This window comes from Zingiber officinale, chromosome 1A (genome assembly GCF_018446385.1).
Source record: "Zingiber officinale cultivar Zhangliang chromosome 1A, Zo_v1.1, whole genome shotgun sequence".
Classification (NCBI taxonomy): domain Eukaryota; kingdom Viridiplantae; phylum Streptophyta; class Magnoliopsida; order Zingiberales; family Zingiberaceae; genus Zingiber; species Zingiber officinale.
Window position 1 is genome coordinate 191,053,859 of NC_055987.1, and position 72,089 is coordinate 191,125,947.

The window sequence follows — 72,089 nt, forward strand, 5'->3', positions numbered from 1 at the left end:
CAAGGTGTTTTGATGTGATCAAACAAGTTAAGTTAGGTCATGTTTTGTCTAACCCTTGTGTCTAAGTGTGCAGGAGCTTAGGAACACAGGAAGTCAAGCGGAAGACGCGGCTAGTGAGAAGGATGGCACAGAGAGAGAGAGAGCCGACGGGCTCGGTGCGTCCGAGGGACGAGGTGACCATGGAAGAGTACACCAGTGTACGAGAAGAACATGCGCGGCGTTCTAGGGATGAGAAACCGGGAAGGAAGGTTGCTCAAGGAGAAGGCCGGAACTTGGGTTCGGGTGAGCTTATTCCGAATGGCTGAGATCACCCAAGCTAGCGGAGCCAGAGCGAATAAGACCCGGACCGAGACGAGCTAAACCAGAGACAAAAAAATGTCAACTTCTGTTAACTTTAAGGCTCGGGGCGCCCGGAATCATTCCGGGCGCTCGGGATGAAGTTTTTGACCAGATCGATTCTAACGCGATCTGAACGTTGGGGATAAAGTTTTATCCCCCTCAAGGCGCTCGGAACCCTTTGGGGCGCCCCGACTAGTGCTATAAATATAGCACTGGTTTGCATAGATCTATCATCTCACTTGTAATCAACTTCTGTGTGCTTTACTTTTCTATCTGTACTTTCAACGCTGTAAGAGGCTACTCCGCCCAGAGGAGAAACAGATAGTGTGACATCTTTGCCTTGGATTAGCAATCCTCTAATTGCAAACCAAGTAAACCCTCTGTGTCTGAATTAGTTTCTAATTAGTTTCTTTTGTTTATTATTACAAGTTCTTTTAAATTAGTTGAATATCCGAGAAAGGTTTGTGGTTTATTCCTTGTAGGGCAATTCACCCCTCCCCTCTTGCCGGCCTCCAAAGGGACCAACAAGTGGTATCAGAGCGAGGCGCTTCAGGACGACTAACCGTCGATCGAAGCAACGAGATAGCTGGACCAAGCATCGTTCCACCAAAATTTGAGGGGGACTTCGCAGACTGGAAGTGTCGTATGGAGGTATTTCTAAAAACTGATTTCGAAATTCGGTTTATTATGAAGTATGGTTTTGTAGCTCCGATGAATCAAGATGGAGAAGAAAAAGAAGAGAGTCATTGGACAAAGAAGGAGCAGAATGAGTCTGTAGCGAACAGCCGTGTGGAATATCACCTACTGAGCGTGTTGTCGCCTCAAGAGGTCAACCGTATCGGAAGCTATTCATTTTCTAAAGAACTCTGGGAGAAGTTCCTAGAACTCCACGAAGGCACGTCCGAAGCGAAGCTCGCTAGAAGAGACAACCTCCGGAACAAGCTAATGAACATCCGTCTGGAAAAAGGTGAGAAGGTAGCCAATTTACACGCGAAGGTAAAAGAACTGATTACTGGTCTCGAGAATCTCGGAGAAACGGTAACAAATCGGGACACAATATGCTACGCACTCAACGTATTTCCTAGAACTTCAGAATGGACATCAATCATCGACGCCTACTACATTTCGAAAGACCTGGAGGTAAGTACTTTAGAAGAACTGTCCTCCACTCTTGAATTGCATGAAACCAGGTGTGCAGGAACAAAGGAATCAAGCCAGATGATCGCACTAAACGCAACCAAAAGGGATGAACCCGAGTCAGACTCAGAAGATGATCAGGAAGCATACATGGTAAGAAACTTTAAAAAGTTTTTTAGATCTAATAAATTTAAAGAAATGCAGAATAAAAAGAATCCAAGAAATAGCAGAAGGATGCGTTGGTACCAGTGTCAAAAGGAAGGACACTTAAAAGAAGATTGCCCAGAACTAAAGAAGGACAAAGGCAAGATTCCCAAGAAGCACAAGAACCTAAAAGCTACTTGGGACGACACTTCTTCATCTGAGTCCGAGATTCAAGAATATGTCGGGATAGCACTGATGGCAAGCTACGAAGGGCAAAGTACATCAGAACCCAGCATCAATGAAGGGGGAGCGACCTCAGATGAAAGTGTAGCGAAGCAGGGGGAGATTCAGGCTTCAAGTCTGATATGGTAAGTGAGGTATACCTCTTACCCCCTGATCAACTTTACTTTGGTATTAAGGCAATGGCAAAATCCATGTATAAATTAGAAAATAAAAATACCAAATTAGAAAATGAAATTTCATAAACAAAAAGAATTTTGGCAAAATCATGTCTTATAGAGGATTTTGAAAAATTAAAAATTGAAAATGAAAAACTAAAAGAAGAAATAGTAAGGCTGAAAAGTCCAATGGTTCAAATGATTCTGCTTTTAAAAATTATAGAGGACTAAACTGGTATTATAGGTTTCACCAAAATCAAATTAGAAAAATGTCAAAGGCCTGTGTACCTAGAAAATATTTAATTAATCCTGTAGGTAGAAGCCTCTATTGGGTTCCGAAAACATGTTTAACTTAAAATTTTAAATTAAACTTAGCATTTTTCAGCAAGAAAGTTAAACAGATAGTTTCTTTATGAGGCTTTATCTAAGGAAGTGATTGTTGCTCCAATAATCAAGAAGGTCTAGTGCCTCGACACGACCTGAAAGCCAAAATACTGAAATCAAATGTTTAATTAACTTTCTGGAAAAAGTATTAAAGTTAGAATTAAATAATGCTTAAAAGTTGTTAAACATTTGTTTTGAAAATTTTGTTTAACTTAGAAAATGTTTCTGTTGTAAATATGTTTTAAAGGGTTATTCAATTTGTTTTAGAAAATATTTTCAAAAATATTCAGTTTAAAAAAAAATTACTTAGAAATTTATTTTGGAAATTGTCTTAGAATTTTTTTTTACTTAGAAATTTTTTTATATTGCCTTATAATTTTTTTTAAAAAAAAAAATTGCCCTAGAATTTTTTTTACTTATGGAAATTTTTTTAAGGAAATGCTGAAATAAGTTTCAAACTTAAATTTTAAGAAATTTTTTTAACACTTATGATTTTTTTTTCTGAAAAATGTTTTACTTAAATTTTTTTTATGAAATTTTTTTTCGAAAGAACAATTCTAAAAAGTGTCTTTACTTAGACATTTTTGCAAAAACTTTTGAAAATGTTCTCAAATTAATAAAAAAATTCTGGACTTCTTTGCATATTAAAAGGAGTGTTTCGGATGAAATTTTTTACCTTAGACTTGTTAAAAGGACCCCCATTTTTTATGTGATCAAAGGGGGAGAAAATGTTAAGTGTAGGGAAAAAATCTTTAGACTTATTTGCAAATTAATTGCAAATTAATTATTTTTATTGCATTGGTTTACCCTAACTTAACTTGGGTTGCTCACATAAAAAAGAGGGAGATTGTTGAAACCCCAAGGTGTTTTGATGTGATCAAATAAGTTAAGTTAGGTCATGTTTTGTCTAACCCTTGTGTCTAAGTGTGCAGGAGTTTAGGAACACAGGAAGTTGAGTGGAAGACGTGGCTAGCGAGAAAGACGGCACGAGAAGAGAGCCGACGTGCTCGGTGCGTCCGAGGGACGAGGTGACCGCGGAAGAGTACACCGGTGGACGAGAAGAACGTGTGAGACGTTCGAGGGACGAGAAACCGGAAAGGAAGGATGCTCAAGGAGAAGGCCGGAACTTTGGTTCGGGTGAGCCCTATTCCGGATGGCTGAGATCACCCAAACTAGCGGAGCCGGAGAGAACAAGACCCGGACCGAGACGAGCTGAACCGGAGACGAAAAAGTCAACTTCTGTTGACTTCAAGGCTCGGAGCGCTCGGAACCATTCCGAGCGCCCGAAGCAGCCCGGGGCGCCCGGAACCCTTCCGGGCGCCCGGGATGAAGTTTTTGACTAGATCGATTCTAACGCGATTTGAACGTTGGGGATAAAGTTTTATCCCCCCCAGGGCGCCCGGAACCCTTCGGGGCGCCCCGACCAGTGCTATAAATATAGCACTGGTTTGCACAGATCTATCATCTCACTTGTAATCAACTTCTGTGTGCTTTACTTTTCTATCTGTGCTTTCAACGCTGTAAGAGGTTACTCCGCCCAAAGGAGAATCAGATAGTGCGCCATCTTTACCTTGGATTAGCAATCCTCTGATTGCAAACCAAGTAAACTCTCTGTGTCTGAATTAGTTTCTAATTAGTCTCTTTTGTTTATTATTACAAGTTCTTTTAAATTAGTTGAATATCCGAGAAAGGTTTATGGTTTATTCCTTATAGGGCAATTCACCCATCCCTTCTTGCCGACCTCCAAATGGACCAACACTAATTAATATAATTAATAATTAATTGGTACATGGGGTTGATAAAGTTAATAAATGATGAGTAATTCAGTTGACTAATAGATTTATTAATTAAGGTATGAATTAATTTTGTAACAAGTCAATTAATTGGATTACTCTATAAATTGATAAATGAATTAGTTTATTAATAGAAGTAATTAATTGAATGAATGATTAACTTGGTAGTTAATTAAATTTCTAATCTAATTAATTATAGAATTAACTAATTTATTTAAAGTTTTAATTGATTATGTCAATAATTAATAAGTAGACAGATGAAAAAATTAATAAGTTGGTTAATTAATCAATAGAGTTTGATTAGTGATTAATAGACTATTAGATTGCCTTCGTATTCTGTACTTGTATGATTCAAACTTGATATAGACTGCTGACTTGAAGATGGTTAGGATAATTTACATTGAAGTGGATGGTTCTTGTTTATTTTCTTTAGATCTTTGATCTTAATATATGATTATATATGTTTATATATTGTTTAGGTAGCATTTAGTTGCTTATTTAGACTATATTCATATTATCTCTTGAGTTTGACCTTGTATTTCTTAACATTAGAGATGACCTATTTTATATCTATGTAGTCTCATGATTTTTTTTCATGCTTGATTTATATATATATATGATTGTTGGTTGGTCCTAGGAAGATTGTACCGGCTCCACTGTACAAAAATTTATACAAGTGTCGAACCTTTCCTAAATAATCTATTGTGTTATTTAGAAATTAAATTAGGAATCACAAACGGAACTTAACATTATTGATTCCAAATTTAACTTATCTGTTCTTAATGGTTTAGATTTAGATCACAAACGATGCTTAACATTATTGATCCAAATCCACCTATGTTATAAATTCAATTAAATATTAATTTCCAAAATTGGCTTCCAAGACTGCATGGTGAGACACTAGTTCTTCTTAGGTATAGGATCATCCACCACCGCCTAGACAAAGCCTTTTAAGGAAATCTAATATTTAATTTCCTTATATAACTCTAGGTTTAACCAAAAGGAACAATCGAATCACAAATTCGAAAAAAAAAATACAAACTCGAATCTCAAATTCGAAACTCTAGAATCATATGTCTCTTGTGTTTGGAATTCATACAAAGAAAAAACTAGCATGATGCGGAAAATAATTACTAGTTATACCTTTCTTTGTATGCAACGACCTCTTGATCTTCTACCGTATTCCTCTTCTTATCTCAGACGTTGTGTGGGCAACGATCTACCAAGATGAGAACCACCCAAGCCCTTCTTCTTCCTCACCAAGTTTCGCCACCAAGACTCCTCCAAGGATGTAGAGGTTCGGCCACCACCACCAAGCTCCAAGGGATGCAAGAAACAAAACCTTCTTTCTCTCCTTCTTCTCCTAGCTAGAACCGGCCACCAACAAGTGCTCCAAGAGAGGGATGAAAACCGGCCACTAAGGAAGAAGAGAAGAGGAGAAGAAGAAGCTCTAGGGCCGGCCACCACCAAGGAAGAGAGGGAGGAAAATAGAATAGAGATCAGAGATGTTAGCCATGAAGGCACCCCTACCCCCTCTTTTATAATCCTTGGTCTTGGCAAATAAGGAAAATTTAAATAAAAACTTCCTTATTACTTTACCATGAAAAGAAAATTTTAATTAATTAAAAAATAATTTCCTTTTCATGAATCAAGTGGTCGACCACCTCATAGCTCCTAAGCAAGGAAAGTTTTAACACAAAATTAAAACTTCCTAATTTGTTTCTGAAAATTTTAAAATAAAAATTTCTCTAATAATTTTTCCCTTCAAGGTTGGTTATAAAAGGAATTTTATAAATTAAAATTTTATTATTAAAACATGTGGATGATTTCCAAAGAGAAAAGTTATCTTTAAAATTAAAATCTCCTTACAATCTACAAATAAAGAAAGATATCAAATCTTTTCTTAATCTTTTGTAGAAACTTATAAAAGGGAATATTTAATTTTAAATTATCTTTTAAATCATGAACATGGTTACAAAAAAGGAAAGTTTTATCAAAATTAAAATCTTTCTTTCAATCTACAAATAAGGAAAGATATCAAATCTTTTCTTAATCTTTTGTAGAAAGCTATAAAAGGAAAGATTTAAATTTTAAACTCTCTTTTTAAAACCATGGAATCCACATAAGAAAAATTTTTAAAATGAAATCCTTTTAATTTTATTATGGTCGACCACCTAAGCTTTGACTCAAGCTAGGGTCGGCCACCACTTGGTTCATCCAAGGATTAACTTGGCCGACCCTTTGCTTGGACTCCAAGCAAGGCTTGGCCGGCCACCTTAGGATGGGTATAAAGGTGGGTATAACACTTTATAAATAAGATGTTCGAGCAATTCCAATGGTCCGTGCGACCTTGTGTTTTGGTGTTTGGGCAAAGGGTTTAAGTTAGGTTCACCCTTGTATTTGATATGTGTATTTGAGTTATGCAAGTTTACAGGATACACATGTGACTCAGGTTGATGGCTTCGGGTCCGGTGAAAGATGGAGCATCCGAGGGACCGTGAACAAGGCAGCGAGGACAAGGGCCGAGGGAAGCGACTTCGAGGCATATGCGAAGGATGACATTGGGACGAGCCGCGGACTTGAATGCATCCGAGGGACGAGAGCCAAAGAAAGTAGGCTTGAAGACAAGAGGCCAAGGCTGCAAAGAAGCATCAAGTGAGTCATAAGGGTGAGGGTACGAGTGCACGAGAGATTGTACTTGGAGTAAAATCCTAGTTTTAGGGTTTTACTGTAGCGCACTGTAACGCTACAGTAACGTTACAAAGGAAGTAGGCTTGAAGGCAAGAGGTCAAGGCTGCAAAGAAGCATCAAGTGAGTCATAAGGGTGAGGGTATGAGTGCACGAGAGATTGTACTCGGAGTAAAATCCTAGTTTTAGGGTTACCGTAGCGTACTGTAGCAATACTGTAGCGCTACTGTAGCAGTCGACTGTATGTTTTAGCAGTCGACTGTATGTTTTAGCAGTCGACTGGTGCAGTCGACCGCACAGTCGACTGGGTGCGAACAGAATGGTTCTGTTCGTTCGGTCAGTGTGGATCAGTCGACTGCATGTTTTAGCAGTTGACTGCAAGTTTAACAGTCGACTGGTATCGAGCCGTTGGGATGTAATGGTCGAATTTCCACAGAGGGCAGTCGACTGCATGTTTTGGCAGTCGACTGGTAGGCGACGTTTTCAACCCGCGGCCTATATAACCAAAGCTTGGTAGCTTGGTTATAGTTGATGAAATAGAGGTGGTTAATCTCTATTAGTAGTCTACCTGTGCCCTAGCTTATAAAGAGTCCTTGGTGAGAGTTGTGGTGAGGTTTCTCCACCCACAAGGAGCTACGTGAGCTAGCCGGAGGTCTTCCGGGGAGTAATCCACCGACGGATAGGGATCATCCACCTCAAGGACACATCGTGGAGTAGGAGCTTTATCTCCGAACCACGTAAATGATCGTGTAGCTTGGTTTGCATTCTTTCTTGTCTTTAGTTTAATTTCCTTTAGCTTGTTTGTTTTGTATATTCCGTTGCGCATACTAACAAGTGTAGGAAGATCAATCGATTTGGGGACGCCGTCTATCCAACCCCCTTCAAGCCAGCCACCGATCCCCTACATAAGAGACTACAATAGGGACCGAGAGGAGGAATTGGTTTTGGTCTTCCGATGAAATTAAGCTTCCCGTGTTCGCCCCGAACACCTAACTTAATTTCATCAATAATAATTCATACCACTAAAGAATTATTATTGAACTACCGCACCAATCCCAAATCACATTTTGGGCTCCTTCTTATTATGAGTGTGTTAGTCTCCCTGTGTTTAAGATGTCGGATGTCCACTAATTAATTGAGTTACTGACAACTCATTTTAATTAATGTCTTAGTCCAAGAGTAATACCACTCAACCTTATCGTCATGTCGGACTAAGTCCACCTGTAGGGTTTAATATGACAATCCTTATGAGCTCCTTTTGGGGACATTATCAACCTAGATTACTAGGACACAGTTTCCTTCTATAATCAATAACACACACTATAAGTAATATCATTTCCCAACTTATCGGGTCTATTGATTTATCGAGCTAAATCTCACCTTTGATAAGTCAAAGAAATGAATACTAAATATATGTGCTTGTTATATATTAGGATTAAGAGCACACACTTCCATAATAACTAAGGTCTTGTTCTTTTATTAAGTCAGCATAAAAAAAACTTACCTTAAATGCTCCTGCTCAATACACTCAGAGTGTACTAGTGTAATTTTATAGTTAAGATAAACTAATACCAAATTACACTACGACTATTCCAATGGTTTGTTCCTTTACATTTTAGTCGTGAGCTATTGTTTATAATTTATAAAGAACCAATAACATGATCTTCTGTGTGTGACACCATACACTATGTTATCTACAATATAAATTAATTGAACAACTACACTTAGCATATAAATGTAGACATTTGACCAATGTGATTCTTATTTCTAAATAAATGTTTATACAAAAAGTTAGGCTTTTAGTATACACTCTAACAATGATATCATCATACCATAGTGTAGGATGTTGAGTATCCTGCTGGACCCCTGGGTAATTATTTGAGCTTGCGCTTATTATTAGTCATAGCATACTGTAGTATAGAATGTCAAGTACTCTACTAGACCCTTATTAGTTATTTAGGCTCATGTTTATACGCTAGTGAAGTTAGATCAAGAATGGTTATAGAGTGTTATATCGAATGTGATTATTCATTTTATTCCTTATCGTTACGTTGGTATAACCTGACCATCATTGTCTCTCTTTCATGGTTGAGAGATTCGTCAGCGATCATGATACATATAACCGTCTCCAGAATCATCTGTGGTAGAGCATTGTTTCCATAGTCCGTAGCTAGATAGTTACACAACCTATTTGCTCACTAGACCAGATAGTGGTAGCGTAAGTTCGCCCACAGATAATGACATTTATACGCTTTGCTTGCCCACTAGACTAGATGTGGTAGTGTGATTCCATTTGCAGTTAGTAGCTGATGAGTTAGATAGCTACTTTATCCTGTTTGCCCACTAGACCAGATAGTGGTAGCATGACTTTACCGGCAGACAGTGACCTTGACTGCCCACTAGATCAGATAGTGGTAGTATAAGTTTATGTACACTCAAGACTTGATATATGCTTGTTATATGTTTGATATATGTTTGTTATATATTTATTATATATTTGTTATGTGCTAAGTTTATGCAAGTGGTTTTTGGATATACTATATGTACTCATGATTTATTAGCTATACCTCGTGGAGCAAGTTAGTGAAGGATTGTATTGTTGGCTATGATTTGTTTAATAGATGACTTTATGTCGATATTCTTAATTTATAGTAAATATTATTACCTGAGACTATATCTTTTGATCTTCTTATAGTAGTATCATGCACTATCCTCTTATACCCACTGAATATTTTGTATTCACTACCCTTGGTTTTCCTCTATTTCCAAATTAGCAGGTAGAGGATGTGTTGTGTTGCTTAGAGGTCTTGGCTACCAGTTCCACTCAAGTTTGATTCATTTTTTACGAGTCGTTTGACTTATTTTTTCGCTACCTTGGTTTAAGGTTGTATTTCCTAGTCGAATTTTTAAGTTTTGTTATAATAGTTTAACTGTTTAGTTTAGTATGATTATATGTACATGCATACATATACACATTCAGTTATTATGAGTTGTGATTTTATATTGCATTGATGTTTATTTTTCTTGATCTGAGTTTGATATCATATATCTCATATTATCATTAGGGTGTACCGTCTAGTTTGGAGGACAAATATACCCTCGAGGCATGACAAGTCATCCCTGCTTTAGCTGCCCCGAGCTTGATCTCTTACGTCTTTATCATGGGTTTTAGACTCTTGATTTTCTCTCGCCATTTTTTCTCCCTAACTCCAACTTTTTATTTAGAGCTTCTAGGGAATCTATCTCCCTTTTCAACCGATCAATCTCATACTTCGCTTGGAGACTGCCCGACTTCCCCTCGAATATAATCTTATTTGAACAAAGATATTTCGATTGCTCTGCAGTTGGATTTCCCCTCGGGTTCTTCAAATGGGTCAGCTCTACTTGTGCCAAGGAAACTTTGGTTTTTATAGAAGCCAACTGGCTCTCTAGTTCGGTTATACGAGCACAAATTTCATGATGTCCCTACCATACTTCTAAGAATCGTCGGCTGAAGACCATCAATTTTGATATATGATCGGCCTCGGATTCCATCAGCTCCTCTACTAGAGCTTTGAAAGAAAGACCTTTTGCGACCGCTTCACCATCCTTTCACCTCGCCACCACCGGGCCAAGGATAGTGAGATCTAAGTGGAATTCTCCTGGGGTTGCTTGTCCTCCTGGCTTAAGGGGTTAGGAAATCAAGCTCTAATAGGGGATATGAGGAGTTGCCCCCTAAGTCTCTTTGCAAGATGGAAGCGGGGGTTGTGGCCCTAAGAGGAGTCAGAACAAGCGGATGTAAAGAACTGACATCCGTGAGATCACCGACCATTTCTGCAAGGGGAGTCGACAGATGGAGAGGTAAAGGTGTAGGGCCACCAGGGGACAAGATTCTCACATAAGAATTCTATGAGTGGGGAGGGGAAATCGAGTGCCGAGCCCGCGATGAAGAGGGGCTACTCTCAAACAATTGATGCCTTTTCTGAATCATCCGTAAAGGGACCTCAAAGCCCCCTAAGAGTGTGGGCTTTAAGCTTGACGATGTCGGAGGCATTGTTTCCACCAAGATGGGCATTGAATCAAGTGGAGATTCCCTATTAATGGCTTCCTCCCTAGCTGAGTTAGCAATTTCAGTACCACGGGCCTCCAACTTGACGTTTGACAACCTCATTGCCTGACCCAGAAAGGCTTTCAACATAGTATTAGCTACAGAAACAAAGATAAACCTTCAATTATAAATCAAAATTCAGAAAAGAGGAAAAAGAACTTACCGAAAGTGAGTTGAAACATGGCTTAGCCTAAAAATATGAAGCAATCCTTTCTCTAGTAAGAAAGTGTTGTCAAACTTCCGGTCCTGCAATCGCTTTCAGGCACGAAAATAACCTCGCTCCAGGTGATGATCTTTTAGATGAGGAGGTGGGGGTAATTTACGTTGCTAGTGAGTTGGCCAAGGCATGGGACTCGGAGGTCGAACATAAAAGAACTATGGTTTTCATCCCTTGTGTGATGAGGAATGACCCTTGAGTAAGTCGTGTCCAACTCGAGAGGAGAAAAGAATTAATACTTTATTATTCATTTTCTTTGGATAGAAGAAGTAATGGAATAGTCAAGCAGACACATGAATTTGGTACAGACGAAACAAGATAACAACTTTAGTTAAAATTCTGAATGAATTTGACCCCAACTGATACAAGGGAATGTGAAAATACTGGAACACCTTGGTGAATAAAGCAAGAATAGGAAAGCGTAATCCACTTAGCAGGTGACTTCGGAAGAAGGCCACACATCCTAGAGGAGGATGGTCAGGGCGATCATTCCCATTGGAAAGTATTAGGCCATGATCAGCAGGAATCCCGTAGGTGGTCCGTAGTCGGTCTAACGCACCATTGATAAAGCTCAATTCCATAAACCTATACCAAAGAGTAGACAAAGACCCGCAACCATCAACAGACCAATACTTGGATTGACACTGGTAGAGAAAAGGGAGGGTCAAATGTAGGCTAGTGAGCGATAAACAACAAGAAAATAAGCAACTTACTCAGGGATGGAAACACAAAAAAATTCAAAGTGGAGACGACAAAGAGCGACATATACATGAACGAGGGTTGTACAATAAGATGACAACCCTCACAACCTAGTTTATATTTGCATGTGTCTGGTCAGGATTGTTGGATCCAGATCATCTAGATAGTAGAGAGGATCATTAGCCGCCTGATCAACACATGGGTCATAACATCTCTAAATTATCATTGTGCTGAGGTAGATGCTTGGTCTTCCCTACTAGGGGTCACCTTATATTAATGTGATATAATCTTGGAGCTAATGCCGCCTTTTGAGTTTAGATATCAGAGCTGATAAAAGTATATTCCACATTTAAGAGGTGTGACAACAATTAAGGCACATATCTTGTTAAAAGTCATGTTGGGATTTACTCTTGGCCACGTGTCTAGCTAATCAGGATGAAGAAGGATGTCTTGCCACATCATATTGGTTCAGTTAGTCAGATTTCTGCCTCCTTCGACTAGATTTAAAGGAGAGATTAGTGATAGGGGAGGAAATCATGAGGTGTCACATGGCCCGAGGGACAATAGTCTTGTCAAGATCGTGGTCAAAAGTCGAAAGCAATTATGCTCTAATCATTGCCTACTCGAGACTTGACTCCTACTCCCAACTCTCAACTTCCTTCTCGGATGCTTGGATTCAATCTAGACTTGACTCCCTACTCCTGACTGACCCAAAAAGGCTATAGTTGTTAGATATTAAAGTGAGGAACTGCCATTCATTAAAGATGTAGATAACATAGTCGTTATCGTGAGAAAAGCAAGAAACACATACATTTATCCCGAAATAAAAGTGCATAAAAATCACTTATGCCAAGAAACGTGGGAACGATCGCAAGAACAGACAAGGGAAGAACGGAGAACGTGCAGGAGGATCACGATGGCATGATCCTATAAAAAGTAATTTGTCCTCATAAGAAAAGGTTTGCACACATAATGTATTAAACCCTAATTTCCCTAGAATCTTTTACTTTTTCTTCAAAGATTTATTTAAGCATACCAGAAAACTCCTAACATGCTCTTCTTAATGTATTTCTCATCCTAGGATCTTTGAAAAAGCTTCTTAAACTTACTAGGCTAGATGATCACCTAGATAAATAACCTAGTATACAATCATTAACAAGTTGACATGGACGTTTATAGAATGATGATAGTCTTCATAATAGTCTCAAAGAGAATGGAATGCTGATAGAAAAGGTAGAAAAGTAAGGTGATCATGTAAAGGGTGAAATTGATTGCGTGGATCGAGACAGAGCAGAGCAGGTTCCAGGCAGTTTCCTCTGGGGGGAATCAAATCCAGTGACCGGATCCTCTAACAAGGAAGCCAATGAAGCATCGCCATTTGGCAAGGCATGAATTTGACCAAGCGACGAGCAGTTTTGACGCACGTAGGTTTCGGAACTCGCAGAACCACCTGCCGCTTCATGTTCGCATCGTAACAACTGACAGCTGTCGTTAGTGGCGCCATTCAATTGCGCGCGTTGAGATTTGTTCATGTTTTGCCCTGAGATGCAGTTTCCCGTTCACATTGTCGAATGGGTGACCACATCTCTTTTTTTTTTTTTTTTTTTTAAACAAGAAATAAAATATTCAAAAAGATTAATACGGACTAATATTTCAACATCTCAATATTTTATTAATATTAAAATTAAAATACACCCAAGGCGGGTCAAAAGACTCCATTTAATTTTAAAGAAAAAAATTTAATAATAAAATACACATATTAAAAAAGTATTTCTACATTAATATAATTTTAATGGATATTTTTAAAAGCTATTAAAGGAGGAGCAGAGTAAAATTTTCTCGCTATTTCTGTCCACACAGATCTCGGAGAACTGGTAGAAAGGGGAGCTTGGATCAGGGAAGGGAGTGGCAGCACGCTTCGCTTCGTCTCGCCGATCGCCCTCGCCTGCTCTCCTCTTCCTTGGTATTTGGCAAGTGGGTAGGAGCTCGATCGAGGGTAGACGGCGAGGAAAGCGGATAGGTGATGGGTGCAGCGAGGGACGTGGCTGGGCCTGCCGACGGTCTTAGCGCGCTGGCTGTGGATTCCGTTCTCGGAGAGTCCAAGTGGTGGCCGCCGGGGTTCCGATTCCACCCCACTGACGAGGAGCTTGTTCTCTACTACCTCAAACGCAAGGTCTGCGGCCGCCGCATTAAACTCCCCATGATCGGCGACGTCGACGTCTACAAGTGGGAGCCCTGGGAGCTGCCTGGTATGCTGCGTTGTTCATGTGCTTTATTCTTCCCTTCTGTATTTGCATCTGAATCGAGTGAATCGAGAGGAAACAGTTGGAGCCCTAAATTAGTCAACCACTTTCCAAAAAATTTTTCCCCTATGTCGTGAAATTAATGTTTTTGTCCTTGGGAATACTCAATTGGTCTCACTATAGAACTATCCAAATTGGTCATTTGGTTGATCGAATGCCCCTTCTTACTTCTCGGAACACCTATCTGTTGTTTCACTCACTATCTTCTGAAGTAGAAAATTAATTGTATTTTAAATCTCCTTGTTCATTCAAAGAGGGATTGCAATGTTTAGTTTCTTCAAAGTTTACTTTTTTCATTTTCATTGGCTGCCTAAATTATCGTGTCCTTGTTTATGTTTGCAGCGAAATCACTATTGAAGAGTGGTGACAAGCAGTGGTACTTCTTTAGCCCGAGAGACAGGAAGTATCCCAATGGATCAAGGGCCAATCGGGCTACCAATTTTGGCTATTGGAAGACTACTGGTAAAGACCGGACCATCTCTCAGAATGCCAAGGCCACGGGTAACAAGAAAACACTCGTCTACTACCATGGACGTGCACCAAAAGGAGAGCGCACTGACTGGGTGATGCACGAGTATACCATGGACGAGCAGGGGCTCTCATGCTATAACAATGTGCAGGCAAGTCTTGGTTGAAACACGAAACAAATTTGTCATAACTCTTACATCCATTTTCTGTTTTAAGTTGCTCGCTGCATGGTTCTTATGGTCCAGTGTGAATCCATGCGCAGGATTATTATGCTCTTTACAAGGTCTTCAAGAAGAGTGGACCAGGTCCTAAGAATGGAGAGCAATATGGAGCACCCTTCATGGAAGAGTGGGCAGATGATGTAGTGGATGAGAGCTTCAGGAGCTTGGACAACATAGAATTGACAGTGGATCATCAGAGCACTGCAGTATCAGTGACCGAGCCTGTTCTGGATGCGAACTCTGCTTGCAGAATATCTGATGGTGGGAACACTCTTCCAGTGGATGATCTAGAGGATCTTCTGCTAAACTTATCTGATGAGCAGGACATGAACAGACAGTATTCTGAATCCACTGCATATGTTGCAGAGGTATATATAGATTTATTTCGTTTTGGTTTTAATTTAACATTTAATCTAGTCTCAAGTAGTAACCTTATACAAATGATGCATGAAAAGAGCATAAAATTCAACACGAGGCAGAATCCCATGAGCCAAGCACAACCATCAACTGACACACATGACACACTTTATTTCTCATGCATCTCCCTTGTATGACGCTATACTTGGAAACAAGCAACACATGCACACTTGTGACTCGTAAAGGGCTGGTCTTTGAATTTCTTTTAATTAAAAAAAAATGATAATCTTAGTTAGCCTCATTGACTATTCCTGGGGTGACCGGCTCGGCCCCATGGAAGTTTCTCACCGATCACCAGGGTAAATCGGGAAGTACACGCGGCGGTCAGTCCAGAAGCCTAGCATCCTTTGGTTACGCCCCTCATTTGGAGGAAAGATTCCTACAAATACGCCGTCGCTGGGGTTTGGACCGTGGGTGCCTGAGTGACAACTTGAATGTCCTACCGCGGCACCATAGCCCCGGGGATGAATTTCTTTTAATTAAATAAGAGAGCAACACATTTAAGATCCATGATTTCTTTGATATATGAATCGATTACCTTGAAGAGTATTCCACATTGAGTTGGTTTTTGACCTGGTCCTTTCGTGCAGATTGATGTTGAAACAGAATTTGGAAAGTGTAATTCAAGCCTGCTTTTAACTGAATCATGTTCTTTTGAAGACAGTCTCATTTTGTCTGAACTGAGCACCTTGGATGACAACTTTCAAGCACCTGAACAAGTTTCTTATGCACATCCTGTCGAAAATTGTGAGATGCCTTCATTAACCTATAACCCCGAACTATCTCTACTGCAGACTGATGAAGAGTTCTTAGAAATCAAAGATTTCATTGATCCAGAATCCATCATATTTGGGGAGGATAGTTTAAGTAACAGAGAATCAATAGATGGACCTGATGGTTTATTTGGATTTGACCTTTATTTCGATGCACCCATGGTTTTTGAAGATCATTACAGTCCACTGGTTGTGCCAGCACAGAACTTATATCTTGATGACTTTGGTGATGATGGAATACTAAATCAACCATCTCTCACAATTACTGAACTTTGGAACCATGATCATGGTGTCAGTGTTTCAAACACCAATGCAAATCAGGTGTTCATAGGAACATCAACTTCAGGTGTTTGATCATTTTGCTTTTACGTGATTCAGAATTGTACAACATTTGTATTACTTGGACACTCCCTAATGTGTTCTTTTTATTTATACCCAGATGTTGCTCATGCTTCTTCATCATCCAACCCAAGTCAGGTCTTCTCAGCATTGCCGACTTCAGGTTTTTATATTATTCAAAATACATCACCGCACAATTTTAGACAATATAATTGTTCATTGTGGAGTTCTGATTTTTCGCTGCTACTTGATACACAGGCGTAGCATATGCTGCTACATCACTCAATATTGAGATGGCACAAGGGCAAAGTTCCCATGTTGGATACCACTCGGGATCATGGTTAACCTCCGCACTCTCAACCGTCTTAGACTCTGTGCCCAGCGGTCCTGCACTGGCATCTGAGAATCCATTCCTCAGCAGGGCACTCGAACGTGTCTCAAGTTTAAGAGGAGGTCAGATTGGACCTCGTCATCCAACCACTGCAACAGATGGACAATCTTCTATTTCAGGAAGAAGGCGCAGCCACAACAGTAGTTTCCTTCTCATCTCATTACTGGTTGGTCTTAGTGCCATATTCTGGCTTTTCATTGTAGGTGCTTCAGTAAAAATGTTCAAGGGGGTTTTCGCCAGGTTCAGTTCCTCCTAAACATCAATTACTTAGAGTTGGTGCTGAAACTCAAGTATTGAATGGGTCCATATGTAATCAGAAAGGAAGTTCTAGTTTTACTTCCAGATTTAGATGGCTTATGTATTCAGTAAAAGTTGCACGCTGAATTAGCCTTGTTGAGGCCTCACAGAAAGCATTTTAACGTGTGGTTTTCCTGTTTGTCGATACTTTGCGTGATGGCTGTTGATACTGGCTTTATCTCTCTATTAGTATATCATCATTATGTTTAAATATATTTTATTTTATTTTATTATTATTATTCATGATTAATTTTTTTATTAATATATGATTAATAAGAAATAACCAACTAAATGGGTTATTTAACGTTGGATGAGACTATGTGCTAGTGGAAACTTCCTGCAAACGTGGCACCCGACTGTTAGGTTGCTGAATCATTTTAATGGATTTTTAGTGACTAATCAATGACAATATGGACGGCAGAAAACCCCAGCCCATCTCAATCGGACGGTTCATATCGGAGAGCGGGTTCGGGTCCACCAGCTTTTGACCCGTTATAAGAATCCGGGACCGTTCGAGACGGCAGACCGCGGTGCAGTTGCCAGTTGGGCGGCCCCTCCCAAACCTTCCCCTATCTCTCTCCCTCTTCATCTTCTTTTCTTTGTATCTCTGCCCTTTCCTCTCGATCAACAAAAAATCCCCAAAAAAATCGGAAAACCTCTAAAAATAACCAGCTATATTTCTCGATCCCACGATCGTTATCCCCTTTTCATCAGTCGAAAAATCTCACAGAATAGTGGAAGGTTTGTTATTGTTTCGCCCCGGTTGCGTGATCGCTAGGGTTTGCTCTATCAGCGAGAGGGAAAGGATAAAAAAAGCAAAAAAAAGAGAAAAAAATATATATAGATATATATATATATATATATATATATATATATATCGAGAGAGATGGCGCAGGAACCGATCGAGCAGCAGGCGGCGAACGGGGTGGTCAGCGCCGCAGGAGGGAACCAGCCCCCTTTAGCGTCGCTCTACGTGGGGGACTTGCATCCGACTGTGACGGAGCCGCAACTGTTCGAATTTTTCAGCCAGATCGGACCGGTGGTGTCGGTGCGCCTCTGCCAGGACGTGGAGACGAATCGGTCTCTGGGCTATGCCTATATTAACTACAGCAACCCCGCGGATGGTGAGTTACTTTCCTGTTTTAGCTCAGTTCTAGGAACTACGGGTTTCTGTTTGTTTTTTCTTAATGCCGGATTACATATTGTTTATGTTGGTTTTGGAAATTTTAGATTAACAGTTTACTACTTTCAATCTCTATCAGGGTTATTAGTTTTTTTTTGTTAATCTGATGGAATGTTAAATTAATGCAAGCTTCCAGCTCAAGTATGGGTATAGGAAGAATGCACTTATCCGGACAATGCTAATGATGTGACAGCCTTTGGGGTTTTCACTAGGCTGTGTTTGGACGTCAAATATTCTACAGGTTGCATTGGACTATTTTAATCTTAATGAATTATGAAATGAAGTGAGATAAAATTCAATGTGTAAAATATCCAATTACTTTGTAGCAAGGTCCTTAACTTTAAGAAAGAGCCCTAAGGTACCACCAGCCTTGGTTCTTTTGTGCTCTCCATTAACTAAGATCTTAGGCCTTCAATTTTCTAGTCATCATGATACTATGTGGCTACTAAGAAACACCATATCTAGCCATTTTATTCTGTTTGATCAGACAGAAACTTTAATCATAAAAGAACATGTTATATATGCAGTTAGAAAAACCTCAAATATATAACTGGGAGTCATAGTCTTGGATGATATGGTATTAAGTTTCATTGTATCAAGAATGATAATTGCTGTCAGGTAATGGAGGATTATGATTAGTATGCAGATACCATTTTGGCTGTTGAATCGTTTACATGCAGTGCCTTTATACCTTAAGTTGCTGGGTTTGGATTCAACGTTGTGTATCAGCACATTCAATTAACTTATGTCTTAATTTTGTTAATTCATAGGAAATATTTGCAAGGAAAATATAGAATCATCAATTGTGTGGAAGGATTTCTTCTTGCAGGAAACGCTGATAGGAATCATCATCATCATCTGTCCTGAGTGATTGCCATATTGTAGTTGTGTCTATATTATGTGTAATTGATGGGAAATTGAGAATATCTGCATTGCAGTTTCATTTATCACATGAGAATTTGATTATCTAACCTACTTTTTTGGTTTTATAATATCTCTCAAGACAAGTCTGAACAATTGATTTAGTGTACTTCTCATTTACTGTGCTTCTATTGTTTGACATAAGCCTCTTTCGATGGAAAAGAGTTGAGAGTTATCTTAGTTTTCTTGTTCTTGCTCTTGTCACCCTTATGCATTGCTTTAGCCATCTAATAGCTGGCCTTGGCAGCCCATTAAATGGGTTAGAAAGAACTACTAGAATATTTAATCTTACTTGCAGTTCTTACATATTTTTTAGTCTACTTTATAATTATTTTTCTTTTTTTGCCTTCTGCTTGCTTCCTCTGCGCCCTTCATTATATCTGCACATGCCCTTTATCAGCCTTAGGTAACCATGACTCTACAAAGCAATGTGGAAAGTTAGATGTTAGTTGGATACAGCTGCCGTCCAATCCAACTATTACTAGTTGTGATGGCCAGACATTGTTGCCATTGTGATAGTACCTCATAGCAGTATTGCCTTATGAGGGCAGCAGTGATTCTTGTTAATGGTTGCTTTATATTCCAGTTCAGTTGGGCGATTTGTAAACTCTTGATGGGGAAACAAAAAATATGCCCCTGCTGTCACCATTTTATTATCACTTTCCTCTAATTACTTGCTATAATGATCACTATTATTTATCGTATGGATTATATTTTGCTTGATTTTCCAGATTATTAACAGTCTTTAGCACTGTAAAACTTATTTTCCTTAATGGAAAATGAAAAGAAAATCTTTTTGGAATGTTCTTTTTCTGTCTTAATCTCTTGCTGTTTGGTTTTCCCAAAATTAACATGAGAACCTCCCTGGAGTTTGTGTTTGGTAGACCTTGGATCAAGAATAATCTCTGGAACACTAGGACCGATTTTCCTTCAATCTTTAAAAAGTATCCTTTGATTGTTCTTGGGCTATCTTCACATAGTGCCATTTGGTTTAAAAAGGTATTTTTAGTGCTTATATTATGTTTCAATACCCTTGTTGAATAACTTTCTGCATACTCATTAATAATTATCTTCATGTTAGATCATGGATCTGATTTTTATGTTGCCATTTGTTTTCCAGATAGCATTTTTTTTTATTGTTCTTGGCCTCTGACTATCCTTTGATTGGCAGCTGCAATGGCTTTGGATGCACTGAACTTCACTCCTCTTAATAATAAGCCCATTCGTATTATGTATTCAAATCGTGACCCTAGCATTCGTAAAAGTGGGTCTGCAAATATTTTTATCAAGGTATTGAACAATTTTTGTTGCACTTATTTTTTTGGGTATGGCAACCTTCTTGAGCTTCTTTAATTTGTTTACTTCTTTTCTTCAGAATCTAGATAAAACAATAGGCAATAAAGGACTACATGAGATCTTCTGTTCTTTTGGCAATATTTTATCCTGCAAGATAGCTACAGATGCATTTGGCCAGTCAAAAGGCTATGGTTTTGTACAATTTGATCAAGAAGAAGCTGCACAAAATGCCATCAACAGGCTAAATGGCATGCTTGTGAATGATAAACCAGTTTATGTTGGACCTTTCATTCGCAAGCAAGAACGGGAAAACTCTGCAGAGAAGACAAAATTTTGTAATGTCTTTGTCAAAAACCTTTCAGAATCCACTACAAAGGAGGACCTAGAAAATATTTTTGGAAAATATGGTAAAATCACTAGTGCAGTTGTTATGACCGAGGAGGATGGAAAATCAAAGTGCTTTGGATTCATCAATTTTGAGAATCCAGATGATGCTGCCCAAGCAGTTCAAGAACTCAATGGGCAGAAATTTGATGACAAGGAGTGGTACGTAGGAAAGGCTCTGAAAAAATCTGAAAGGGAATTAGAATTGAGGGAAAAGTTTGTCCAAAGTGCCAGGGAGACATTTGATAAGTACCAAGGGCTTAACCTATATTTGAAGAACTTAGATGACAGTATTGGAGATGATAAGCTGAGAGAATTATTTTCTGGGTTTGGGACAATAACTTCTTGTAAGGTACTTTTTCTACACTTTCATTTTTTGCTCGAACTGTTTATTACATTACAGTACCTTTCTATTGGATATGGTCGATTTGCAACTGAGTCACAGGTTATGCGGGAACCAAATGGTGTGAGTAAAGGCTCTGGATTTGTTGCTTTCTCAACTCCTAATGAAGCAGCTCGAGCTGTAAGTTCTCACTTTTTTTGTATTTTGAAAATAGTAAACTGAATCTTCTTTCTGTATTTTGTTAGTTGGCAGAGATGAATGGAAAAATGGTTGGTGGGAAGCCACTTTATGTAGCACTTGCACAACGTAAAGAAGAAAGGAAAGCTAGGTTGCAGGTATTCAATTTGAATCTTTTCTTTATCAATCCATCAAAGTTGCACATGAAGCACTTGATGCTTAGCTCGGTTGTTAGGAACCTGAATTATAAACTTTTAGATCGAAGGACAATATGATGCATTTTGACGTATTATCATGTTTGAATGATACTACTTTCTAGATATTTAGTTTGATGACTCTTGTGCTAAACTGCTTATCAAGAGGCAATATGTTCACTAATTCTTGAACAGAAGGTTATCCTGAAATTCTTGGTTACTTAAAATTGCATGCTTGAAATGTAATTGATTTTGTACATGTGTGGGGAGTTGAATGAATGGTATAATGTACTTTTTTGCTAAGGCAGAAACTGCTTCTAAAGAATGGAGTTTTTGTTTTATTTTCCATTCAGTTGTAATAATCTTTTTGTAACTTTAATTAACTGTTAACTTTTTCTTTTTTTACTTTGATCTAGTATGACACTGACATTGCTAAAACATGATTTCACTTCCTATAATATTCTTGACAATGAACAGTGAGTACCTTATCAACATAGTTCAAGATGCTTTATTAATCAACTAGATACGGGAGATATCCCTTCAATGTATAAATATCTTTCTCAATTTCTTTTATATACAATGGCCACTAATATTTGGAAATGGTCATCACCAAGAATTAAGCTTTATGACTTCAAACTATAATTAGATTTTCACCCTTTGACCTTGTCAGTGTACACTTCTGGGTAGGAGTCCAGGATGCACCAAAAAGCTTGATTATGCCGTGAATTGACCCTTATTTTTAGTTTCTCATTGTTCTAAGGTTTTCTCTCTTTCAATAGATTGTATAAAATATTTGGCATATATGAGTCTGCATTGGTTGCTGTCACATCTGATTTCAACTATCTGGGCTATATTTTCCAGGCACAGTTTTCACAAGTACGTCCAGCAGCAATAATGCCTAATGTTGGTCCACGTGTTCCCATCTATTCTAGTGCCCCTGGTATGGGGCAACAAATATTTTATGGACAACCTCCCCCTGCCCTTGTTCCACCACAGGTAACTGCTTTGTTATTGTATGCTTGATTACATCCTGTGTTGGGACAAATGGTTGTCGTTGATGATGATATTTACGTCCTATTTGTAGTGCTTGAGAGTCTTGGGAGTGGGGACTCTTGTTTTTGGTAATCAATAGTTCTACATGATACTTTTTAGTTGATCGACTGCCTTAAGAGTGTTTATTATGCACAAATTGGGCTTGTACATGGTAAAATTATGCTATGGATTGTTGAGTTTAAATAGTAAACTTGATGCCTATGTTTTTAGGATTGGTTAACTTTTAGCAAAGTTTATATTTCAGATGCCAATTCTTACTATTAATTTATGCTTATTTATTGAGTGCTGACTAACTACTGGTTGAGGTTCGTACTATATAATATCAAACTTATCTGCTTTTTTTACATTACAAGATGTGGCATTTCAGGGATTCTGTTACTGCAAGTTTGGTTTATCCTATATATTGATTCTTCTTCTTTATCTTTCAATCTTAGGTTTGTGCATTCTTGTAAAGCTGTTAGTCCTCTTAATTTTGATGACAACGCTCGTTGATGCTTTCTCTTATTGCCAAATTCATCTATTATATTTACATTGATGTTAAAATTAGTTTATTTCCTTTATTCCCTGAGCCAAATGCTTTTTTGGAACTTTGGTGAAGAATTTTTTATTCATTTAATTTGCTATTTTTTAATTTCTTTTATACCAATTTCCTTTATTGCATTTAAGTAAATTTTGAATCTTTTTGAATTTCATATGCTTATTAAACATTTGATTTACCAAGATAAATCAGGCTCTGGACCATCTTTTAGTTAACTTTGATTATTGATTTTTGTGGTAGGAATTTTATATGAAACATAAGATGATATTAAATTCAAAAGGGTGCAAGATTTTGAATATGGGAAAAGGTGCAATTAATCAATTTACAAACAGTCATATGGGCTGAATGCTGAACTAGGGAATGAATAGCAACTAGTTATAGTCATGCTACTGTGTAATACTTTTGGTCAAGACAAGCAGTATCTCTAGTATGCAAGTGCTTGAGCTTATTATTATTATTATTATTATTTAACTTTTTGTATTTGGATTTTGCTCCTTTCTAAGACCAAGTTGTTTTCATGCTTTCTAAGTTGCATTCTTGTTTTCCTTCTCTGTTTGCAGAATTCATGCTTTAAACTTAGAACTCCCTGTAGAATGAGTGTATGTTGGTATTTAGTAGTGCAGGGTTTTGGTGATCTTCTTTCGTCTCTTGTTTCAAATACTTTTGATGCTTCTACTGTCACATGCATACTGTACATAATTGATATGACATTCTTAATCAGTGCTTTGCTTTTAGGGTTGTTTAATATCCATGGTTCATCTACTTTGTTAGCAACATGGTTTGCCAAACTTAAGTCCTTTCTACTTACCACCATTTCATCAACAGCCAGGTTTTGGGTTTCAGCAACAGCTTATTCCTGGAATGAGGCCTGGTGGGGCTCCCATCCCAAATTTTGTTGTTCCCTTGGTCCAACAAGGTCAGCAGGGGCATCGACCAAGTGGTAGACGTTCTGGAGGCGCTGTGCAACAAATGCAGCAGCCAATGACTTTAATTCAGCAACAGGTCTGTAGTTAATGTTTCAACTTTGTTGCCTTCTGCAGCTGAGACATACTGTGGGAATTAGAACTATCTAGCTCAAATTTTTCAGAAAAGAGTCTACAGTGGTTAAATTCCTTATATTTGTTAACTTTTAGAGGTTTTGTATATAATTCATTATCATATGAAACCTTGCAAGGAAGCCAGTTGCTTGTATGGTTGGTTCTGTAGCAATTTATTGAGCTCTTATGCTAAGCAAGTAGATGCTTGAAACAAGCAATTATAGTAATAAATTAACCAATTGTTTTCAAATCATTGTTGGTGGAACATGATGATGATTTGCATAACTCCTCTATTCTATTAGCCAAGTCTCATTGGATGGAGAGAAACTGATAGTAGCATACGTGATGAGAGAGAAACAATTTACTACGTATTTGTGTTTTATTTGCAGTAGCAGACTTGATACTTATACTCTTTTAAGTGTATGCTCAATCTATTTTCTTCTTGAATTGTACTTGCTCAATATTGAATTTCTGCTGTATTATCTGGTGTTCAACTAATTGCAATAGTGTGCAGATATATCCTTTTCCTGCCCCTTGGCACTTGCAGTGAGAATTATCAAAGTTTTGTGTTTTCTTCTCCATGGATAATTGGAACTTTATAAAGCATGATCCACATGGTGCAAAATGGTTTGATATTAACTAAAATGTTTGTGTACAGCAGATGCTTCCGAGGGGTCGTATCCAGCGCTATCCTCCTGGCCGCAATATTCCTGATGGTCCAATGCCTGGTGTTATTGGAGGTATGATCTCTCCATATGACATGGGAGGTTTTGGTATGCGAGATGTTCCCATTCCACAACCCATTCCAATTGGGGCATTGGCTTCAGCACTTGCTAATGCAACTCCAGAGCAGCAAAGAATGGTATTGATCTCTTTAGTCATCTGCACCTCCTTTGTTTTGTTTTTTTGTTTTTTGTTTTTTTTTTGTTTTTTGTTTTTTGTTTTTTGTGATACTATAATTTCCTTACATATGCTTTGAGCTGCCATGCCAGTTGTGATACGGGCAAGCCATTCACTCAGAGTTTCCTTTGTCCATTAACATCTGAACCAAGCTCTGTTAAAATCATTACACAGATAACATTGGGTTTGTTATCAATTTTAACAAGACTAACACTAATGCACAAGTATATTAGTATATCTACATTTTTGGAGGTTAACTATCAAAACATTTTGGTCAACATTTATATTCCACATGGTCACAACGGGCAACAGTCTTCCATTAATGGAATGCAGTTTGACCGTTGTGTGCAAATTAGATAATTTCTTCCCAACCTTGTTTTTTTATCGTTTGAATGTCTTTTATTTTTTTCCCATCAATAAATATGTTTTTGTTTTGCCATGTGGCTCTATAGTCTATGATCCATTGCTTGCAGATGCTTGGTGAGAATCTCTACCCTCTTGTGGAACAACACGAGCATGATCATGCTGCCAAAGTTACAGGAATGCTGTTGGAGATGGACCAAACTGAAGTGCTTCATCTGCTGGAATCGCCAGATGCGCTGAAAGAAAAAGTTGGCGAGGCAATGGAAGTCCTGAGAAATGTCCAGCAGCAGCAGGTGGTGACTGCGCCGACCGATCAGTTATCAGCGTTGTCGTTGAGCGATGGCCTTGTTCCTTGATGCAAAACCAACGTTACTTTTCTCCATTTGGTTGCCATTGTGGAAGACTGAAACTCGTGAGATTATTTGGTTTTCTTACGATTGAGATGATGTATCATGGGATTGGTTTGCGACCTACTGTTGAAGTTGTCTGCTTGCATGTGTTTGTTGATGGACTGTGCTTTGTCTGTCGAACCCTTCCAATAATTAAGATGAAATTAAAAAAAAAAATTGCTCATTTTCTAATATCTATATATACGTAGTATGTGCATAAGATCAATTATTGAATATAATATTTTTTTTTCGATGATTTAGTTGGATATTTGAGACTTCGACACTTCGACAAGTATAGTGTTCTCCCTGTTATCGATTTAGTCGTGCGCGAGGGGGTTAATTATGACAGGTATGGCTGTGCGGACCCAGGTCAAGATTAGACTCGGCTGAGAACAACTCACAAGCTGGCATGCATGACCCAACTCTAAATTGGAAGGGCGAGCACAGCATGATTCCTTGCGAAGAGCCTTACGACATGAATAAGACTTCCTAAGGATTTCAACAGTCTATTCTCTTCTTCTGTGCTCTTCATTCGTTAATCAGTTAATCTCATAGTATAGTATATAGTATAGTTGAATGTTGATGGATAGAAGAAGATTAAGTAACTTACCACTTAGGTAAGTAAACGTGAGAGTGCATGAAATCATCAGATACTTGTGTAATTTTATACATTTTATTTCAAAAGATAATTCCAAGTACATCATTCATTCGACTGTCTACAAATTAAAGAAAGATAAATGCACGGATGAAGTGCAAATCATTGGACTGAAGGGAGCTCCTACTCTATATCATCAAGCAAGCTATCTAAAAATGTCATCATCGTCCCCTCCATGTTAAAATCCATATCGAGATCCAAGTCGTCGGGATCAAACACCAAGTCGGAGGGATCGAACTCCAAAGAGGGATCCGAGCTGATAGCCGGAGTTAGAACTGGATCAGGAACCGGATCCGGAGCTGGAGCCGGTGCCGGTGCCGGAGCTGGAGCAAGAGCAGGAACCGGATCTGGAGCCTGAGCTGGAGCTGGTAACGGAGCAAGAGCTCGAGCAGGAGCAAGAACAGGATCTGGAGTCAGTGCCGGTGCCAGAGCAGGAGCCGTAGCCATAGCAGTAGCCGGAGCTCCGGCAGGAGCAGGAACCGGAACCGAATATAGAGCTGGAGCTGGAGCTGATGCCGGAGCAGGAGCTCGAGCAGGAGCAGGAACCGGATCTGGAGTCGGTGCAGGTGCCAGAGCAGGAGCCGTAGCCGTAACCGGAGCTCGAGCAGGAGCAGGAACCGGAACCGATGGAGTCGGTGCAGGAGCATAAGCCGGAACCGGATCAAAGAGATCAGGGGGCGGAGCAGGAGGATATATGAGTGAATGAAAAGAAGGAGGGATGCGGATGCCCATGCTCTGCATGCTCTCGGCGTAACTCAACATCACTGTCGTCCTTTTGACCCCGGGATGATCAAGATAGCCACCGACGATCTCCGGTAGAGGAATATTGTAGTTCTGTGACTGTGAGCATGGATAAGCGGCCGGTAGAGGAATACTGTAGTCCTGTGAGCATGGATAAGCGGCCGGTAGAGGAATACTGTAATCCTGTGAGCATGAATAAGCGGCCGGTAGAGGAATACTGTAATCCTGTGAGCATGGATAAGCCGCCGGTAGAGGAATATTGTAATCCTGTGAGCATGGATAAGCGGCCGGTAGAGGAATGTTGTAGTCCTGTGAGCATGGATAAGCGGCCGGTAGAGGAATATTGTTGTCCTGTGACTGTGAGCATGGATAATTATAATGTTGCAGCTTAGCCATGCTCGGAGGATCCAAAACAGGAGCTGCAGTAGTATCAAGGAGAACATGACGATCAAATCGCAGAGGTTTCTTCTTCTTCAAGCAGTTCCAAAAATTTTTGATCTCGTTATCGGTGCGACCAGGCAACTGCAATACAAATTGTAACAGTTATTCGTCATGCAGATTGTACTAAAATGGAAATGAATACATCAGAGATAAATAATAGGAATGAATTTATACGGACAGTGGACTTACGTGTGCCGCGATCTTAGACCACTTATTTCCCATATTCGCTTGAAGTTGAACGATGAGCTGTTCTTCTTCGGGTGTAATCGGACCTTTCCTCAGATTAGGTTTTAGATGATCGAGCCATCGCAATCGACAGCTTTTACCGCATCGATCGAGTCCGGTGGCTTTGGCGATCGCATTCCAATTTCGCTCACCGTGTTCCTTGACGTAGTGGAAGAGAACTGCATCTTCTGCCTCTGTCCAGCGACGTTTTTTCTCCATCGGAAAGAACACTCCCAAACGTCTAATATGAAAAAACACAATCGGAAATAAATAAATCGCAGTGAGAAACAAAAAACGATGAAGGAATAAGATCCGCAGTCAGGCCAAGACATTGAAAAGCATACCTAGATCGCCGCAAGGGATCGCCGATGCAGGGAGAAGGAAAAAAGGCAGCGCGGCGGCGGTAGGGCGGAGAAAAAACTGGCGGGAGCGCGGGGAAGGCAGCGGCGGCGAGAAGGAACGAAAATGAATAAAAATTGCGGTTGCCAAAATACTTTATATCCGTCAAAAATCGAAATTGCGGTTGACAAAATTTAAAATTTTATTTATAAAGAAACCAGTTAGTGATAGACAGTTAGTGAGAGACAGTACTAAATGAATCCGTTGCAAGATAAAAATTTAAAAACTAAAAAAAAAAGTTAATAAAAGTTTTAAAAATATTTCTTTATTTTTTAATATCTAAATATAAGGGGAAAATTTTTAAAAAATTTAGAAAAATAAAACAAAACAAAATTTTAATTATTTTATCAAAAATTTTATTGATAATTTTAAAATTTATATTAAATTAATATTGTTTATTTTGAATGACCTTTTAATTTATTTATATATATTTGTAAAAACTAGAATTCACTTTTGTATAAAAATCATTGATAAAAGCTGAGTTTTTAAAAAATAAAATAAAATAGCTGAATTTTGTAAAAAAAAAAACGGATATTACCATTGCTGTCCGTGTGAGGAGATTTTTTTTTTAAAAAAAAATATACCTGAAGTATAATTGAAATATATTTAAAATTAATATTGTTTATTTTGAATGATCTTTTTAACTTATTTATATATTTTAAAATAAGTTAGATTATGAAAATCTTTGATAAAATAATCAAGTTTTATTTTATTAATTTTTTATAATTAAATATTAAAAAAGAAAAGAAATCAAAATACATTTTAAAAAGAATTTTAGTTGTTTTATTAACCTTCTTTTATTTTTTATTAAAATTTTTAAAATAAAAATTAATATATATCTTACTATTTTATTAAAAATCTCTCCCCTTTACTAACTAACTTTGGTGAAGTCTAAAATATATTTACTTTAATATCCTTTTTCTATTTACACTAAAAATAATTTCAAAGTTTATTAGTAATTCCACAAGCGAAACAATTTATTAATTTTCTCTGGTTGTTTTATATAAAAAAAATATAGTTCTCTTTAGTCCCACATCTTAGAATTTATAATACTATAATCAAAAAAGCTTCTATAAATATTTTAGGCCGACGATGTTAAAAAATATATTTTTCTTAGTATTTTTTACTAAGACAAGTATAATATTAAAATAAAATAATTTTTTACATAAAGCAGTTTTTATTGTATGGGTCTTGTATGGGTCTGACGACCCAAATAATTAATTCTTAGTTTATAAAGGTGACACTAGAAAATCCAAACAATTCTGATTTAATTTATATATTATTATATTACACACGCGAACGCGTGTGCACGATCACACTAGTATAGTCACTTAAAATTTTATGAACAAGTGAAAGAAAGTCCATCAATTTTGACGGATTTTTAAAAAATAAGTTAAATTAAAAAAATAATAAGATAGCTTCCTTCAACCTTTTTCATTTTTTTCTTAAAAATATATAATAAATTTTATAATAAAAAAAGGACGGCAGGGGTGAAGTTTGAGATTGCGGCAAAATTTAAAAACTAAAAAAGTAGGTTAATAATAATTTAAAAAATACTTTTTAATTTTTAATATATAATTACAATAAAAAAACAAAATTAATAAAAAAATAAATATAAAATAAAACAACATTTTAATTATTTTATCAAAGATTTTTTTATTTCTAATTTTAATTATTTAAAATTTATATTAAGTTAATATTGATTATTTTGAATGACCTTTAAATTTATTTAAATATATAATTTAAAAAAAAAAGAGTATTGAAATTACAAAATTAAAAATATAGATAAATTTAGAAGATTACAAAAAACCCATGATAAAATGCCTTGATTTCATATAGAGTTTTCTGATTTAATAAATTTATAGTGTTACACTGATAATACAGTCAATTAAAATTTTATGAACAAGTGAAGGAAAGTGCATCTATTTTTATGGATTTGGTAAGGATGCCACAATCTATTTTTATGGATTTAATAAAAAATAGCACAGCGTCCGTTAACCTTTTTTATTTTTTCCCTAAAAATATATAATAAATATTATAATTGTATTTTTGTCAAAAATGAGATAACTTATCTAGGATAAGAAACCAACTCGTGACCCATTATGTAAGTAATAATGCCGTTTTCATGATCTACATGTTAAGTAATCAATTATGGCAAAAGGTATGAATATGTTCATGGTTCATCTTCGTGCCCTCGTCAATCCGTTCGAAAATCAATACAGAAGAGATAAATCATGGATGGCTACTAACATTGGAATAGTGACTAGCACATAAGGGAGGTATTTATCTCGGCTTTACCGAAATTCGAACCCCATATCTCATTATGATAACACCTCATGTGCTAACGACTAAATCTATCCGAGGAGACTACAGGCTAAGTAATCAATGCTGGTTCAACTAATTGTTTGATAAACATATATAAAATATCACTGGCTAGGATGTTTAATACATAATCAACCATTCTGTCTTGGGCAAGGTCCTGAACAAGAAAAATTGTGAGGATCCTAAGACATTTTAACAGACTCCCAAACATTAAGAATCTTATAGGTCTAATATGAAAACAATCACACGTTAGATTAAATGGTCTTTAATCGAAATCCTTTGCATAGCCTAAATAATTTTAAATTGCACGTAAATTTCAAAAAAAAGAAACATTAAAATAGTTAAGGAAAGATTGATCATAAGCATGCATGTCTTGGTTGAGTTTGATCGAGTACACAAAGCCCCATCATAGAAAAAAAACATACAATAAGAGATAGGGTTGAGAAAAAAGATGGGTTAAATCGAACGAATTGATCCAACTAAAAATTCGATTGGGCTATCTTGAAATTTCATTTAAAAAAAAATTCGATTTCAATTTTAAATTTCTTACACAGTTAAACATAATAAATGAAAATAAAAAAAAACTAATAGATAAACATAATAAGTAAACTTATAAATCTCTAATTAACCAGTAAATCTTTTATGATATAAAAAAAAGCCGATTAATTCGATTTTTTAATGAAATTAACTAATATTTTATCGATTTGATTTATTCAGATTTTATTAAAAAATTTAGTTGGTTTGAAGAAAATTGATTTGTTCAATTTTCGACTAATTTAATTTGATTCAGTTTATTTTAACCGATCAATTTCTAATCCCGCATGAATAATAAATGTTTATCTAAATCTAGATAAAATATAAGTTAAAATACCTTTAACCCTTTTGTTTTCTATTCCATAGCATGTTGCTCCTTTATATGTAAAAAAATAATGTTTAACGTTCCTTTCACGAAAAGTTAAAGGTGAGAAATCTTATAAAAGATAATTATGCCCTTGTCTTTTTTTTTTTTTTTATCATTTTTAATAATAACCTCAAGATAAGAAAATCATATTGAATTGACTATTATATCTTTCAATATAAATCCTCATAAAATTAATACATGCACCAACATAAATAACAGAAAAATAGTAATTCTGAAAGGGATAACTAACCAAAAGCTCATTCCACCATCTTCACCAAACAAAAAAAAAAGACGATAAATGGGATTTGCCCAAAAACTCATTCATACATGAGACTAAGAAGCACTATAGTACTTGGATTAATCTCATCAGAACTATCTAAGGCGAAAATGGGTTTTGCCCGAAACCCATAACTCGATGTAGGAGGTTTTTCCCAAAACCCATAACTCGATGTAGGAGGCTCAGAACAAAGATTACTCATCATCTATACCTTTTGTACACTCTCATCATTCACTCCACGTTTAGGTTTCATAATTGCGAATTCTCTAGGTCATTTAATGAGTTTCAGTTAAAATTCATTGATAGCCTTTGCTAGTTTTGATGAGACCCAAATCAACTCATGTAGAGTTCTACAATGCTTCTTAGTCTCACCGTATCCTAAAGTCTCAATTCAAAGTTTTTCTAGTCATGCATACCTTTTTTTCAAAAATTCAATCGATGTGTCAATTGGCACTAATCCTGTCTGGAATCCGAGTCAGATGGAGGTTGACGGAGATTGCGCAAGTGTTGACTGAGAGGCGACTTTAACGCACCCTGTGTATGTACATCTCAAAAACTAACCTCCACGTGGAACTCCAAGGTCTATAGTATGAGGATTGGTGGTACTTGAACTTTACACACACTAAGACAAGCACCCGGAGGGTTAGATACCAGAAATCAGGGAAAAAGTCTCCGACGCAAACCCTACGATGCTCAAGTCAGGTCCTTTTTCCCTAGAAGAATAGTGTACGATGGAAAAATAATTGTTGAAGATGAGTACGTATGTGTGCATACCTGGCCAAGGAAGAAGATCTCCCTTTTTATAGACGATGTATACCTCCAAAGTCTGACCGTTGTCAGGACCTGTCGAGTGTCAGGGCCTGTCGGGTGAGAGAGGATGTATGGCGACCTCCTATTGGTGGAAGGAAGGTTCCACTCTCAGGTAATAGCAGACTAATGGAATATTCCCTGGCATATATATGGTAGTTATTTTCTGATAGGAGGTTACGATTTTCCGACATTGTTGTCGCTTAGTGTTCTCCATCCCGCCCAGGTTCAGCTACAGACAACTCGGGATAACCGCTCAAAGGTACTACCAAGATTGAGGCTTGATGAAGAGGATGAGCTACGACGAGGGACTCCTTCACGATGTGACCGTTGAAGAGCCGGTCGAGAGTTGTCTTAGCAAAAGCAACAAGACCATCTACAAAGCCCGAGCTAGAGAAATCTGATCAGTCGGGGGCAGGTCAAGAACTAGTCCAGGGTACGTCTTACATATCAGATTTGGGGACCTGCCCCACCTGTGCCTGACCAGGAATTATGCGACTGATGATGCAAGGCGACCTGACTCCCGCCTTCCCTTGACTGTTGACTGTCATGCCCTCTTTACTTTTGATTGTCACGTCCCTTTGATTATTGACTGTCACATCCTCTTCACTATTGACTACCATGTCTCCTTGACAAATGATTGTCATATCCCCTTGACTATTAACTGCCACGTCTCCTTGACTATTGATTGTCACTTTCCCTTGACTATTGATTGTCTGTCCTTATCAGGCCCCTCCTCTATGCATCGTATCACAAGCCTCCCGTCTAAGTCTAGTCGAAGGAGACTTAAGTTCGACTAACTAGACCTTGACACACTTGTGACTCAACGTGCATACAAGAATTGCCGTGTGGCTGATTATCTTTGCAAAATTCGAAACCTGTATCCTTGTCACAGTGCTGCTATCAGCCTAGTGAAGGTGGCGAGTCACAGTACTGCAATTGGCCCAACGATGTTGAAATAGATGAAGGTGATCCAAACGCTTAGGTTGTTGACAAGTGTTCGCAAGAGCCGTGCTGGCTCATACCTTGTGTTGGGGTGAGAGTCAATAGCCCGACCAAGAGGTCGTTGGTTGCAAGAGCATGCTCGCTTATAACTCGTACTGGGGTGAGAGTCTGGAACACCTACCGAGAGGTTGTTTGTTGTAATAACATGCTTGCTTATGACTCGCGCTAGGACAAAAGTCTGGAACACCGATCAAAAGGTCGTTGGTTGCGAGAGCATGCTCGCTTATAACTCATAGTGGGGCAAGAGTCTGGAACTCCGACCGAGAGGTTGTTGGTCGTGAGAGCATGCTCGCTTATAACTCACACCAGGGCGAGAGTTTGGAACTCCGACAGAGAGGTCATTGGTCGTGAGAGTATACTCGCTTATAACTCGCACTAGGGCGAGAGTCTAGAACACCGATCGGGAGGTCATTGGTTATGAGAGCATGCTCGCTTATAACTCGCGCTGGGGCGATAATCTGGAACGCCGACCGGGAAGTTGTTGGTCGCGAGAGCATGTTCACTTATAAATCACGTTGGGACGAGAGTCTAGAATGCCGACCGAGAGGTTGTTGGTCGCTAAAGCATGCTCGCTTATAACTCGTGCTTGGGCGAGAGTCTGGAACGCTGACTGAGAGGTCGTTGGTCACAAGAGCATGCTCACTTATAACTCGTGCTGGGCGAGAGTCTGGAATGTTTACCGAGAGGTCATTGGTCACGAGAGCATGCTCGCTTATAACTCATGCTGGGGCGAGAGTCTGGAATGACAACCGAGAGATCGTTGGACGCGAGAGCATGCTTACTTATAACTCGCGTTGGGGCAAGAGTCTGAAACACCGACCGAGAGATCGTTGGTCGCGAGAGCATGCTCGCTTATAACTCATGCTGGGGTGAAAGTTTAGAACGCCGACCGAGAGGTCGTTGGTGAGCAAAGGAAGCATGCCATGGACTTAACTTCAGTGGTCTTTGAAGCAACCTGTGGTCATGACTTCCACTCAGTAATTAGGCTTTGGACCAATTTGAATCTTACTCTAGTTCCGAGGTTGGGTAGAGGCACCAAATATGATCAATGCTCCCCGCCGCCTTCTACTCCTGTTCCCAAGGTATCCGTATGGAATTGTTGGTCTTCAAGGCATGAGGCCAATGCCCCCATATCAACCTCATGATTTCTCTGTCTTTTCCATCATAAATGTCATTTCATAGGAAGATGACACATGCCTGGCTAACTTCCTTTGACACGACGCCTAACGCACTCTTTCTGCACGTGACTTGATAGTGTCTCCCTTTTGGTGATCCGACGGCTATCCTTCACATCGCAGTTTTGATTACCTGGCTCACATTTCCAGGCCTCTTAGTGGTTTTAGTTTAAAAACCCCTAAAGGCATCGGATGGTTGTTCATCGATGCTTCTTCTTTCTCAGACTTCTTCTTTCCTGCTTGCTTGCCAGAGAGATCTTTTTTGGGATTATGGCCAGAGAGATCTTAGTCCCTTGGTATGCCTTCTTCCACTCCGATTTTGATAGGAGTGATCTTAAGTCGGTGCAATCTAGCCTGCATCTCTTTGAAGCGTACAATCTTTGCATTCCTGGTCCTGATGGTCATCCATGCTATCCTCCTCCCTGTTGTGTGACCTTCTTTAAGGACCAGCTTCTTGGCGATCTATGTTTTCCCATCTCCTCTTTCTTTTCAGAGTTAAGTTGGTATTATTGTATCCCTTTGTCTCAGTTCACTCCCAATGTCTTCCGTGCTATGTGCGGGATGGTAATCCTATGCCGCCTATATGCTATTCCCTTAACTTCTCAACTTTTTCATCATTTTTATTCCCTTAAAATGCAATCTCTGTTGGATCGAGACCACGCTAGAGGGAGGGGGGGGGTGAATAGCGTTCGTGGCTATTTCTTTCGATTCGTAAAACAAACGAGTAAAAGCGCAGCGGAATAAAGAAATAACAAACACAGAGAGACAGGAAGATTTACTTCGTTCGGAGCCTAAAGCGACTCCTACTCGAATGCCCGCGATCCTTGATCGCTTTCCGTGGGCAACAACTATAAGCACGATAAAACTATTACAGATTAACTACAATTCAAAGCAGTAAACAGATTATACCGACAACAAAAGACTAAATCGAAGCTCCGGGTTGTCGGGGTGTCGTTGCAGCACTTTCTGGATCGAGTCGTTAGCAGCTTGTCGCAGGGAGATTACTTAGATGGTTGTTCTTCTGAAGCTGCACCTTGACCCTTCTTTTATATGATGTTCCGGGCGCCTGAATCCCTTCCGGGCGCCTGGAGTGTGACGTGGCCACCCAACCAGGATGCTCCACGTGGCGAAGTCGCGGCAGGGATAAAAGTTGGTCCCGGGCGCCCGGACCTGTTCCGGGTGCCCGGATCCATCCCGGGCGCCCGGACAGCCTTTTTCCAGCAGGTTCCTCACCTGCAAACAAAGATTAGTCCGAGCAAAATCCCCTGCAAAACAGTGTTAGAATAAGATAAAACATCGTAAAGAAGAATTGACAGTCTTCGGATTGTCCGAGTCTGACTTCGGATTTCCAACCGGAAATCCTAGGTCGACCCGACGCCTACTGTTCCCTCTGCAGGGGAACGCGTCCTCACTTACTCCACTCAGGAGATTTACCTGTTGCCAGTCCGGCCCTCCAGACCGACTGGACTTTCCGCCTAGGGTTACCACCCCCTAGGACCTAGGGTTACCGCCCCCTAGGGTTTTTCTCCACCTAGGGTTACCACCCCCTAGGACCTAAGGTTGCCGCCCCTTAGGGTTTTCCTCCACCTAGGGTTACCGCCCCCTAGGACCTAAGGTTGCCGCCCCTTAGGGTTTTCCTCCACCTAGGGTTACCGCCCCCTAGGACCTAAGGTTACCCCCCCCCTTTAGGATTTTCCTTCACCTAGGGTTACCACCCCCTAGGACCTAAGGTTACCCCCCCCCCCCCCCTTAGGATTTTCCCTTACCTAATCGCAGTTAGGACTTTCCTGAAACCTTATTTAACCACGTTAGATAACAAGGAATCTTAACTTTGAATCCCTTTGCCATTATCAAAACTGAGGTTCGATCGTCGGATGCTTACTGCACCAACAATCTCGACCGGGGTATAAGTTCATCACGGGCATGCCTTCTTCTAATAAAGACTGGAAGTCCCATTTTTTCTATGTGCAGCTACTCGACCCTATGGTTTGGGCCACTGAGTGGCGTTTAGATCTTCCTCCTCTCTCTGGATTTAATGACCATTAGCACCATCCAGATTGCTTTGCTGCTTCTGAGAAATTGGATAGGGTGTAGCTCCAGCTCCCTTCCTTACTATGGGAGAGTGTGCTATATACCTTCGGGCTGAGTACAATCCGGACGCCCTTGACTGCACCTTTTGGTAAGATCAACCAACTCTTCCTTTATATCCTCACTAACTGAGGTATTTTCTTTTACCTGCAGAAATCATCATGTTCAGAGCTTTCACCTTTGACTCCTCCACTCTGCCTAGTGACATTCTGCGAAAATGTGGAAGAGAGATCACTTCCGGCCATGACGTTCCCCAGGCCAATGCCTTAACAGGAGGTTCGTCTCAACAAACGGGAGAATACGAGGTCCTTGAAGAAGAATCTCGCCCTTTAGTGGAACCTTCTGTCGTCGCTGCTGCTAGTGGAAAGACTGCTTCTTTAGCTTCAGAGCGCCCCTTGCGCCTTCAACGCAAAAGGTGATATGTTACTCCTTCAGTCTAGTCTTCCCCCAAGAGGTTGCCCATGCTACAGGTGTCTGCCCAGAACGCCGAAGACAAGACTCCTTCCTGGGCCAGCACTCTCGCCTCCTTGGAGGCTGCAGCCTCTTCTCCTATCCTTGCTCAAGTCACGAAGCAGATACCTTCCTGACTGAGAGATCAGCTCGCGACTTCTACGACTTCTCTGTCGCCCGCATCCTTAGCTCAGCCATCTTCTGCGGCTCTTGCACCTTCCTTCGACTCTAAGGACCGTTTCAAGGGGTGGTATGTATTCACTTCTTCCTTCCAACTGTCGTCCCTCTAAGTGCTGAGCCCCACTCCCTCTTCCAGTACTTCCATCAAGTGTGGCCAGGTACAGTTAAATGGCGCCCCGGCCGACTTATGGAAGAACACCACCAACTAGATTTTGGAATGCCCTCAGTTGGATTTATCCGATACATTTTCCTAACAGATGATGTCGATAAGTTTAGGTTCCTCCCCCCCTCTACATCTTTGAAATACTGCTGATTCGGTGCTCTTTGCAAACCTGTGTCATGGGATTGAGCATCTCTCAATTTCTAGCTGGTCTTTGCTGAGAGAATGAGTCCTTAAGGGCTCATATTCAAGAACTGACGTCTCCTACGACCGCAAGTCAAATTTTTGATCTGACGACACAAGTGAGTTTGCTACACTCCCACCTACAAATAGAAGAGGACCAAACTCAGATCGCTAGGAACCTGACCCGTGTTGAGTCTGACCAGGTGAAGTTCTTGGAGTCCACTTTGAAGACCAATGCGGCTAAGCTTAAGTCTGAAGGTCTGAGGCGCGTCCAAATCTTGGCCGATTTGGAGGCAAAGGAAACAGAGATTACCAACCTTTCCTCCCAACTACAGGACCTACAAGAGGCCCATGCCTCCCTACGGACCGACCTGGACACTAAAACGGTTGAATTGTTTGCCAGTGTCGATCGGGAGACAGCTCTTCAGAAACAAGTGGATGTAGCCTAGGCCACCATCAAGTCGATGCAAGTGGAGCTTTTGGCGGCCCAGACCAAGGCAACGTCCACATGCCAGGAACTAATCGGGGCTCAAGCTAACCTGAACAAGGTCCAGGAAGAGCTAAAAGAGTACCAGGCTGGAGAGGACTCTCGTCTTGTAGCTCACAAGACCTCCTTCTTAGCTTCTAAGGATTTTGGGGCTACAAGTGCTTCTAGATTTGCCTGAAAATCAGTTTATGAGGTTGGGTCGTTCACCTCTAAAATTAGTTGGATCGTAAGAACTAGATACTTGAATTCTAATATATATATGAGGTTTAGAACTAGAGTTGCACATAGGAGCGTAGCCAGGAATTTCAATTAGGGGAGGGGCGAATTCAATAAATTTGAAAAAAATTAATACAACACAAAATGTATAATAAAGATCATATATTAACTTTATATGTTTTTACAATATCACTCTTCAAGATTTCATACTTTGAAAATGTCAAATAATAACTTCATTGTCAACGATATCAAACACATCCGGCTCAATATATGGTATCAAATAATCATTTACCATATCATCTCCCAACCAATTTCGAAGTGAGATTTTGGTTATTTTCATTGCTGAAAACACTCTCTACAGTTGCAATTGCAACAGATAATAGCAATGCTAACTTCAAAAGTAAATATATTAAAGGATACAGTCGATGTTTCTTCAATTGAACTATCCTTTTAGCAAGCTTGCTAATCCCCACAACCTTAGAGAATTGATTTTTACTCCTCATCTCAAAAATAAAGCTATCATGTTAGAGATGCATTAACTCTATCAAGAAAAAAATTAGATGGATAGAACTGAGCAAAATGAAGTAATTTTCTCTTATCATAAGCAGAAAATGAATTTGATAGATCAAGACAAGTCATATATAACAACAACTCCGTGTTCACTTCATTAAAGTGACTGTTCAACTCTTGAAGTTGTAAATCTATCACTTTATAAAATATTTCAACACGATAATAATGAAGATTTGTCTTTCCTTCAATATTTCGTCATGATCTCCCATGAAAGATGAACAAGTCTTCCATGTGCAGCGTGACTACCTTATATTTAACACAAAATAAAGAAATTTCATTCAGTAACAAATTTCAACCATCACCTTTCATGCTTTGCAGTTGATGTTTGTTTGATCTTATAGGAATTATGACATTTACAACATCTTGATCTTTTCTTTGTAAAGCTTGTGACAAATCATTCATGACTCCCAAGATATTCTTCATTAAGTGCATCTGAAATATAAATCCATATTTTCAAATCAATTCCAACAATTTATTTGCTTGCGCCCTTTGCTTGTGATCTTTTACTTCCTCTTCAACAAATAAAAGGACATCAATAATTGAAGGATACAAGCATATCCAACTCAACAATATATTATAATGTGAACCCTAATGTGTGCTCCCAATTCTTTTGAATGTCTTCTCTTGATTCATACCTTGTCCAGTGAAGATATCACAATTGCAAATTCCTTTAATAAATTTTCCAAATTGTTTCTCACGAAATATATCTCTTCGCTTGCATGATGCTTCAACAATATTGTTCAATTGTGCAACCACATAAAAAAAGTAGAAATCCTCATGTGATTTTCAACAATAGCTACAAGTGTAAGTTGCAGTTGATAAGCAAAACAATGAATATAGTAAGTAGATTTGTTCTCCATCATAATTAAGCTTGTTAAGCCATTGGATTCTCCTCTCATATTGCTAGCTCCATCATATCCTTGCTCCCTCAAATTAGATATAGATAATCTATGTTGGCACAACAAAAGAATCAATAGCAGTGTTAAGTGATAAGGTAGTAATGTCGCTTACATGTACAATGCCTAGAAAGCGTTCAACAATATTTCCCGTTTCATCTACAAACCAAAAGACAACTTCCATTTGTTATTTAACAGATATATCACAAGCCTCATCAACAATATAGTAAATAATTTATCACCAAAATCTCTAAGAATATAATTAGTGGTTAAATAGACAATAAATCTGATAATATCTTGTTGAATATCAGGCAATATCAGTTTGAGGTTTGAGGGAGCATTGTCTAGTGCAACTCTATTGATATTCTCATTATCGTCAGCAAGAAATCTTAACAATTCAAGAAATTACCAAGGTTGAGTGAGTCTGTTGATTCATCATAACCACAAAATGCTAATCTTGATGCATAAGAAGTCTTATGCAATTAATTGATACTATCAAATGAACACGATAATCAACTATTACCTGATTAGATTGATTGACCAAACAAATTTTAATATGTTGATTTTTATTCATTAAGTCATAAGCTGCTATATATTATACACCTATTGTGGATGCTGCTTTGATTTCCAACATGTTCATGAAAATTTTATTTCTTTCTCCAATTTTTAAATCCCTTGGTAATAAAAGAATCATCACCACTTTGACCACCATGATTCGTTTTGAATAATTAATAGCAATAAAGACAGAATATCACATCTTTTGCAATATTGTATTCTAGCCAATTAAGATGAAGATTAAACCATATAGCTTGAAATCTTCGTTCTCCTTTAGACAAGAATGCTAAGAAAATTCATGATTCTTAGGCTGAAAAAGATCTTTTTGCAACTAGTAATGTCGAATAATCTTCCTTTCATTAATATTATACTCAAAGATGTACTATCTTAGCCCAGAATCACTAGAATACTCATTTGAGCCAGTATTAGAAGGAGGTGGTGGAGGAGGCGGAGGAGGGGGAGGTGGTGGAGAGGGAGATGACTTATTTGAAGTAAGTTCATCTCATATTTTTTAAAAATATCTCAACATTATTATTTCACCTAATTTATCATCAACATAATATTTTAGAAATATAATTACCTAATTTAATGACTATCTTTTTTTTCCAACAATTCATATTAAAAAATAAATGATAAACAAAATTGATAGAATTGACTTGAGAGTTAATGACCTCTTATTTTTTATACATATAGGTAGAGATACTAAGTCAAATATTTACATTATAAAAATATATTTTTCTAGTTATATAACTATCCAATTTTAATTCTTATCATAAAGATGATTCCTTCCATATACATGTGGTTATTATAGATATTCATGTAAATTATATGATGAGTCTATCCATACAATAAATGATGTGATTTAATTGATCAAATTTTTATATAACCGTCAATGAAATTGACCTTCATATAACAAATCAAACATCAAATACATGAAAGATCTCAATATATGTAAATATTTGGCATACTTGACTAGCAAACAAAAAAATGAATACATGAAAAATTCACACTATATGTTTTTTCAATACTTAAATATGTAATCGAAAGAGATCAAACAAGAAAACTTCATCTCAATCAAAAGATGTTTGTTGCGGAGTGCCGGTGAAGTGATGACAACAACATTGGCAGCAAACGACAACGACACTATAACACCCCGGTCCGACCCCACTTGGATCGAACCGGAAACACCACCAGAATCGCTCATCGGGTTGATAACTATCTCCACAGACCACCGTAGATCCTTTCAGCATGCTCTATCCTCACTCGCACGCCTCTTGGATAACTAGCTCCACAGACCACTATAGATCCTTTCAGCATGCTCTGTCCTCACTCGCACGCCTCTTGGAAAACTTCCCAGGAGGTCACCCATCCTCAGATTTCTCCAAGCCAAGCATGCTTAACTTTAGAGTTCTTAAGTTTGGGCTTCCGAAAAGGAAGGTGCACCTTAGTGATATGGATAATACCATCTAATCTTTTATGTCATACTTAACCTTCCAGGGTGCATGCAAGTGAGGACAAAGCACGCTGAAAGGACCTTCGGTGGTCTGTGGAGCTAGTAATCAACCCGATGGGCAATTCTGGTGGCGTTCCCGGTTCGGCTCGGGTGGAACCCACCTAGGTCGAGACGTTACAGACACTGGAAGTAGCGTGCAATGATAGTTACGTGGATGACAACGGGATTTTGAGTGCAAAATTAGGATTAGGGGAAGAATAAGAAGGAAATTAGAGGAGAAAGAAGAACATGTAATAGAGAAAAAGGGGAAGGGGATTAGGGGAGAAAGAATAAAATGAAAGAGGGGAAAAAAGTTCAAGTTTCAACAGAAGGGGAAAAAAAACTTCAATGGTAAGAAAGGGAAAAAAACTTCTATGGCGAGAAATAGAGAAAGGGGAAAAAAAAACTTTAGCAATACGGGAGAGAGAAAACAAAGGGATCGGTTGAGATTTTAAATGATTTTTTTAAAACAGTCTAGAGACTTTTAGAATTTATAACTAAATCTTTTTTTTAAAAAAAAATTCTTCCCAATTGATTCAACACATTGCAATGCACTGTGCTTCGCTAAAACCTTCTTCCAATCGATCACTTGGGTTCAAGATGAATCGATCACTTGATTGATTCACCATGCACTTCGCGAAGAGATGTGCTCAATCGATCAGCTGGTCGATTGACACATGTCTCAATTGATCATCTGATCGATTACCCAACCCTAACTTACTTAACCTAAGTCTAGGGTTCCCTTGCCCAATCTCCGGTTAACTGTGACTTGTTGGGATTTTTTCACCAAGTATCCAGTCAATTTTTTGACCCACTTAGACTTTGCTAACTTTCTATTGGACTTTCGATCACCAAGTACGGTCCTCCTTTATCCATATGAATTTTCCTCTTGTCTAACCGCAATTAGGACTTTACCTTGCCAACGTGTGACTTCCCTTAACCCACTTAGACTTCCCATTACCTAACTATATTTAGGGTTTTCCTTTGGCAACATGTGATCCTCCTTGATCCACTTGGACTTTGCTTGCCTAACTATAGTTAAGACCTTCCTTGCCAACGTACGGTCCTCCTTGATTCACTTGGACTTTCCTTTGCCTAACCATATTTAGGACTTTCCTTTGCCAATGTGCGATCCTCCTTAACCCACTTAGACTTTCCTTTGCCTAACTACAGTTAAGACTTTCTTTGTGAACGTACGGTCCTTCTTGATTCACTTGGACTTTCCTTGCTAAAGTGCAGTCCTCCCTAACCCACTTAGACTTTCCCTTTGCCTAACCCTCGAGTCAGGACTTGCCTTGCCTTTATTATCCAACAAAATATTGCTCTTGCCTAATCTTTAGTTAGGATTTTACGAGTCAATACCTGTCCTCCTCGACTTACTTGACCTTTCTCACATATTGTCTAACATATTATTCAAACATGTTATCCATAACATATTTTCTAAATATCAAAACTTAAGTTCGAATCTACTAAAACTTAATTAAATTTATCAACCTTAACTCGAGAGACGATTACACCAACAATCTCCAATAAAAACCTCTAAGTGATCACTTTTTTTGTAATCCAATTTATAACATGCAATTCATTTTACATCAATTTAAAAAAAAAAATGAATGTTGACTATTCTTCTTAAATTATAAACTTTAAAACTCACATCGATTTAAGTTATTTTATTATTTTTTTTAATTTTATAAATCTTTTAAAGCTTACAATTTTATAAATCTCTTAAATATCTTACATTAGATATGCCCTACTTCTTGGATCATGATATAGCATGAGCATGTAATTAATTGGTCCAAGCCGCAAGCCCCGTACCTATTGAGGAATGTAACACAATTTGTTACACTGGGGGCGAACGTATTAATCTTTTGTCATGAATGTAATACAATTTGAAATTAATCATTTGAATTCCTTATTCCACGGCTTCCATAAAAGGACCCCCAAAAAATCTCTAGATCTAAAATAACCAATTTTATATTGCAACCCAATATTTTTCTCTCCTTAAATTGTTCATTTGCTAATGATTTTTTAAGCTGCGAGAAACTTAAAGATTAAAAATATATACGAAATCATACATTTCAAAAACCATAAACATGTTTTTTTAAAAACAAAAACACTGCATCTAATATACATACAAATGTTTTTAACATAAAACTGATTATAGACTAACTAATTAATGAAGTTTGAGGGAGGCTGCCAATATAATCGGACCCAAGTCTTGTCGATGCTAAAGGAATTCGGACAATTCAGAATTTTTCTGAACCATTTTCGTTCCAAAAACAATGCCGGAATGCAGCAATGGTAAAAGTAGACATTAAACCTCTGCAAATTTCGTTCTTCAAACATTCTCCGATAGTAGGCTTCAAACTCTGGATCTCGAAATATGTTGTCATCTGTAAAATATATAGAATTAGGCGTTAAGTGTGGAAAATCACAAGCAGACAAGCAAAGTGGTTTGCGGCCGCCTAAGAAGACGATCAAGTCTCCCAAGTCATCCTTCGTTTCTTCTCTTTGAAGAATCTGCTTATCCATCATGTCGCCTTTTAAGTAGTTAACAAGCTCTACCATGTCCATCGTTTGTTCTAGTCTTTTACTTGGCTTCTGCTCATCATCTATCACCACCCTGCGCACCTTGAATGATATGGTCTTAGCAGTTTTTGTATCTTTCTCCCTCCAAATACTCAAAAGATCCCCTTGAGGAGTTTCAAACAAGTAGCGTAAGAGCACGTTAGAACTTGCACCTTGATCGACCACTCTAAATCTGGGCATCTCGCCATGTTGAATTTGGGCTAAGTCACAAACATACACTGCCGGAAATGAAAGGGCACTCATATACAGTTTTCCTTGATGGAAGACCATATTTTCAATTAAAATGGGGTTATTTAAGTCGAACCATATCTCGTCGCCGGAGCGGGTAAAATAGATTCTTCCGGGAGGATACTGGATGAGCGCCACGGTGTAGCCATCTCCGAGCGACGGATCAGCAGATAGGATGGCTTTGAGGTGAACCTGTTCTAGACAGTCGATATAATTGTTTCCACACCGTACCTGCCCGTCGTACACTGGTATCGGCATCTCGAAGCCGATTAGGCATCCTGCAGTGTCGCGGATGGGGTGGGTGTGCTCGGAGGGGAAGACGCGGCTCAGGCGAGGGAGGTCGATCTGCGCGCCGGTGATCGGGTTCAGCAGTTGCAGCCGGAGGCGGACGTCGATCGTGATGATCCAACCGTGAGCAGAGCCGAGGAAGATTCGGTCGCTTATGGGAGGGTCCGGGACGGGGATGGTGTACTCCCTTCGCTCGTCCAAGGCGTAGAAGGTGATGGCGGATGGGTCGACCTTGGGATTGTGGTAGAGCACGAGCCAGGGGCTCTGCCCGCGAAACTTAAAGCATCTGCCGCGCGTGGAAAGATCGCAGACGGCGGCCGACCACGAAACACAGACGGCCATTGAGCGGAGAAATTGAGGAAGGGAGAGTTTGGAGAAGACGAGGGAGAAGAGATCCAGCGGCAGATCAGACCAGCCGCGGCCAACCATGGGACGTGAATGTGGCGGCGATAAGGCAGGCGACGGCTTCTTTCCCCGGATTTTATAATTTTGTTATAGGGATTTCTTTCCAAATTTTACTCAATAATCCTGATTTTTTCCCCTCAAATTCAAGATCACCTGTGTGATTTTATAGAAAAAAATTACAGAGAAATAAAGTTGCTAAATTTATCTTAAATTTGACACACGAATAAACAAACTCCAAATTTGGTAAATAGGGATTGTTCCTGCACCAAAGACTCTCGGAAGAAGAAGGGAGGAACCATCTCACCAGAAGAATTTGGAGAAACTCTGAAACTGAAACAAGGGTTAGAATGACGCACGGTCCAGAGCTGCAAAGCACAGTGAGTTAATCAATTTTCGTCCTGGTTAGTAGGTTTTGAGCTTGCCTATCTTTGACTTTTCCATTCATATAGGTAGATATCTTAACTTATGAAAAACACATGGAGATTCTGCGGCTGCCACACCATCAGAGGGACTTGTTCTTCACTTTCTTCTTCCACCTCATTGTCTTAAAAAGGACTTCGTCAGGATTTTCTCTTGCCTTCTCACTACCAACCCCGTCGGTCTTTTCCTCTTCCCTTAGGATTATGCTGCTATACCAGCATTGCCGGAACAATTCACCATTCAACACCGAGTCAGAAACTTGGAGAGAAGCCTGGGCATGGCTGAGTGGTTAGATTCGTATTCAATTTACTAATTTACCTCTTTACATTTAATCATAAAATCTGCTGTGTAGCAAAGACCTTTTGTAGAAAAGGACCTTGGAAAGAAAAAGTACCCGAAATAATTTTCCCATCCTTTCCAAATGATAAAAAAAAATAAATAAATACAACGGCTCTTTCGATCTGCAAATAAGAAAAAGTTACAAAATTTTTAAATGTTAAAGTACGATGGTACTCGACTTCGTAAAAACGATGAGATATCATCATTCTGCCCGCTATTAAATTGCATCACTACAAGATATATATATATATATATATATATATATATATATATATATATATATATATATATATATATATAGTAGAATGATGATATCTCATCGTTTTGATGAAGTCGAGGCTAGAGTTAGACTCTTTCTTTTTAAAATGAATTTGCCCAGCACACAATGCTCATGGAACACGACAATCATATACAATGATTGTATATTGCGATAGCAGCACTGCAAATCGCATGACCTCTGAACCGAGAAGCTTCTTGAACTCTCAAATACAAGTATGGATTGCAATACTTGCTTTGCTTGGAAGGAATTGAGTGATTGAAATGAGGATGTGAGGAACCTTATTTATACTAAATGAAAGGGTATAAGAATCTCTTGGTTCAATTAGATCTCATCCATCCATTTGAATTGAATGATGTAGTTCACATCCTTTCCTACGAGACACATTACCTCTTCATTAGATGTCACCCTTTAGAAATCAATGAATGAGATTTAGTCATCCAAAGGACACTTAAACCTTTTAAGTTGAATGAACAAGATTTGTCAATCTTGATCCAACAATCAAGATTTAATTTCTCATTCACATTAAATTTTCATCAATCTCTCATATAAATAAAAATTAATGCATGCATGTTATCGTGTAAGGAGAGTTCAATCGAAAAATTATTACATCAGGAGATGTAGCTTGTGACATTGAACCTTCCAAGTAGAATACTATTGAATTTACTAAGCTACTTAGTGAATATGATGTCTTGAACTACTCAGCCATTTGTGTAAACTTAGACAATGGTACATACACAATAACTTTTCTCACTTCTTTATAGTTCTCACTATTTTGTCCGTTTTGGTCATGGACAACATCTTAGATTCATAGGTATTTCATTGATGTGGCTCGTCTTCATACTTATATAGGTGACCTCCCACTACAAAAAATACTATTATTACTGACTGAATATTCCGTCGGTATTTGGCATTACCGATGGAATACCGACTGAATTCATGGTATCGGAAGTATTTCGGTCAGCATTCACTTTACCGACGGAAAGGTATATCCGTCGGTAATTACCGACGGAATTATATTTTCCGTCAGTATATTACCGACTGCAATTTTTACCCGTCGGTAAAAAAACAAACGGTGGTAAACGGAGATTCCCGATGGAATCCCTGATCCCATCGGTATATTCCGACGGAATAAGCGATTCCGTCGGGAATAGGCCGACGGAATCACTGATTCTGTCGGGCCTCACCGACGGAATCACCTATTCCGTCGGTAATTACCGACGGAATAAGTGATTCCGTCGGCGATATATCGTAAAAAAGTAACTGTTCTTTCGATATTTTACCGACGGAAACTATAATTCCGTCGGTAAAAAACTGAAAAAAATTTAAAATCCAGCCCCTGTTTTACTCGTTTCCCATATACAATTTTAATATAAATACAAACCATCACAAGCGATGACATCACAAACACAATCCACACAATATATTAACAACATACAACAACAAAATCACAATATAAATCAATCCACAATCTCCAAAATACAACATACAACAAATACATAAACATAACTGAAGGACAAATAGAAAATCTTCAAAATATAATAAAATCTAAGTATCAAGTTCTCACAATCATAAGAATCTAAAAGTATATAAGTGAACGACAAATACAAAATATCCAAAATACATACTATGATACATCACCTATACATATATCCAAATATAATTCTGTAAAAGTCAAATACAATAGATTATGATTAGAATAAATCGATGCAAATGTAATATAACTCAAACATTGTTATATATAACTAATTTTACTTGTAAAAAAAATACCTGGATTATATTTTGGATAACCAATAATAGTGGTGATGATGAATGTATCAGTATGAACTCCTGAAAAATGTAAAACACTTTAAGATAAGCATCTAATAATATCCCAATAGAATAAATATATTTGGCTTAATGAATTTCTAAAAAATTCTAAAAAAAATCAAGTTATAGTTAAACATATCTCAAAAAAATCTAATCATCAGCGGGGTCTGATGGGTCTCGGGCTCCTCTGATTGGGACTGCTGTGATGGGTTCCATCGTGCAATGATTGCTTGCATCTGGGCCAATGCTTGCTCTTGTGCAACCCACTTCTTCTCCCACCTCTGATCCATGGTAGTCATTTGAGTCTTCAAGTATTGGTTTTCTTTTCTTAATGACTCCACCTCAGAAGAAGAAGAAGAGGAACTCGCATGACCCCTAGGAGTCCTCAAGCGATCAAATACCACCTTGGCATGAGAGCCAAGGTCGTAGAGGGAGGAGTTCTTTGTCCTTCCACCCACAACATCATAATAAATTTCATTTATTTCCTGGGTGGATAGATCCTGTGACTCCCCTCCCTCTACTGGTGGCTGAGATGTCTGAGCAACCCTGCTTGTCATTTCCTTCTGTGTAGAAAAAATATACAATTTATATCTTATACATAATTATTAAAGCTAATTAATCATTATTAAAGATTAAATATAAATTACAAGTTAATAATTCAAACCCCAATGTTCTTTGATCGATCATCAACATATGTGTCATCCTTTCTCTGGTGAGTCTTGGGAAAGACCTCTAAGCAAGTGGGTTGTCTTTCTAAAGAACACTCCTGCATGCACAAATAAGTTTGGCTAAAATTATACAAGTTCATTAATAAACAAAAATTTAATTTATATAACTTTAAATTAAAATCACCAGATCCATAGCGTGCTCAACAATAGATCGAGATCCTAATGTATGCCGAGCAGATTCGGTACTCGGGCCACCTGGCTCTGTATTCCTATTCGCTCGAGCTTTTAGAGCCTTTGTCTGCCATCTTTCTGCAGACCAAGTGGCCGTCCATGCACTCCAAATCTCGTCGGATACATAAGCAGGTCGTGTGCCATCCTTTCTCACATAGTATAATAGGTCTTTGTATAACTTGGCACAATAAATATTCCAAGTTTTTGCAAATTCTACCTCGTGCCCCTCCTCCCATGTATATTTTTTCTGCAATTTAAAAATAAAATTTTAGTATATTAAAGGATAAATATAATGTACATATTCAATTTACTTACCACAAATTCTTGATAATAGAAATCCTTAGTTGCAGCATTTACATGTGTCCATGTAGTCCCAGATATGCAGACTCTTTCCTTAAATTTCCGTGTGATATATGTGGATACTCAATGGCCGTCGGGAGTAAACCTACATATAAGCAATATTAAGACATAAGATATATGTTATAAATAAAGAACTTGAATTACTAATAATAAAAAAAATACTTATGACTCTCCAACAACCCTAAGGACGGTGGATCCACGGAGTGGTGCTGGAAGATATGTCATGATACCTTATATCTACAAAAATATATTACAGCACATCATAATAAGTCTTTAATAACATGATAAATAAGCAACAAAACATGATTAAAGCATAACTTACTAGATGAATAATAATGCTAAAATTTAATCAATGCTAGACTCTGGAAGCATTTCTACTCAACATTAACAGTTTGTAAGTCGTTGTCACAAGACTCTGTTAGTTCAACAAAATCCTCACTGCTGGATTTCTCTCCATCATCTATCTCCTCGTCAGTGGCATTACCATCTACAAGTAATTGTGATGTAGATTGGAGTTGTGAATCAACCGAATGTCTCTCTACTTCGTCATTCTGAAATGCATCATGGTTTTGAGCAGTAATAGTGTTCGACATTTCTATGGTAGAGCTAGACTTCAATCGACAAACAGACAACCATTCACTAGCTCTTCTTCTCTTCGTAGGATATTCAAGATAAACAACCTGACCCGCTTGTATTGCAAAAATGAAAGGTTCAAACTTATTGAACCTTCTGTTTGCATTAACCTATACTAAATTATAATTTGGATGTATTCTGGTACCTGTTCTTGGGGTTGGATCATACCATGAACATTGAACAACACACACCTTTTTATCGGTAATTCAGGATACTCAACCTCTATAATTTCCTCAAGTCTACCATAGTAATCAAACTCAGTGTTATTGGTGTCGATAGATCCTTTAATGCAGACACCAGAATTAAAAGTTAATCTCTGCAAATCTTGTTGTCTCACATGGAATTTGAGACTATTAACATAATAACCTGAATAGACCATTATTTGGCGTAGGGGTCTAGATGCAAGATTCAATATTCTATCATCTTGTACATTAGATATTCTTCGGTCTTTCACCTATCAAAATAGTAATAAGAAAAATTAGGGCCGAACTTATTTTAATAAAGAATTATGAAAATTTCTCTAACTCACATATATTTGAAACCATAATGTAAATTCGGTCTCTAACTTTTCAGCAACCTCACTTGCAGTCATTGATGGATTTTGAAGATGTAATTGTTGCTCATACAAGCTTTGAAAGAAGGTAATTATAAGAAAATTAGGATATCAAGCAATTAAGTACAACGAAATAAAAGCTTGATTAGAGAAGTTAACTTACTTTATGTACGGTTTGACCTCATCACAGTTTAAGAGTATGTATGTTCTTGCAGCATGGTATTCTTGTTGAGTTAACCATCTAGAAGCAGATGCACCCATTGGTTTACCAGAAAATTTGAAAATAGAAAGCATCGATGGATCTATATTATGAGTATCATCGGAATTTCTAGGATATTTGCGGTGTCTGGTTTTAACATTATCAGTAAAATAATAAGAGCAGAAAGAAGATGTTTCCTCCACCAGATAAGCATTACATATTGACCCTTCAACTCTTGCTTTATTACGAACATTATGTTTTAATTTTCTCAAAAACCTTGTAAATGGGTACATCCATCTGCACTGCACAGGGCCAGCTATTCGTGCCTCATATGATAAATGTACCGGTAGATGTTCCATTGAATAAAAAAAACTTGGTGGAAATATGCGCTCCAACTTACAAAGTACGAGAGGAATGTCAGTCTCTAGCTGAATCATATCAACCATCATAATACACCTCGCTGTCAAATCTCTGAAAAAAAGACTCAACTCTGTAAGTGCTTGCCAAACATTATTGGGAAGTAAATCATGAAAAGCTATTGGAATAAGTCTTTGCATGAACACATGATAGTCATGACTCTTCATTCCAAACATATTTAATTTGTTCATGTCAACGCATCGAGCCATATTCGAAGCATATCCATCTGGAAATTTGATTTCTTTTAACCAACTACATAAAGCTTGTTTACCATCTTTGTCCAATGTATAACAAGCTTTTGGAAACTTATTCGTTGTTTCATTCTGATGCAACTCTGGTCTGTTGACTAGTTCTTTTAATTCTTCACGTGATTTTGCAGTGTCCTTAGTTCTTCCAGGTACATTCATCACAGTGTTGAAAATATTATCAAAAAATTTTTTCTCAACATGCATCACATCTATATTGTGTCGAATGAGTAGATACTTCCAATAAGACAACTCCCAGAATATGCTCATTTTCTTCCAACCACACTTACATATCCTCACAAGATACTTATTTATCTCATCAGAATTAGGCTGAGATATTGGGAGGAATCCATAACTATCTATTTGTTCAATGATTTCTTCACCTGAATCATGGACTGTTGGGGGAGGTTTTCTGACTACAACATTCTTTAGAAATTTTTTCTTATTTCACCTAAAAGGGTGATCCAGTGGTAGAAATTTACGATGATTATCAAACCAAGATACCTTCCCACTGCAAAGCAATGAAAATGCATCGGACTCTGTCATACAATGTGGGCATGCTAATTTACCAGTCGTGCTCCATCCCAATAACATTGAGTATGCTGAAAAATCACTGATCGTCCATAATAAGGCCGCATGCAATGTAAAATTAGTTTTACTTGTAATATCATAAGTAACCGACCCTACATTCCATAATTCATTAAGCTCGACAATTAGACGTTGCAAGAAAACATCTATCTTATCTTTTGGATTGGTTGGACCAGGAATAAGCACGGTAAGAAACATAAATTCATCTTTCATGCACATCCATGGTGGTAAATTGTACGGTGTTAATATAACTGGCCAAGATGAATATTGTTGTCTTGACTGACCAAATAGTTGAAATCCATCTGCAGAAAGTCTCAATCTCACATTTCGTGGTTCCATTGCAAAGGAGGGAAACACAGTATCAAGATGTTTCCATGCAAGAGAATCACAAGGATGACACATTATATCTCCTTCGTGCTCATGCTCATGCTCATGATGCCACAACATGTGGTTAGCTGTAGCTGCAGATGCATACAAGCGTTGCAGTCTAGCAGTTAACGGAAAATAATACATCACTTTCTAAGCAATATTTTTCCTCTTCTTCTCTAGTATGCGATTACGATGCTTAAAACGAGGGTGAGTACAGATTTTACATTCATTCAAATCACTGTCTTCATTCCAAAATATCATGCAGTTGTTTATACAACAATCAATCTTCTCTACAGGCAAACCTAAACCTCTGATCAATTTCTTTGTTTCATAAAAGCTATCAGTCATTATGTTATCAGTAGAGAGCAACTTTGACATCAATTGACAAATGTCATCGTAACATCTTTTTGAGAAATGATGTTCTGCTTTCATATTCAATAACCTTGCTGTAGCTGATAATTGTGAATGACCAGAAGGAATGTCTTCCCACACTTCTCTTTCACTAGCCTTTAACATTTCATATAGTTGTTGATATTCAGGGGTTGGTATTTCATCTATATTCGAATAATCAGCTGCATTCATCGCATCTTGAACCATTGATTGCATTGAAATATCAATATTATTTGATGCTTCAGGAGCTGTAACAGTAGTCCCAGAATACGAACCACTAGATGACCCAATTGGTTCATATAAATAAGGTTCTCCGTGATAATACCAATTGTAGTAATTTGGCACAAAATCATTTCTATATATGTGCATTTTTACAGTATCCTCATAACGAAATGCTCTATTTTGACATTTTTATGATTGCACGGACACCGTAACTCAGCACCATTCATACATTCTGGATGACTTTTAGCAAAATTCACAAATTGTTCAACTTCAGCAATAAAATCATCTCTGATAAAACCATTGTCTAATCGATTGTACATCCAAGCTTTGTTCATATACATTGTTACAACCTAAAGAGAATATAATTTGAAACATTATTAAACTTGTTGTATCACTTGAAATAAGCTTAAATAAAGAATTATGTGCACAATTTCATCTCATGATCATCATATCATATTACCGAAAATCTTCTCTACACAAGAGCAAATAAATGAAACTATTATAAACATGTTATTCCTTATAGCATCATCAAATGAAATAATCATACATATATGAGAAGCATCGATCAAACACCTGTTGGCCACTACATTATATTCAAGTACAATAGCGAAATGGATCAAAATATGTCACGACACTTAAATTTTCTAGGGTTTTGATTGTGCTCAGCTACGAACAGTAGCAAAGGACAGCTACAATTGCTAACAGGCTGCTGGTCGCGAGCAGCGAGCCGCGAGCAGGCCGTCGGCCGCCGGCCGCGAGCAGGCCACTGGCCGCGAGCACCCTGCCGGCCGTGAGCAGGCCACCGGCAGCGATCCGCGAGCAAGGCGTGACTGCCGGCCGTGTGAAAACCAAAACGAGAGAGAAGAAGAGCATACCTAAGAGATCGTTGGAACGCGGTGAACGGGAGGAGAGGGCGCCGAGATTGCTGGAGAGAGCCATTGGAAAATCGCCGAGAGAATCGCCGCTGCTGGAAAATCGGAGGAAAAAGAGGGTCGTGCGAAGAGGAAAGCCAAGCCGATCTGTGCCCTAAATCGTGAGTTACCGACGGAACACTATTTTCGTCGGTAATTACCGACGGAATTGTTAATTCCGTCGGTGATTACGGCTAGTTAACGGGCAAACTTTAGCGAATTTAAAAGATAACGAGTACGGGCGGAACCCCACCGACGGAAACATACATCCGTCGATGCATACCGACGGAATTGGATTTCCATCGGAATTACAAAACCCTAAACCCGGATCAACCAACGGAATTATATTTCCGTCGGTAATGTTTACGCTCGCACCCGTTAGCTGTACCTATTTACCGACGGAATATTTAATTCCGTCGGAAATAAACAAAAAACCTAAACCCGGATCTTGCAAATCCGTTATCTCGTCGCGTAGCATTCCGACTGAATTTAGGTCCGTCGGTAATTACCGATTGATTATCCAAATCCGTCAGTATTTACCGATGGAATTAGTACTTCCGTCGGTATTTTTCGACGGAATCATAATTCCGTCGGTAAATACCGACTGACCTAATTTCCATCGGAACTTACCGACAGAAGTATATTCAGTCGGTATACGCCGACAGAGTTGTGATTCCGTCGGTACCCCCGTCGTTAAACACATGCATATTTGTAGTGTCCTATAAAGAGTATCCTACCATACTCTACTTTTTCAAGTATAGGAGTTATTAAAAGTTTATAATTTAACCTCACTATATATCGTAGGTAGTACTTTTCCATCTTAGGAATGAGAGTGGAACTACTCCAAGTGCCCACACAAACTTTCGTAATTTCGTTGTCCCGTTGAACCAAGATTTTGGGATCTCCAATCAACAAGGTTGGGTTACTATTATGAATATTCTTGTTTATAGATTTTTAATCTCATTACTTTTGATGTGCAGTATATTTGATCTCTATTCAACCCTTTTATAAATGGTTCCGCCAAGTTATCTTTTGATTTGACATAATCGACAGAGATAACTCCGTTAGAGATCAACGACCTAATGGTATTGTGTCGTTGACGAATATTTCATGACTTACCATTATACAAGCTATTTTGTGCCCTTACAATTGTTAATTGATTATCACAATATATCATCAAGACATGCACTAGTATTTCCCAACATGGGATATCTTCTAAGAGGTTACGAAGTCATTCTACTTCTTCTGTGGCTTTATCTAAGGATATAAATTCAGATTCCATAGTTGATCGAACTATGCAGGTTTGTTCGTGGATTTCCATGACACTACACCACCAATGGTACATACATATCTACTGGTGGATATAGAGTCTTTTGTAGCAGATATCTAATTTGCATCACAATAATTTTCTAGTACCGCTGGATATCTTGTATAATATAACCCATACTCTAAGGTATATCTTAAATATTTAAGAACCCTTATTAATGTCTTTCAATGGTCATCATTTGGATTACTCATAAATCTACTTAATTTATTGACCACATAGGTAATATCCGGACGTGTGCAGTTAATGATATACATCAAACTGCCAATTATGCTCAAATATTTCAATTGGGATACAGGTTCACCATGGTTCTTAGCTAAGTGCAAGCTTAAGTTCATCGGTGTTTTTCTAGGGGAAAGATCATATACATTAAATTTTCTTAGTACTGTCTCAATAATGAGACCGTGAAAGGATAATTTCATCTAATGTTTTATCGATCTTAATCCCAAGTATAACGTCCATTATACCCATATCTTCTATATTAAAGGTTTTGGTCAACATCTTCTTAGTAGTCATGATTATATCATTATTAGTACCATGATGATCATATCATCTACATATAGATAAATAATAACAAACGAGTCAAGTGTGCCTTTGATATATATACATTTCTCGCACTCATTTATTTTAAATCCATTTGACATCATAGTTTTCTCAAATTTTTTATACTACTATTTCAGTGCTTATTTTAACCCATATAGTAACTTCATGAGTCTACACACCTTATTTTCTAGCCACAAACTCTTCAGGTTACTTCATATATATTTCTTCTTCTAATTTACCATTTGAAAAGGTTGTTTTTACATCCATTTGATGTATCTCAAGATTATGTATTGCAAGAATATCAATGAGTACTCAAATGGATGTGATCCTTGTTATTAGTGAATATGTATCAAAGAAGTCAAGACCTTCCTTTTGTTTGAATCTCTTTACCACTAGTCTTGCCTTGTTCCATCAACCTTATATTTCTTTCTTTAGGATCCATTTACATTCTAAAGGCTCAATTGCAGTGGAATATCCACCAATTCCTAAGTATGATTTTGCATGATGCAATTTATTTCACTATTGATGGCTTCTTTCCTAAAGGGAAGCTGGGGACTTGATAAGGCTTCGTTTATTGTCCTTGGTTCATTTTCCAACATATAAGTCATGAAATTAGGACCAAATAAAGTTGCTATTCTAACCCTTTTGCTGCGTCTTGCGTCTCATTATTTCCACGATTACTCACAGTTTCATAAGTTCTTTCATTTGAACTTTCCTCTTTCCTATCTTTGCAAGGAAAAATATTTTCAAAAAATACAGCATTCCTTTATTCAATTGTTGTTCCAACATGTATATCATGGGCAGCTGATTTATGCACCAAAAATCGATATGCACTACTATTATTGGCATATCCAATAAAAATGTAATCAATTGTCTCTAGTCCTATTTTGGTTTGCTTTAGTTTAGGCACTTCTACCTTAGCCAAACACCTCCACACTTTCAAATATTTATAAGAAGTCTTATAACCCTTCCATAACTCATAAGGAATTTTATCTTTCCTTTTGTGAGGGATTTTATTGAGAATACAGTTTGTCGATAAAATAGCTTCCCCCCACAGATTCTGAGATAAGCCCGAACTTATCAACATAGCATTCATCATTTTTTTTAAGAGTTTGGTTCTTACGCTTGGTAATCCCATTTGATTGGGGAGAGTAAGGAGCTGTCGTTTGATGAATAATGCAAATTCTGCACAAACTTCATCAAATGGATCATATTCTCCTCCTCGATCATTGCAAATTTTTTTTAATTCGTTGACCAATTTGATTCTCAACTTTATTCTTATAATTTTTGAATACTTCTAAGGCTTCATCTTTGCCTTTTAATAGATACACATAACAGTATCTAGTGCAATCATCAATGAAAGTAACAAAGTATTTTTTGTCTTCTCTAGTTTGCACAAATTTTAAGTCACATATGTCACTGTGAATTAATTCTAGAGGGTCGTGCTTCTTTCCACTAAATGGAAAGACAACTTTATCATTTTAACTTCAACACATATTTCATATTTATGTGTTAGATCAACATTAAATGTTGACACTAAATTCTTCCAAATGTCGAGATCATGAAGCACATTAATTAGTGTCACTTCTTTGTCTGATGTCATCTTTAGTACCACCTTGTCAAGACCAACAATATTGGAAGTTGCAGAATTGTCCATTAGTTTTCTCCCATTAATAGGGATATAAGTTGAAAACTACCTTGTCAGAGCTAATGTGTCGTATGACACTAGGAGTGTAATCGAGCCGAGCCAAACTCTTGAATGTTTGAGTTTGATTTGTTTATATTCGTGCCGAGCTCGAGCTTTATTTAACGAATATATTCATGACTTACGAGTTTATTCGAGCTTTTATCGATCCTAAACGAGCTTAATAAATATAAATTATAAATTTAAATATTCATTAAAAACTAAATTATATATTTAGAGAAAATTATAATATTCTTATTAAAATTTATAATTTTATTCTAATAAATAAATTTAATATATTTATTTATATGTTTCATAAGTAGAATGTAAAATCTATAAATTTAATATCAAAATTATTATTTCTTTTATTTAAAAGTTGATTCATGAGCTTAATGAACATGTTCATGAGCTAACGAGCTAAATATTGTAAAGCTTGAGTTTGGTTTGTTTATCTTAATGAGCCTCATTAAATGAGCTTTTATCGAATCGAGATTCGAATAACTCATGAGTGACTTGGTTCATTTACACCCCTAGGCACCAATATCGATCCACCATTGTCTTGGATTGTCCACCAAGTTGGCTTTAAATACAATGGCAGTTAGGTCTAATTCTGACATATCTATTAGTACTGACTTATCTTCAATCATGTGCACTTGAGTAACTTTCTTTAAACATTGACAGTTTTGGCCTTATGATTTGGTTTGCCATAGTTGTGGCATATTCTTTGGAACTTCTTGGCCCTCCCTTAGCTCTGTCCTTTGCCGGATTACTTTCTTTTCCTGCTAGTGTTTGGTTTCAGCAGATTTGCCTTTGCAAATATAGGCATTTTTATTGATTTTGATTGCTTGCGATTGTCTTCTTCAATCTGTAGTCTTACAATCAGATCCTCAAGTCACATCTCTTTTCACTTATGCTTTAGATAATTTTTGAATTCCCTCCACGAAGGTGAACGTTTTTTGATTATTGCGGCAACTTGAAAGGACTTATTCATTGTCATGCCTTTAGCATGCAAATTATGTAGGATCAACTGCAACTCTTGGACTTGAGTTGTCACAGTTTTAGAATAAATCATCTTGAAGTCTAAGAATTTGCTGACTATGGATTTCTTTAATCTGCCATCCTCTGTTTTGTACTTCCTTTCGAGAGATTCCCATAACTCCTTTGCAGTTATCATTGGAATATACACATTGTATAAACATGTCATCCAAGTCATTGAAGATATAGTTTCGACAAAAGAAGTGAGTATGTCCCTAGATATTATATGTTGCCCTCTTTCCTTTATTAGTCTCGTCTTGAGATATAGAGGGGGCATCTTCACGTAAGAATCTCACAAGGTTTAACGTGGTTAGGTAAAATAACATCTTTTGCTGCCATTTTTTGAAATTCGTACTTGTAAACTTCTCTGCCTTCTCGTCATGTGCTAGTAGAATAGGAGCTGTCGATGATGAATCCATTAAGATTGTACAGAAAAATTCATCTTAAAATTATTGGTATCTCTTGTAGTGGTGCAATCTGAGCGCGGGCAGAATGACGGTATCCCACCGTTTTGATGAAGTCAAGGCTAGAGTTAGACTCTATCTCTTTAAGACGAATTTGCCCCGCACATTGTGCTCACGGAATACGATAATCGTCTCACAAGATACAACGACTGTATCTTGCAATTGCAGCACTGCAAATCGCAAGACCTCCGAACCATAGAAGCTTCTTGAACTCTCCAATGCAAGTATGAAATGTAATACTTGCTTTGCTTGGAAGAAATTGAGTGATTGAAATGAGGATGTGAGAAACCTTATTTATACTAAATGAAGGAGTATAAGAATCTTTTGATTCAATTAAATCTCATCCATCCATTTTTAATTGGATGATGTAGATCACATTCTTTTTTAAGAGACACTCTATCTCATCATTAGATGTCATTCTTCAGAAATCAATAAATGAAATTTAGTCATCTAAAAAATACTTAAATCTTTCGAATTAAATGAACAAAATTTACCAATTTTAATCCAACAATCAAAATTTAAGTTCTCATTTACATTAAATTTCCAACCATATATATTCAATATTTTCCATCAAGTAAATACTAACTTCGGCCAGAGAGAAAAAATTTTGTTTAAAAAAAATTAAAGATTAATTTATAAGCGGTACGATTTAACTAATGCCGAAAAAAATTCCCAATAATATGTTTATATATGTAACTACATTTCAGAAAGTATTAATGACTCGCCACCTTCATTTATTTCATTTTATGATGAACTTAAAAGAACATTTGTAAAAGTGCTTAGGATTAAGGCCAATGTAATATTTACGAGAGATTTAATTAAAAAGTTAAATAAAAAGTCTTGAATTTTTGTAGAGGTGAATTTTAAAATTTATAGTTTAATTAAAATAGTAGTAAAAATTTAACTACATTAATTTTGTCTCAAAATTAATGTAATCGGTATGCAACCATACAATTCATACTATGAATTGAATCATAAAACAATTTATTTAGAATTCTAATCATTAAAAATATTTTAATAAACTTTTATATTATTAATATGACATATTAAATCATAAAAAAAACTTATTTAACGTTTTAACCGTTAGAGTTCCATGTGATTAGCACAGGGATGACTGTGACAATTTCATGTTCTTAATTTAATCCTAGGCACTTTTTCAAATGTTCTTAAATTTTTATACAACCTATTTTTATTAGTATTTTCATTTCTTAAAGGTCACTTTCCACTTATCAAAGAGATTTAATACTTATATATTCTTATGTGGTTTTTGTTTGATCGCAGGTACAGTCGAGCTGATCACCAGCTCACCAGGCCGTCTCAAGGTTACCATAGGCAATAGGCCTTTAATATTTTTTTTTTTAAAAAAAATAAAATTTTTCTTCGCCTTTGTTTCATTCGAAGTTCAGATCGACAACGGTTAAATTTGTTTTTTTTTAAAAAAAAATATTAATTTTAAAAATCGATAAAAATTAATTTTCTAACTTAGAAAATAAATAAATATTAAAATTTATTTGCATCGATTAATTTAGGTAGCATATTTTATCAATGGTATTCATAAATAATTCTTTGTCAGTAAATAATTAAAAATAGAAATACAATCGCATTGGTTAAGTAGATAAGTATCAAAGTTTATTATGAATTATTTTAAATTAGATACTATGATTAATAAAAATCTAGAGTTATCATCATACGAAAACTGAAAAAACATAAGGAAAAAATTTGATACAATCATCATATGAAAATGAAATCTAGGGTTAACGGGGTCGATGCGTTTGAAGGATAAGGTGTCGTGGAAGAATATGTTGGTAGATGAGAAAGAAGCTCGTGGTGTTTCCGAGGGACGAGAAATCGGAGCGGAAGCTTACTCGAGAAGAAGGTCGGAAGATAAGTCCGAGTGAGTCTAATTCCTGATGGAAGAAATCACCCAGATGATCGAAGTAGCGAAAGAACAAAGGAGCTGAACTACCTTATGGAAGGCGCCTTCCATGGCTTGGAAGGCGCCTTTGATTAACAGTGCGAAGGTGCCTTTAAGCCATGGAAGGCGCCTTCCATGAACTGTGCGAAGACGCCTTTAATGGCTTGAAGGCGCCTTCCCAGTGATCATTAATGAAGATAAAACTTTATCTTCGCACGGATAAAATTGTCACGCTGGAGGTGCCTTCAACCCTATTGAAGGCGCTTTCCAACCTCGGATAGAATTTTTTAGGGATTATAAAAAGACCCCTAGAGTTAGGAATAATTTAACAATTCTTGTATTCATTTCTTAGCACATTTCTGAGCATTCAACGAGTGTAATAAACTTCTCCACCTACATGAAGATCTTTTCAGTGCTTTCTTCTATCTTGGATTAACAACTACCTAAATTGTAACCAAGTAACTCCTTAGTGTCTTTTATTTATTAGTTGTTTAATTTTCTTTTTATAAGTGTGCTACTAATCTGAGTTGAAAGATCGAGAAGGGGTTTTGTTTTATTTTTCAACAGGCAATTCACCACCTCTTACTGGCCCAACCTGGTCCAATAAGTGGTATCAGAGCCAAGACACTTCAAAAGGACTAACCCCTGACCGAAGCACAAGAGATGGCCGGACCGAGTAACAACCCACCTAAGTTCAAGGGGGAGTTTGCGATTTGGAAAAAAAAGATGGAAGTATTCTTTAAGACCGATTTTGATTTATTACTAATTATAAAATTTGGTTTTGAAGCATCAGAAGGCAAAGAAGAATACCAATGGACGAAGAAGGTGTAGGACCGTTGGGCTGGCTAGAAGGGTTGGTAAATAACCTGTTAATTAAAAACAAACAATCCTTCCTCGAACGATTAAGCTAACACTTGTAAAATGAATTAAGCAAAATAAAAGCATAAAAGAAAAGACGAGGCACCAGATGTTTACTTGGTTACAACCGATGTGGTTGTTAATCCAAGGAAGATTAACCTCAAAAAACTCCTTCAGGCGGAGAAGCCTCTTACAGCGTTTAGGCACAGAGAACAGAAGCTTAACTACAACTAAAGCACACAAGTGTTTGGAAATAGAATGATCGTGATTGTTGAAAAGCTTCTGGACCAAGGCTATATTTATAGCCTTGGTCGGGGCGCCTGGAAGGGTTCCGGGTGCCCTGGGGGGATAAAATTTATCCCCCAACGGTTAGATCGAGTCAAAGCTCGATCCTGGGAAAAAGTCAGTTCCGGGCGCCCCGGACAGTTCCGGGCGCCCCGGACAGTTCCGGGCGCCCCGGAGCCAAAAGTCAACCCTGTTGACTTTTGGTCCGTGCTCTCTTCTCCGGTTCAGCTCGCCTCTGGTCCGGGTCTTTCTGCTCCGGCTCCGCTTGCTTGGGTGATCTCTGACATCCGGAATAGGGCTCACCCGAACCCATCTTCCGGTCTTCTCGAGCGTGCTTCCCTCCAGCTTCTCGTCCCTCGGAATTGCCGCGTGTCCCTTCTCGTCCACCGGCACTTCGTCCCTCGGTCGCACCCCGTGCCGACCTTCGCGCTAGCTGCGTCTCTTGCTCCCCGAGCAATCTTCCGCTCCGACTTTCGTACCTCGGAACCACCGCGCGCACTTCCTTCTCGTCCGCCGGTGTACTCTTCCGCAGCGCCTCATCCCTCGGACGCACAGCGTGCAGTCCTTCTCGCTAGCTGCGTCTTCCGCTCGAGTACCTGTGCTCCTAAGCTCCTGCACACTTAGACGCAAGGTTAGAAACAACGCAGGACCTAACTTAACTTGTTGATCACACCAAAACAACCTTGGGGTTCCAACAGAAGGAGCAAGCCGACTTCGTGACAAACGGCAAAGCAGAGTTCCATCTGCTGAGTGTCTTACCACCATAAGAAGTCAACCGGATCGGAACCTACAAGTTAGCTAAGGAGTTCTGGGATAAATTCCTGAAACTACACGAAGAGAACTCGGAGTTAAAACTCGCGAGACGGGATCTGCTCCTGAACTATATCAGTAACATCAAATTAGAAGAAGGCGAAATAGTTGCACACCTTCACTCAAGAATAAAGGAGCAACTATTTTACATCAGGAGATGTAGCTTGTGACATTGAACCTTCCAAGTAAAATACTATTGAATTTACTAAGCTACTTAGTGAATATGATGTCTTGAACTACTCAGCCATTTGTGTAAACTTAGACAATGGTACATACACAATAAATTTTCTCCCTTCTTTATAGTTCTCACTATTTTGTCCGTTTTGGTCATGGACAACATCTTAGATTCATAGGTATTTCATTGATGTGGCTTATCTTCATACTTATATAGGTGACCTCTGTTGGTGCGGTTAGCACTAACGGTCTAACTCAGGTTTTGATGAATGACAAATCGGGTTAACTTAGGTTTGTCGTGATCTAACACTCTGACCGAGTGTGCAGACGAAGTCCAGACAGGTCAACGGGCTGACCGGATGTCTGGCACGAAGTCCAAGTGGGTCGACGGGCTGACCGAACGCTTGGCGAGAAGTCCAGCTAGGTCGACGGGCTGACCGGATAGCTGGCGAGAAGTCCAAGCGGGTCGACGGGCTGACCGGACGCTTGGCGAGAAGTCCAGCTAGGTCGACGGGCTGACTGGATAGCTGGCGAGAAGTCTAGACGGGTCGAAGGGCTGACCGGACGTCTGGCAGGTGAGTAAAGGTAAGTCACTGGAAGGGAGTGACTGTGAGGACGCGTTCCGGAGAAGGGGACATTAGGCGTCGATCCGGCTTAGATCCATTTCGGATCTCTAAGTCGAGATCATGACTAGATTCCGGTATCGAAAAGACGGAATCTAAGTCATACTTTTTATGTCAAACTTATAAACTGTGCTAACACTCTGTTTTGCAGGATATACACTATTTATTTGCCTCGGACTAACCTTGTCTTGCAGGAAAGCTGGTTTTTGGAGAAAGGTGGTCCGGGCGCCCGGGAGGTGATTTTTATCCAAATCACGCTCGTCACGTGGAGCTCGCTGGTTGGGCCTGCCACGTCTCACCAGGGCGCTCGGAGGGGATCCGGGGCGCCCCGAGCATCCTATAAAAGGAGGGTCAGAGAGGAGCTTCAAAAACAACTGAAAAAGAAAGATCCTATATTGCTTGCTCTGCTGCTCTGCGCTCCTACGACGCTAACAAAGCTCCGACAACACGCTCTTTCTTCTTTGGTTAATTTTCTTGTCGGTATCGCTTTAATTTCATTAGCATTTCAGCACTTAGTTTGTAATAATTTTTTGAACCGCTAGTGATTGCCCACCGAAAGCACCATTGTGTGTGGGCTTTAGAGTAGGAGTCGACACAAGCTCCGAACCAAGTAAAACTAGTTTGTGTTAGCATTGTTTTTCTATTTCCGCTGCACGTAACTCTTTTCGAACGAATTTCGTAATCGCTATTCACCCCCCTCTAGCGAAACATCACGATCCAACAAGTGGTATCAGAGCAGGTACCGCTCTGATTTGGTGCAACCACCAATCAGGCAAAGGGGGGACTTTTTGAAAGAAAAATAGATATCGTTTGTCTTTAAAATAAAACCTTACGCCTTTTATTTTTTTCCCCCCAAAACTGTTTTTGAAAAATACATCACCATCTCTTCACCATTGCTTAGTATTGACAAAATATTACATTTTCAAAAAATTTGAAATAATATTTTTTATTAATATTTTATTAATATTTTAATAATATTTTATTACTTTTTTCGAAAATAGTGAAATATTATTTTTTTCCAGCACTGCTAATCCAAGACCAAGTCTTGAGATTTTTTGTTTGTTTCTCTGTGTGCAAGAATAATGACTCTTCTAGAAGGACGGAACTCTCATGAACCAGCACCATATGATCAAGATTTCAACTACTGGAAGCGATTAATGAATGCTTCTTAGGAAGCTTAGATTTTAATTATGTGCTACTATTGAGGAAACCTTCTCAGGACTCGGAACTGAATAAAAATGTAAATAAAATTATTTGTAATGTTTTACCTAACAATATTTTATGCAGACTAGAAAAATACAAGAATGCATATGAGTTGTGGACTCAGTTGATCAAGCTTCACGAGACGCCAATGGAGCTAGAAGATCAAGTTAAAGTCGAATTCGGACTCGAGTCAGATCCAACGGAGAAGCCTGCTGAATTAGGGGTTGCGCTCAAGGTTAGTAATATTTATCAAAACACCCTTGCTAGTAGTAGTTTAAAATATGTGCATGTTAATTTGGATATATCTGAAAGTATATATGAAAATAGTGTAGATGACAATACTTGCAAAAATACCTCTAGGATATTTTCTGATAAAACAAATATAATTAATTTAGAAAATACAGAAAATACCCCTAGGATATTTTCTGATAAAATAAATATAATTAATTTAGAAAATACAAAAAATCTGAAAATAATTAATAAATCTAAAAATTCGAATTTAAACCTAAACAAATTTGAAAATTCAAACAAAAAGGATGACAAGGTCAATATTGATCTAGATAAAATTAATAAATTATTTAATCTAGACAATATTAATCTAGAAAGTCTTATCCAAACTCGAGATAATCTAATTAACAAAAAAATAAATATTAAAGATAAAACTTATCTAATAAATTCCACCAATTATATCAACTTAAAAGATAAAGAAAATATAAGGATAAACTCAAACACTCTGATAAAAGATTAAAAGATAAACTTTTAAAGAAATATAATCTAATTAATTTAAATTTAAAAATAAATAAAAATAAGCTATTAAAGAAAGATAATTCAATTAACCCAATAAAATTGAAATTGAAAGAAATTTTAAATATTAAATATACTCTTTTAAAGAAAGATAATTTGACCAATTTAATTAATTCAAAATTAAAAGCTTAAATTTAATTAAACATACAAACTTAACTAAAACCAACTCTAATTATACAAAAATCTTAAAATAAAGGCCAATAATTCAGGGGGAGACTCCAAAATAGCTGGCACCTCCAAAAATAATTTACCTGGCAGGGTAACCAAAACTAACCTACCCAGCAGGGTAACCCTAACCAACCTATCCGATATGATAATTAGGACTAGTTAAAAAGGGTTCAAGTTTAACTTGAAAAATGGTACTGGTGAAATTTTGGATGATAGTACGTTAGGGAAGCTTAGTCTATGCATGTCTAGGAAGATATGGCTTCGACCTGGTGCATTTGACTAAGTGGAGCTAGCCGAAGCTACCCTTTATGGATCTTAACCAGTTAGACCAAGGTTTTGTACTAAGTCCAGTGGATAGGACTATTTGGAAAACCTCGAAGACATGGTTACTTTAATGATATCCAAGTGACTCACCATAGCCCAGAAGTTTATCCAGAGAACGCCTATTTGTTGAACCCAAAGCTAAACCTGAATCTAACACAAGTTAAAAACAAACCCTAAAATTAAACCTAATTCATCTCACAAAATTATAGGATTTCCTAATTGAAAACAAAGATCGAGTGAGATGACTAAGGACCTAAATGAAATTACTTAAATTAATTAAATTAAAGTAAATTAAATTAAATTAATTAAATTAAATTAACATTTTAAAATTAAAACTAAAATTCTTTTTAACTTAAAAAATTAAACTTAATTTTTTAACATAAAAATTATTTTAAAAATTAAATTTAATTTTTTAACATAAAAATTATTTTAAAAATTAAACTTAATTTTTTTTTAACTTAAAAATTTATGTTAAAAATAAAATAAAATTTTTTTTAACCAAAAAAAAAACTTATTTTAAAAATTCAAATTAAATTTAACTCTCTTAATTTAAAAATCTATTTTAATCTTAAAAATTTATTTTTAACTTTAAAAATTTACTTTAAAATTTTAAAAATAATCTTAAAAAAATATTTTAATTTAAAAAAATTCTTTTAAAATTATTTAAATAACTATTTTAAAAATTCTTTAAAAACTATTTTAAAAATTCTTTAAATATTCTTTTAAAAATTCTTTAAAAACTATTTTAAAAACTATTTTCAAAATTCTTTAAAAACTATTTTCAAAATTCTTTAAAAATTATTTTAAAAAATCTTTAAAAACTATTTTAAAAATTCTTTAAAAACTATTTTAAAAATTATTAAAAAAATTCTTTTAAAACTATTTTAAAAATTCTTTAAAAATTATTTAAAAAATTATTTAAAAACTATTTTAAAAATTCTTTTAAAACTATTTTTAAAATTTTTTAAAAACTATTTTTAAAATTTTTTAAAAACTATTTTTAAAATTCTTTAAAAACTATTTTTAAAATTCTTTAAAAACTATTTTTAAAATTCTTTAAAAACTATTTTTAAAATTCTTTAAAAAACTATTTTAAAAATTCTTTAAAAACTATTTTAAAAATTCTTTAAAAACTATTTTAGAAATTATTTAAAAACAATTTTAAAAACTCTTTGAAAATTATTTTAAAATTCTTTAAAAACTATTTTAAAAATTCTTTTAAAACTATTTTAAAAATTCTTTAAAAACTATTTTAAAAATTCTTTAAAGACTAATTTAAAAATTATTTAAAATTTATTTTAAAAATTCTTTAAAAACTATTTTAAAAATTATTTTAAAAATTCTTTTTAAAACTATTTTAAAAATTCTTTAATAACTATTTTAAAAATTCTTTAAAAGCTATTTTAAAAATTCTTTAAAAACTATTTTAAAAATTCTTTAAAAACTATTTTAAAAATTATTTTAATAATTCTTTAAAAACTATTTTAAAAATTCTTTAAAATCTATTTTAAAAATTCTTTAATTTTTTTTTTAAAAATCATTTTAAAAACTCTTTAAAAAAATTATTTTAAAAACTTTTTAAAAAGACTTTTAAAAATTATTTTAAAAATGTTTAAAAATCATTTTGAAAACTTTTTTAAAAATTATTTTAAAAAACTTTTAAAATTCATTTTAAAAATTATTTTAAAAAACTTTTAAAAATCATTTTAAAAAGAATTTTAAAAATTATTTTAAAACCTTTAAAAAATATTTTAGAAACTCTTTTAAAAATTATTTTGAAAAATTTTAAAAAGAATTTTAAAAATTATTTTAAAAAGAATTTTAAAAACTCTTTACTAAATTATTTTAAAAACTTAAAAAAAACATTTTAAAAACTCTTTTAAAAATTATTTTGAAAACTTTTAAAAATCATGTTAAAAAGTTTTTTTTAATTATTTTAAAAATTAAAAAAAAACTTGAAATCATTTTGGAAAATTCTTTTAAATATTGTTTTTCACTTTAATTAAATTTTGTTAACTTAAAAAAAAAATATGGTATCATTTATTTTCATAATTTTCATTTTAATAATAAAATTTTTTTCACTTTAAAAATAATTTTTTAGACTTTAAACTTATTTTTAAACATTATTTTAATCTTAAAATTATTTTTTAATTTAACTTAACTGAAAATTAAAACGTAATATTGAAATTACAATTAAAGTTAAAAAAATTTTAACTTAAACTTAAAATTAAACTTAAACTTAAACTTAAATTAACCACTAATATTAATTTAAATCTAAACTGAATCAAACGGATGTTAATTGCCATGAAATATATTATAAAAATCATTATAAATTCCTTTTAAACACTGTTTTAGAAATCCCATTAGAAATCCTTTTAAAAAAATAAAAAAAATAAAAATAAAAATAAAATAAATAAATAATAATAATAATAATAATAATAATAATAATAAATTTTTTTAAATTCATTTAAAACTTAGACACCTATCTTAAAAACTTAAATTCCAGTAACTTTAAACCTAATTATATATAACTTAATTGTTTAAGTTTAACTTTAGTTGAGAACTAAAATTAACTTGAATTAAACTTCACTTAATTGTGTTTAATAACTTTAACTTCATGTTAACTTCAAACTAAATTAATCCTACTTAAAAGGAAGTAAATAAAAAATAATAATAATTATAACTAACACTTTCATTGACCAACTCAATCAATTAATACGAAATTTAAATTATTTCACTAAGTATTAAATTATTAAATCAAGTAAAAACTAACCAATAAATTATTGATAATGGTTAACTGTTATTGAATTAATAAAATCTTATCTTATTTAACCTTAAACTAAAGTTAAGCACCTGAATTTAAAATTAATTATTGAATTTATCAAACTCAAAGAAACAGTTATATAATCATGTATTACTAAATCCCCTAGAACACTTAGGTAGATAAATGTGTTAGGGCTTTAAAATTTAATACACTCAAACTTTAGCATTATTTTAAGGGGGGTAATAAAATAAGGAAGATTAATAAATTAAGGGAGATTAATAAATTAAAGGAGTATCAAATTCAGGGGGGGGTTTATTTTTTTTATCCCCTTAAGTGTCATTTTTTTCTCTTTAAAATAAATCTCTTTAGAAAATTCTACCTCAATTTATTTAAAAAAATTTACTTTGAAAATCTTATATTAAATATTCTTAGCAAATATTTTCAAAAGCTTTATTTTAAATGTCAGGTTTAGGGGGAGGATTAAATCAATCTATTTCCATACTTAATACCAAAATTATTGTTTTTCTTAAAAATTTTCTAAAACCTGATCTTTAGAAATCTAATTTGATAAATCTATTTTTGAAAACTAGCTTTTATAAAACTAAGTTTTTAAATTGGATTTTATAAACTAAGGTTTTGAAAACTAAATCTTTTACAAACTTAGTGTTGAAAAATAAATTTTAATTAGCTTTGAAAAGTAGATTTTTCAAACTTAGTCTTAATTTTTTTTTTTTAACTTATGTTTTGAATATTTTTTATATAACTCTATTGTTAAAAACTAGTTTTTTTTAAAACTAAGGGTTTAAATTGGATTTTATAAACTAAGGGTTTAGTTTTGAAAAAGTAGATTTTCAAACTTAATTTTGAAATCTTGATTTTGAAAACTCATGTTTGTAAAGAATTCCAAGTTGAAACTTATTTTGAAAATTCAATTTCTTGAAACTTGGATACTTATGTTTGAAAATTAGACTTATACTTAAAAATTAGCTTTTAAAAACTTTTTTGCAAATTCATTTAATTTTGTAAAAATTACCCTTAAAAAATTACTCAAAATATACTAAGTTATGTTGCTAAATTAGTTATTTTTCAAAACTTAGTTATGTTACAAAAGTTAAATTACTATGTGGTGAAATTTAAAACTCCCTCAAGTTAACTTGACATCATTTCCTACATTTTTTTAATGTATTTTTGAATGTTTAAATTATATCCTTGTTTGATGAATGCCAAAGGGGGAGGGATAGGTGGTTAAGTTAGAAAAACAAATAAAATTAAAAACTAACTTAAACCTCATGCTAGAACAAAATGTTTAACTTTTTACTCGCATATTTTTACTAACTTAACCAGGTTGTCATTCCATCAAAAAGGGGGAGATTGTTGATGCGGTTAGCACTAACGGTCTAACTCAGGTTTTGATGAATGACAAATCGGGTTAAGTTAGGTTTGTCGTGATCTAACACTCTGACCGAGTGTGCAGACAAAGTCCAGACAGGTCGACGGGCTAACCGGATGTCTGGCACGAAGTCCAAGTGGGTCGACGGGCTGACCGGACGCTTGGCGAGAAGTCCAGCTAGGTCGACGGGCTGACCGGATAGCTGGCGAGAAATCCAGACGGGTCGACGGGCTGACCGGACGTCTGGCAGGTGAGTAAAGGTAAGTCATTGGAAGGGAGTGACTGTGAGGACGCGTTCCCGGGAAGGGAACATTAGGCGTCGATCCGGCTTAGATCCATTTCGGATCTCTAAGTCGAGATCGTGACTAGATTCCGGTATTGGAAAGACAAAATCTAAGTCATACTTTTTATGTCAAACTTAAAAACTGTGCTAACACTCTGTTTGCAGGATATACACTATTTATTTGCCTCGGACTAATCTTGTCTTGCAGGAAAGCTGGTTTCTGGAGAAAGGTGGTCCGGGCGCCCGGGAGGTGATTTTTATCCAGATCGCGCGTCGCCACGTGGAGCTCGCTGGTTGGGCCTGCCACGTCTCACCAGGGCGCCTGGAGGGGATCCGGGGCGCCCCGAGCATCCTATAAAAGGAGGGTCAGAGAGAAGCTTCAAAAACAACTGAAAAAGAGAGATCCTATACTGCTTGCTCTGCTGCTCTGCGCTCCTACGACGCTAACAAAGCTCCGACAACGCGCTCTTTCTTCTTTGGTTAATTTTCTTGTCGGTATCGCTTTAATTTCATTAGCATTTCAGCACTTAGTTTGTAATAATTTTTCGAACTGCTAGTGATTGCCCACCGAAAGCACCCTTGTGTGCGGGCCTTGGAGTAGGAGTCGACACAGGCTCCGAACCAAGTAAAGCTGGTTTGTGTTAGCATTGTTTTTCTATTTTGGCTGCGCGTAACTCTTTTCGAACAAATTTTGTAATCGCTATTCACCCCCTAGCGAAACATCACGATCCAACAACCTCCTATAAAGAGTATCCTACCATGCTCTACTTTTTCAAGTATAGGAGTTATTAAAAGTTTATAATTTAATCTCACTATATATCGTAGGTAGTACTTTTCCATCTTAGGAATGAGAGGGGAACTAGTCCAAGTGCCCACGCAAACTTTCATAATTTCATTATCCCGTTGGACCAAGATTTTGGAATCTCCAATCAACAATGTTGGGTTACTACATTACAAAAAAAACACCCATATAGGGATGATTTTTTTGACTTTTAAGAGCGGCTTTCAACCACTCCTACGTTTTTACCAACGGTTTGAAAACTACTTCTCTTGTCGCCGTCCCTATATCCTCTCAAAGCGGTTTTCGTAACCATTGGTAAAAATTAAAAAAACCGCTCCTATTATAATACTTTATAGGTATGATTTAAAACCGATCTTACACGTTATACATATAACAACGATTTCAAACAACTTCTAAT

General features: G+C 36.8%; 3 protein-coding genes across 6 annotated transcripts; 2 read left to right on the forward strand and 1 right to left on the reverse strand.

The window, feature by feature from the left end:
* The first annotated feature begins 13,720 nt into the window (after positions 1-13,720).
* Positions 13,721-17,242, forward strand: LOC122038869 (NAC domain-containing protein 17-like). Its single transcript, XM_042598831.1, has 6 exons — positions 13,721-14,135; positions 14,532-14,809; positions 14,920-15,246; positions 15,886-16,414; positions 16,508-16,570; positions 16,666-17,242. The coding sequence occupies exons 1-6, from the start codon at positions 13,910-13,912 to the stop codon at positions 17,052-17,054; spliced, it is 1,812 nt and encodes a 603-aa protein (XP_042454765.1). The 5' UTR covers positions 13,721-13,909; the 3' UTR covers positions 17,055-17,242.
* A 373-nt stretch (positions 17,243-17,615) lies between these two features.
* On the forward strand, positions 17,616-26,057 carry LOC122038870 (polyadenylate-binding protein 2-like). 2 transcript variants are annotated; one of them, XM_042598832.1, is made up of 9 exons: positions 17,616-18,219; positions 20,371-20,489; positions 20,575-21,231; positions 21,325-21,402; positions 21,468-21,557; positions 22,455-22,589; positions 24,010-24,186; positions 24,880-25,083; positions 25,595-26,057. In XM_042598832.1, the coding sequence occupies exons 1-9, from the start codon at positions 17,982-17,984 to the stop codon at positions 25,838-25,840; spliced, it is 1,944 nt and encodes a 647-aa protein (XP_042454766.1). In that variant the 5' UTR covers positions 17,616-17,981; the 3' UTR covers positions 25,841-26,057. The 2 variants fall into 2 exon arrangements, with proteins under 2 accessions (XP_042454766.1, XP_042454767.1); XM_042598833.1 differs by having other exon boundaries at positions 24,883-25,083.
* An 18,159-nt stretch (positions 26,058-44,216) lies between these two features.
* On the reverse strand, positions 44,217-46,031 carry LOC122013773 (probable F-box protein At4g22060). 3 transcript variants are annotated; one of them, XR_006120599.1, is made up of 3 exons: positions 44,992-46,022; positions 44,840-44,905; positions 44,593-44,721 (listed from the first exon to the last, which is right to left on the reverse strand). XR_006120599.1 is itself a non-coding variant. In XM_042570004.1 (2 exons), exon 2 carries the CDS (start codon positions 45,630-45,632, stop codon positions 44,268-44,270), a length of 1,365 nt encoding a protein of 454 aa, XP_042425938.1. In that variant the 5' UTR covers positions 45,633-45,761; positions 45,913-46,031; the 3' UTR covers positions 44,217-44,267. The 3 variants fall into 3 exon arrangements, 2 of the variants coding, with proteins under 2 accessions (XP_042425938.1, XP_042425946.1); XM_042570004.1 differs by having other exon boundaries at positions 44,217-45,761; positions 45,913-46,031; XM_042570012.1 differs by having other exon boundaries at positions 44,840-46,022.
* Positions 46,032-72,089: the final 26,058 nt, after the last annotated feature.

Bases quoted from the DNA above. Each gene is read 5' to 3' on its own strand.
- LOC122038869 (XM_042598831.1), top strand. From the start codon at position 13,910: ATGGGTGCAGCGAGGGACGTGGCTGGGCCTGCCGACGGTCTTAGCGCG. The intron at 14,810-14,919 runs GCAAGTCTTGGT...ATCCATGCGCAG, and splicing joins CATGCTATAACAATGTGCAG to GATTATTATGCTCTTTACAA. The intron at 16,415-16,507 runs GTGTTTGATCAT...ATTTATACCCAG, and splicing joins CATAGGAACATCAACTTCAG to ATGTTGCTCATGCTTCTTCA.
- LOC122038870 (XM_042598832.1), top strand. From the start codon at position 17,982: ATGGCGCAGGAACCGATCGAGCAGCAGGCGGCGAACGGGGTGGTCAGC. The intron at 21,558-22,454 runs GTATTCAATTTG...TATATTTTCCAG, and splicing joins AAAGGAAAGCTAGGTTGCAG to GCACAGTTTTCACAAGTACG. The intron at 24,187-24,879 runs GTCTGTAGTTAA...GTTTGTGTACAG, and splicing joins TGACTTTAATTCAGCAACAG to CAGATGCTTCCGAGGGGTCG.
- LOC122013773 (XM_042570004.1), bottom strand. From the start codon at position 45,632: ATGGTTGGCCGCGGCTGGTCTGATCTGCCGCTGGATCTCTTCTCCCTC.